At 40.7% G+C, this 72,089-nt stretch overlaps 3 protein-coding genes across 3 annotated transcripts; 2 read left to right on the top strand and 1 right to left on the bottom strand.

Annotated features, from left to right (window-relative positions):
• Positions 1–41,169: 41,169 nt before the first annotated feature.
• On the top strand, positions 41,170–51,596 carry LOC124545608 (fatty acid-binding protein, muscle-like). The gene is made up of 3 exons (XM_047124555.1): positions 41,170–41,251; positions 43,249–43,529; positions 51,531–51,596. The coding sequence occupies exons 1-3, from the start codon at positions 41,170–41,172 to the stop codon at positions 51,594–51,596; spliced, it is 429 nt and encodes a 142-aa protein (XP_046980511.1).
• Positions 51,597–55,818: 4,222 nt separating this feature from the next.
• LOC124625803 (fatty acid-binding protein, muscle-like) lies at positions 55,819–58,699 on the top strand. The gene is made up of 3 exons (XM_047149266.1): positions 55,819–55,958; positions 58,128–58,408; positions 58,583–58,699. The coding sequence occupies exons 1-3, from the start codon at positions 55,877–55,879 to the stop codon at positions 58,631–58,633; spliced, it is 414 nt and encodes a 137-aa protein (XP_047005222.1). The 5' UTR covers positions 55,819–55,876; the 3' UTR covers positions 58,634–58,699.
• A 5,515-nt stretch (positions 58,700–64,214) lies between these two features.
• LOC124625816 (fatty acid-binding protein, muscle-like) lies at positions 64,215–67,151 on the bottom strand. The gene is made up of 3 exons (XM_047149277.1): positions 67,035–67,151; positions 64,505–64,785; positions 64,215–64,330 (listed from the first exon to the last, which is right to left on the bottom strand). The coding sequence occupies exons 1-3, from the start codon at positions 67,114–67,116 to the stop codon at positions 64,280–64,282; spliced, it is 414 nt and encodes a 137-aa protein (XP_047005233.1). The 5' UTR covers positions 67,117–67,151; the 3' UTR covers positions 64,215–64,279.
• Between the last annotated feature and the right edge of the window lie 4,938 nt (positions 67,152–72,089).

Below are 72,089 nucleotides of genomic sequence, written 5' to 3'. Positions count from 1 at the left end.
TGACTAGAACTAAAAACCAACTGAAAGCGTTCTTAGGCTTTTCCATCAATTTATCCAAATTCAGTCTATGAATGAGGAGCCTCTGCTCCAATTATTAAGAAAAGACGTATGCTATCAGTGGACAGCTGACTGATAGAAGGCGTTTGAAGCAATGAAGTCCATGGTAGGCGTTTCTCAATTTCTATATCTGTGGAATTTGGAATTGTGTATTGGCGTTCTGGAAGTTTCATTACTATTTGTGTGGAAACAAAACCATAGCGTACTGAAACCATCAACTGCAGATCTTTCTTCGAATGTCTAAAGTTATATCCTAGACTCGATAGATCGCTGCAAGAATATGATTTTACCGTCATTTATATAAGTGGAAAGGAGAATATAATAGCAGATGCCCTTTGTCGTCTTTCCAAAAGGTAGGGTCCAGAGAGTACGATAGATGACCAAGTGAATGTATTTGAAGTTTTGTTGACGAAGTATGATTTATGCAGGAGGTATTATGCGGCTTAATGTCGAAATATGTTTCGCCTTGTGTTGTATGATGTGAGGTTAGCAATAAACGCGATATGAAGAGTAATTGTGATGTGTGTTAATTATGGAGTGTTCTATGTTTGTGTATTACACAGAACTTCATGTATAGTAACATGTCTAAATATACTTAGAAGGGGAGACAGCATTGGTCGTATTTTTTTGTTTTATTAACCGCAAAATCGATTATCGGTCACTTAGTGACCATCCTCAGTACTGTAATATACAATTTAAATTGGTAGGCACTGGTGTCAACAAGCTAAGAGCGATCACATAAACTGGCTCAGACGGCAAACACATTCAACTCTTATTCATTCATTGGATTGGTTCCGGTTATATACGAACAGTTACAGTTATACACACTAGAAGGTCCCCGCCTGTTCAGAAGTTCATATTATTTTTGAAGAACTTCCATTTCCAGCCCGTACATGTAGTAGGGGATTACTGTTATACGCTAGGTACCACTATATATCAGCTACATCCTAAACGGATGCGGTTAACACAAAGATCCTCTCATCTCGCAGCAAAAGTCAATCCCGTCTCATTACCCAGAGTCACTTGTCGTGAACTCCAAGACTATTTCACGGTTCGCCACTGTTCTTATTACAAATAAAAAAATTGTTGAAACCGAGATTATTGTTCATCTAAAACATTACGTCGGTTAGTTGCGTTATTCGTAGAAGGTATCTATTTTTAATGGCAGCATTAGTTTCTCCTGCGATGCACTTCATAATGATTTTCAGAGTATGGCTGTAGATGTACACATTTGGTAATAAAAAAATATTATTTTCTTGTAGCTTTGACGTGACGATTACTTTATTCCACCACACCACCCCTCACCATGTCACAATGTAAGCTACCACTACACCTCCCGCTACCTCAGATCCTAGGTTCGCGCTTGTATGAAAGGAATGTTGACAATTAGTGATCAACGTGTTTCAAATAAGTAACTATTTTGAAATACGCAGCACTTTCTCATTACTTGACGGCCATAAACCTTGAACGTGCAGAAAATTACAGTTCAGTACTTCTCGCTTTAGAATGACGAGAATGAAATTCTTACGTCGAACTAAGGTACTCGGAGAGTCCAGTAACTTCATACACTACGGGCCATCAAAATTGCTACACCAAGAAGAAATGCAGATGATAAATGGGTATTCATTGGACAAATATATTATACTAGAACTGACATGTGATTACATTTTCACACAATTTGGGTGCATAGATCCTGAGAAATCAGTACCCAGAACAACCACCTCTGGCCGTAATAACGGCCTTGATACGCCTGGGCAAAGTGTCAAACAGATCTTGGATGGCATGTATAGGTACAGCTGCCCATGCAGCTTCAACACGATACCTCAGTTCAACAAGTGTAGTGACTGGCGTGTTGTGACGAGCCAGTTGCTCGGCCACCATTGACCAGGCGTTTTCAATTGGTGAGAGATCTGGAGAATGTGCTGCCCAGGGCACCAGTCGAAAATTTCTAACATTTTCTGTATCCTGAAAGGCCCGTTCAAGACCTGCAACGTGCGGTCGTGTATAATCCTGCTGAATTGTAGGTTTTCAAAGGGGTCGAATGAAGGGTAACGTCCACTGTTCAAATTGCCGTCAATGCGAACAAGAGGTGACCGAGACTTGTAACCAATGGCACCCCATACCATCACGCCGGGTGATACGCCAGTATGGCGATGACGAATACACGCTTCCAATTTGTTTTCACGGCTATGTCGCCAAACACGGATGCGACCATCACGATGCTGTAAACAGAACCTGGATTCATCCGAAAAAATGACGTTTTGCCATTCGTGCACCCAGGTTCTTCGTTGAGTATAACATCGCAGGTGCTCCTGTCTGTGATGCAGCGTCAAGGGTTACCGCAGCCATGGTCTCCGAGCTGATAGTCCATGCTGCTGCAAACGTCGCCTAACTGTTCGTGCAGATGGTTGTTGCCATGCAAACGTCCCCATCTGTTGACTCAGGGATCGAGAAGTGGCTGCACGATCCGTTACAGCCATGCGGATAAGATGCCTATCATCTCGACTGCTAGTGATACGAGGTCGCTGGGATCCAGCATGGCGTTCCGTATTACCCTCCTGAATCCACCGATTCCATATTCTGCTAAATATAGGCTACAATCCGACCTTTATCAAAGTCGGAAATGTGATGGTACGCATTTCTCCTCCTTACACAAAGCATCACAACAACGTTTCGCCAGGCAACGCCCGTCAACTGCTGTTTGTGTACGAGAAATCGGTTGCAAACTTTCCTCATGTCAGCACGTTGTATGTGTCGCCACCGGCGCTAACCTTGTGTGAATACTCTGAAAAGCTAATCATTTGCATATCACAGCATCTTCTTCCTGTCGGTTAAATTTCGCGTTTGTAGCAGGTCATCTTCATGGTGTAGCAATTTTAATGGCCAGTAGTGTACTTATGAGCGGCATCATGGCAGTGCCTCTCTGTGGATTTACGTACAAGAAAGCCGTTAATTCATCATTAATTATTGTTTCGAACGAGGAGACACTACGGATTGTATCTGAGAAGTCAAAAGCACATCAGGGAAGAGCTCCCTATTACCAGGACCACTACTTTCTGTATGTATTGAATTTTGGCCTTCTCTGAGAAGTTACTGTTCCAGACGTGTCTGCGACTGTGTAATTGCAGAGCTGTAACACTGATTAACCCTTGCTATTAGTGCGAAGTGGGCCTATAATCTTACTCAAAAGCGACTGCAATTACTATGGTGAGGTTTGACATCGCGTAGCGCACAAAATAATTATCAGCCATGGTGCCAGCATTATCCAACATGGCGCAATTCTTTAAACCTTAGGCCTATTATTTTACTTTCCTATAATAAGCAGAGGAAATAGCTAACAAAATTTGGTTTCAGGCAGTCGACCCTTTAAGGGGCAATATATTTTCATACAGCATAACAACGAAATATAAGTCAATATGTCCTCTTTCAGAATAGTGATCAATAAAAATGCCCAATTTTTATAGGCGACCGGAGAAAATTTAGTAGGGAAAAGAAGGATACAGTGGCCAGGTTGGGAGAAGTGGTCACAGATTCTTTGACGCCTTCAGCCGTCTCCTTCCTGCCGAGAAGTGGCCAAACTAGCTGTAATCGACATCATTAATGTTGTCAGTGACGTTGACAAAGGAAGCTTTCTCCGTTATCTTTCCATGAAAACATTTAGGTTTCTCAATCGTTTGCTGTAAGGTTAGTCACTCACATTACTTTACTTGCTTCACTTTAATTTAAAGAAACAGGTTTTTTTTCGATATCACGGTTCACGCAATGCCTTTTAGCTTACAAATATAAGTCACTGTCGTTTCCTTCGGTTGTATTGTTTCGCGAGTGAGCCACTGATACAGACATGGCGTTCGCTCGTGAAAACTGGCCTCGCTAAACGTCGGGAAAAGTGGCCGAACTAATACCCGTGGTACTGCTCTACTCCAAGGGTTTGCTTGAACTTCAAGATGGCAAGGAAATACATCCAGAAAAGAGAGCAACATACGTGGGACCATGTTAAGCTGCAAAAGGTAATTGAAGCAGTAAAGAATGATAACACTTGTGTTATAGGCCAGTATGAATGTTTTACATCTGATGAAGTCACTCGCAGTGGTGTCGAAACCAGGTCAAAGGGCTTAATTTTTGCGACCCATTGCTATTATTGCTTTAATTTTACTTTGTAAATGGTCGCTGACCACGCCACCATTCCGAAACTTGAAGATAGCATGGCTTTTTCAGCAGCAGCTAAACAATTCAATATTCCAGGTAATACGCTAAAACAGAGAGTTATGGGGAAAAATAGAGGTTTCGTGGCAGCAAAACGGTCATAGTCAGCTTAAGGGCGGTTTTCAGTGAAGAACATTTTTGAAATAGAAAAGCAGTTTCATAGAATTACAGCGAATGAACTGCGGCGATTAGTATTCCAGTTAACAGAGCACAACAAAACATCACACCGTTTCAACAAAGAGTCTGAAATGACGGACAAAGCCTGGGTGGATAAGATGTCGGAACTGTAAACTCTGGGCTCATGAACTGTGTTCTGGATGTGATGAGGACGATGACAATTTCAAGAGTGAATTTTGTACGTGGCTTAATATTGTTTCTGAGCGGATGAACTGTGAATGAATTAGACTGAAATAGTAACCCATAATTAATCGCTTACTTATCTATTTACATCATAACGAATTGTTGGCCTTACTGTGCCAACAATGTATTGAAACACCTTTCTTTCTCATTTGTATAATTGTTCTTCTAATAATAATCAATGGTGAAATAAAATTATAAGCCTACCCATTTTTTAAAAGAAAATAGTCTGTTTGGAGTTGGTGGCAAAGGTCTGGCCACTTTAACCCATTAGGTAGGGAAAAGTGGCTACTGTGCAAACATTCAGAAAATCGTTTATGTATCCTGTAAAATAATTCTTACCTTAACTATAAAAATTTGGTGTGATACTTTACAGTATGTAGATTCGAGATGTATATGCCACACACTTCGGTTAATAGCCATGGTTTCATGAAAATTCAATTTCACTTAGAGTGGCCACTTTACTTCACCTTCCCCTACACCCTGTTAGAAGTTTCCATTTCACTCAAGATTTATTATTGCAACAGTGAATGTAGAGTATATGAAATGATTACATTTACAGTTCAATAGTACAAGAGGTTTTGAGGTACCGGGTATCGACCCATTCTGAAACACCCATATTAGTACGTAGTGTGTCCTCCACGGGCGTCAATGTAGGTGCTGACTCTGGCATACAGTCGATCGTGCAGATGCCGAATACTGTCCTGAGATACGTTATGGGACGCCTGATCGGCCTGTTCATGTAGTTCGGTAAGAGTTGTTGGCTAACGAGCCACACGAGTCACTTCCAAGCCTGTCATATCCCACATCTGCTGGATTGGACAGAAGTCCAGAGATTGTGCTGGACGGGGAAGTTTCTGCACGTCTTGCAGAGGATGTTCAGTTTGACAGGCAACACATCAAATCGGAACATCACCTTCCTATTGCAAAAGTAACACCGAAGATGAACAAGACTTGTAGCCTACCATATCACAGACCATAAGGCCTGGGCTGGTACCAGTATGACATGGACGCTCTACAATGCTGCGCTCACCAGATCTACGTCGTACCCGCAGACGACCATCACTCACGTGCAGGCTGAATTTGCTTTCATCGCTTAAGATCACGGCGAGTCGCTCCATCTTCCAAGTGATACTCTGACGTACACGTCGATACTGTGGCGTCAGTGGTGGACGGGCTAGAGGTGCTGCGTGCCTGTAGTCCCATTGATTATTACCTGATCGAAACACTTTGTGTTGACACGTCTGGGCTCAGAAACCCTCTCATCTGTGCTATATGACACTGTTGTCCTTGCAATACGACGATCCTTGTGAGCGTCTGTGCTGCGTGAACATCCAGAACCTCATCTACTGGTGCGAGAACATTCACGTGATACCCCCATCGTCGCACAACTTACGCAGTACGTCCAACTTATGTAACAATTCTCCGAAGGGACCATCCTGCTACTCGGAAGACCACAATTTGACCCCTCACAAACTCGCTCATCTGCAGGAAGAACGCGTGCGTCTCCATGGTATGGTAACCTGATCGCTTCACACGTTTGTCCCACACTGAGTTTTCTGCCTGTGAGCATTCCCCATTAAAGAATTGACACATATGGCGCTCTGGTAGCTATTCTACCACGCTGTCTGTTGGCACATGACGCTGAAACCATTATCAGTACACTTACTATCCCCCCCGATGGCATGTACCATCATCGGATCAAAATCGACATCGTCTTTCCTGGGGTACTAATTTTTTGTGCAAGTGTATTTCTGCCCATCATGAATTACGGGGTGGTACATATTCGTACTAATAAATCAGGAGCCCAAAACCTATAACAAAAATGTTTGAAAAAGTCTGTAGGAAATAAGCAATGTCAACTTCGTAACCAGATGCGCTCAACGTTTCCCAAAGGCCTGGGATTCATAACCAACTTAAGACCATCTGTATATTCCCATACTTGCAATCACTTCAGTACCAGATTCAGTTTCACGACTTTCATGAAATGAATCTGTAGGCACAGGCAAACAATCTACCCTATTTGTTACATTTAATAACCATACCAGGTTTATTCTTTACATTAACAGTGACAGGCCGTCCTTCAACTAGACGCTTCAAAATTGATGCATACTGCCTCCATCTAGACCACTCAAATTCCTCAAAAACAATAACATTATGAACACGAGCATCATATCCACCAAATCCAAATTCGGAACAAAACGGTAGATATACATGCTGTTTACGAGACAGAATTTTCTCAATTATTGTCGACTTGCCAATATTTGTATCACCATAAAGATATAACTGTTTCTTACGCACCTCCGTGGACCGAAAGGCCTTGTTATACCACCATACAACGCGGCCCGCCCAGCCATTATAATTTAAATGACACTCAGTTAGAGACCTGACGACCAAACGATTTGCCTGAAAAGTGTAGAAATATTTCTCAATGAAACGTATACGAGACCAATTATTAACTAAGAATGGATCCGTGTAATCTATAACATTAGTACGTTCGGCCCACCTACGCAAGCGAACATTAAATGACAAAGCCGAATCATTACAATTGGAAAGAGGAACAGAACCATATTTGGTAATGTAAATAAGTGCCGACTTTTGACTCCTACAATTTTGAATATCGAACACACCGTTAATACTACCAAACATAAATTCTAAACCACTTCTAACTTCATTCAACAGCTTTTTGTCCTTCAACTTAATATAACAGTGCAAATGGGTTGCATTACCTTGAGCAAACGGTTCCTCAGAAACACAATACTCAACAATAGACCAAATAGAAAGAATAGTTTCAACAAAGTGCTGTTTTCCTCCAACGCTACTAGCATCAACTGTAATGAGAAAGCTCTCGCTGCGCCTTTTATATATACGTTTCAGCCACTGACCCACTTGGCACTGAGCTACCCAGACAACCATCAGTTACACTAGCAGTATTTGAAAGTGCAGGAATTGTAGATACATCACCTGCATCAGAGTCTCCTCGAAAGTCTGAATATTCTGCGTGCTCTTCTGCAACCTCTTACTAGCGGTTCTGAGCTGTATTCAGAAAGTAAGGAAATACCAATTTTTAGATAAGCAAATAGCTAAATTTCACCCAGACTTTTTTGTATCTTTCCAATTCGAAAATTGTGCAGGTGGCACCGCAGTAACGCGTGAAGACTGTCGGACTGTGAGAGCGTGCTGTGTCGTCACTCTCAACATATTCTCCAGGCTGTTATTCGCACTCATCTACGCTTCACACAAAAGGCAATACTTCGAAAAAATGCACCCACATTATAATGCTAATACGCAGATATTTGGTGATCCCCTTTAGAAACTCACGCACAGTCTAACATTTATAGAAAACACGTCCACCCCTAGGTAATAACACATATATTCAGAACTGTGTTCAGAACGTACAGCATATTCTTGCAAATGCTGAAGAGGAAAATAATTTTCGTGGAGATTTCTTATAGCTGTCATAGATCCGGAAAGTTTCCTCCCCATATCTTTTTCGAATAATTTGTCTCTCCATCATAAAATTGAAATGAATTTTTTGGACCACTACACGCTAAGAGATCAAGGTGTTCTCATTCTTGTCGTCACTAAGTGGAAAAATTAAAGCGATTACGATTATCACTATCACTGAAATTACCAGCAAGCAGAACAAACACTTGCCTCCTGTTGTAGTCATCGATTTGCAGAGATTGTCTGGAAATTGATGCTGACGGTTGAGATATGTGATTCCATACTTCGTATGACGACTTTTCTTTTTGATGTTCTGTTGGTGGCTATGCCAGGAACGCTGCAACAATACGAATTCTATAACAGCAAGTGACCAGTTATTGGTTCAAATGGCTCTGAATACACGTCCTCTATGAGATTCAAGTCGGACAAATGGGCAGGCCAGGCCATTCGCCGAATATCCTCTCAATCCAAGAACTTCTCCACCTGCACAGTTCGAGGTGATCGCGTATTGGTAGCCATAAAAATGATTTCAGGACCGAATGCGCCCCTGAAAACACGGAAGGAGCACAATGTCACAATAAAGTTGACTGCTGAGCGTGGCATATTCAAAGAAACTGAAGACAGTACGACCATGCAACATTATGCCTCCGCACAAAATGAAAGCTGGACCACCAGAACGATAATATTTGACAGCGTTCCTGAGTGCATGACATGTTCCCACCCCTCACCATATGAGTGTACGTCTATCATTGTCGAACATGATCGTTTCTATGGTCCAGGTTTTATAGTATGGGGAGGCATAACCTTGCAGGGCCGTGCTGATCTCACGTCTTTAATCATTGTACGATCACCGGTCAACGGTGTGATGAGACTGTTCTATTCCCCCACGCATGATTTTCAGGGGTGCATTGGGCGTTATTTGGTTTATAAATTTGGATGTTGGTGGAATGGTCTAGTGTGGTCGTCCAGCAGTCATGGTATCATACGGTTAGCGCCTATGATGCGAATACCTTTCAGACAAGTGTTTAGCAGACTTGTTCAGCATTCCTCAACAGAGCATGATCGGATGCCAGCAATCACAAGGAAACAAGTTCCTCGGGCGCGGTACCACAGTCGGACCAAAGCTACGTTTAACCGCTTTGGTTGGGCAACACTGCAACATCATCCGTACAGCCATTATGTTTCACCTTGTCATTTTCACATCTTTAGTGATATGAAGAAAGACATCCGTGGACATCAGTTTCAGTCGGACGAGGAAATGCAAGGGTAAATGTGTTTGTGGATATGTCAGTGACGGAACGCGTTCTTCGAAAGAGGAACTCCCAGTGGGATAAATGTCTTAATGTGTGTGATGATTACTTTCGGATGGAACCATTCCAAAGTCCCGTCGTGACGGATGTTATGTTTTCGTTAGCCAGTAAGGGCTTGCTGTAGTTACAATTGCTTTTGGGAGCGTGTAATTAGGGCAAAGCGATTTGTTCACTCTGGAACCCTTCGCATACAGCTCTTTAAGATGTTCACGCCGTAGTGTACCGCCGGCTGCTAGATTCTCCCAAAAGGCGGCCTGTACCACCGGCCACTCACGCTTCACTCTCGACTCTACCAGTTACGCTACCAGCAATACATTATCGTATGATGCAAGCCAACACGTCGGCAGTTGGCTCCACCGAAGCTCTGTGCCAATTCATGCACCGCTCTTAGCACGCCATCAGTCAGAGCGGTGTCGGAAACCACCGCAGCAGGAGCTCCAACTTTCCAGCGCTATCACGAGACGTACCCGCCGCCTAACTATGTCGAACACTCAACCTCTGTCGTTAGGAATTATCAGTGGCATAGCCCTCATGTCCCACTGCTTTTATTCACTTTATGTTCCAGGCGTATGCCTATTAGTTTCTGAGAAGCTGCATTATTTTATATTGAGAAGAGTTTTCCCTGATTGTTAAAATCTCTCTCATGTGGTCGTAATAAACCCTTGTTCTTCTTTAACTGTGTCATTATTTCTTATCAAGCATCTCACCATAAGATATATAGCACTTACACTATTCATAATTTAGCCGTAGTGAGACACAGGAAGGAGTAAGGTATTCAGCCGAAAGAACCTTTGACCACCTTTTGACCACAAAATTTAATGAATGGTACAATTAACTTAAAACACAAACTGGAATCATACGCGCTTACAACTGGTTCAGCCATGTAGAATAACATCTGAAAGTCTCATTGTACGAGGGGGAATTCGAAAATAAATTTCCCTTGTCGACTGTGGGCAGAATTGTGTGATATGGGCGAAAGACGACACGGCAGGTAAATGCACACGTGCAAGACACCGAAACGCCGTTGGGTACATGTCGACCGCGATTAAGCAGATGGCGCTGTCGCAGTGCCTGCGCAAAGCGGAGGCCAGCCGCTCGGTCTTTTACCGGAGGTATGGAGAGAAGGTGCGTTTTGAAGTAGTGGTCAAAGGCGGAAATGAGAGCTGTTATCCGCTATGAATGGGCACGTGGAGTATCAGGCACAGAAATTCATATCCGTCTTGTTGAGGCGTATGGGTCAGGTATGATGTCGAGGCGAATGGTGAGGAGATGGTGCTATCAATTGAGTGATGGACTTCAGCAAGTGCAGAACATACCGAGACCTGGACGGACGCGCACGGCCACTACAGATGCAAATGTCAGGCAGGTGGATGACATGATTAAAGCGAACCGGCGCATCACCAACGATGGAGTGGCGGCAAAACTTGGAATCGGACATGAGCGAGCTCACAAGATCATCCACGACATTCTTTGATATAAGAAGGCGTCATGAGTGATCCGCCAACTGACCCCGCCACACATGGAACAACCCATGGCGTTCAGCCTGGAACAGCTCGTCGTTACCATGAATCTGGCAATGACCTTCTGTTTCGGATTGTGACGGGGGATGAAACATGGGTCCACCATTACACACCCGAATTGAAGGCCGCTTCCATGGAGTGAAACATCCGTCATCACCTGTGCGAAAGAAGTTCAAAAGCACTCCGTCTGCAGGTAAAGTGATACTCACCGTTTTCTGGGACGCCAGGGGAGTTTTACGGATGGACTTTCTGGAGGATGCAACTATCAATGCTGCGCGGTACTGTACCACTCTGTCGAAATCGAAAGAGGTGATGCGGAAAAAACGGCCTGGCCTTCTCAGATCTGGTGTTCTGCTGTTGGATGACAATGCGAGACCACACACGGCGACGGCAACGCAAAACCATATTGCAACTCTTGATTGGAAGTGTCTACACGATCCGCCTTACAGTCCGTATCTCGCACCAAGTGACGTCCATCTGTTTCCTGCTTTGAAGAAGACTCTCGGCGGAAGGCACTCTGGCAGCAGTGCTGACGTCAGACAAGCCGTTCAACGCTTCTTCTGTATGCAACGCCCTGATTGTTTCCTGGAAGGCTTTTAGAAGCTTATAAACCGGTGTGACAAACGTCTCAATTTACTTGGAAATTATGTAGAAAAATAAAGCTCTCTCTTTAATGTCTCATTCTCCTTTTTTTCCCTTTCACACACAACTCTGACCACAGTTGACAGGGCAAACTCCCCACTTACTGTTACTTCTGTGTGTGTGTGTGTGTGTGTGTGTGTGTGTGTGTGTGTGTGTCTATGCGTTTAAGGGCAGGATTGAGAGAACTGAACAGTCAGGTACATAGTGCCGTTTGCATGTAAAAAAAAGAAGTAATGTTTAAAGACTATGTTAAGGAGCATAGTGTTCCATATTTTCTGCCGAGGAGGTTTCCTATAATTCTAAAATTGGCTCGTCCGTTATCATAACGATACGTTGCAGTTACTATGAAGCATAAATCCCGTATTAAGTAATTCTGCACGGGGAGTGTTTGCTTATAATTTAAACATCAAAGTGTGCTGCATTGTACAATGTTGTACACAAAATGACACAAAAAAAATTTATATTCCCTAAGAAATGCATTGCTTATTGCAGCGTCATACACAAAATGACACAAAAAACATTATATTGGATAGTAAATGCTTTGTATATATGGACATAGGATACGTTGCTTGAGGCAGCTATACGCAAGAATGCTAAAATATTGTTCTGCAAAGTCAATTTTCGGTGAATATTCATTACAAATCTTAACAATGACATATATCAGTATTAAGAACTGTATTGTCTTAATAATCGTATATGGAATAATATCATACTGTTCAAGCACTTATTTTTATGAACATAAGTGCACTTATGTTGGGGAATGGAGGTACTATCCTACCATCACCCTAACTACCACAAAACACGCAGGAGTCTATGCTACACATAAAGTGAATCCATCTTTCTACAGGATATCGACTGTAGTAAAGGGGCTTGGGATATTTAGCTACTTCATTGTTGTATTCACTATGGAATACTGTTTAATATACATTCTCTTTTATCTTTTTGTCTTAAAAAATTTGATTAGTCCTTATACTAACAGTAGTATAAATGTTACATAAAGTTCTTTCTTCTCATTGACATCATCAGCTCCTGTGATTTGGAAAAATTGTTATTACGTCATTTTTTTTACATTCATGGTTTACATTGGAGTGGATATTGGAACGTTTACTGTCGTCATTTTCTTTTCTAAGGGAAGAAATTCGTTATTGTCTAAGCTAACAAGTACAAGTTATCTTCTTTCTGGAGTGGCTGCCAAGTCCAGTTTCCTCTGATACTTGGAAAAAGGTTATTAGTACTGATAATATTTCTTATGTTTTTTAATTAACCCTTTGTGGTTTCATTTTATTATGATTACTTACATCTCTGGTCCTTTCCTTTGTTGTTTGATTTCTATTATTGTTTGAAAAAATTTCATTAATGGTATACATACATGTATAATAAATTATACAGCGCTGTATTTGTCTATGTTTACTTGTGACGGTGAAAAACTATATGAGACAAACCTGAATGTTACCTTGTTCCCCGATTGTAGTTTTACCTTTTTCCATAATGTGCATTGTTAGCATTTCCGCCTTTTTTTTTCGAGCTATGCCCTGAACTATTTACGATGAGACTATCCTTTGATTTCTTAGAAAAATTTGCTTCCCGTTAAATAATCGTAACAAAGACGATTTATAATATAATAATCGAAGCGTCTTCCACAGACCTTCTTACAAAATAATTAGCATTGGAGGCGTCTACAATGGACCCTCAGGACATCTTACCTAAATTTACTTTAATCTGAGTGATTATTTATTTCTAATGTTACACTATGCAAGGAATAGCATTAAGAAGGCTATATTGTTTTCAATGTAATGGAGATAGTGACACACTTCTTACAACGTCACCCTCGGGCTCGGCGACGTTCCAACATAGCGAGGTGTGGACACGTTCTGAAAAAGGGTCTGAGCTCATAAGTTGATGTGACGTGTTAGGTGAATTAATGATGTCACATTGGCACCAAATTTCGCCAACATTCTTTTCAACGTCATCATCGTCATCTTCGTCTGATATGATCGATATGTCGTCAAACCTCCACTTACCCACCTTTCACCCCTTCTCTTGACGGTATAGCGAGATGTGTGAGGAAGATCAAATGGTAGAAACTATTAGAAGCACGAAATTTTAAACGTGAATCCATTCAAAACGTGCAATATTGGGAAAAGGAGGTGAAAAGTTAAAATGCGATGGTTGCGACTAGTAATGTAAGAAGTAAAACATGATACATTTCCTTAAACTTAAACTAGTGCATTTCATTAAGTCCTACGAGCAGTTCAGTAGGTTGTAAAACTTATGCACCCAATTGATACAAATTAGAAACACAGATCCCTCAGTTGTACCACTTTCAGAAGGTAACAAAAAATTGATTGATCATGTGGCATTGACTGCCAGGAGGCCTCAGCTAGGGAAGTTCGGTCTCCGAATTACAAGTCTTATTTCAGGCTACACCACATTGGACGACTTGCGTGTCAGGTATGATGAAGTCAACACAAAACCCCGTTCACGAGCGGAGAAAAATCTCCAACCCAGCCGGGAATCGAAGCTGGACCCGCTGCGTGTGAGGCAAATACGATATCATCATTAAGCAGGCGGACAGAAATTAACAACATTACGTGTAGTATGTTTCTTTTCAAAATGGCTCTTAGCACTATGGGACTTAACATCTGAGGTCATCAGTCACCTAGAACTTAGAACTACTTAAACCTAACTAGCCTAAGGACATCACACACATCCATGCCCGAGGCAGGATTCGAACCTGCAACCGGAGGGGTCCCGCGGATCCAGACTTTAGCGCCTGTCTGTTTTTTTTCCTCAGAATTTTAAATCAGATAGCAAGAACAACATTCTGTGGCTGAGAAAAGTATTGTTTCATAATTTTGCAGCTTATAGTTAGGCTATAATAAATAAAACATAAAAGTGGTACAATTTAGGTAACTATCTCCTATTTTCAGCAGTATGGATGCATGCTCGCTAGCCGATGGAGCGATAGTTCTTGCAGGTATCTGTTTTTACTTTTTCAGGATTAAGTATTGATATTATTCCGAATGTCAGATGGTATGTCTACGGTCTCACTGATACTACACACCAACTCGAATATTAGTTTACTTGAGTGTTTCTCCAAAGATTTTCGAATTTCGGAAGGAATGTTATCTACGAATGTAATCCCAAAAGTAAGGTCTCCTGTTTTTTTATAAGTACACAACGCTGTTTGTGTGGCAGTTGGTCACACTGTTATGAAGAGTGCTTCACGCGCTATGTGTAAATATGCCCAGGCCGCGCTGAGGCGCTCAGTCTTGGCTTGGCAGCCGTTGAGAATGGAGCTCCCATTGGATGTTACCGCCAAATGCGAATTGCGCGCAGTTATTCGGTTTATGAACGCAAAGGACACTGCGCCGATTGAAATCCATCGCCAATTGACGGAAGTGTATGGTGCGGCGTGCATGGATGTAAAAAATGTTCGTAAGTGGTGTAGAGAGTTTTCAACTGGTCGGACCGAAATTCACGACGAACAAAGGAGCGAGAGACCGTCAATTTCTGAGAAGACAGTGTTGAAGGTTGAGCAAAGCATGCTTGAAGATCTGCGGATCACCCTGGATGATCTCTGCACGTTGGTTCCTGAAGTTTCCCGAAGCACCGCTCACAGAATTTTAACGGAAACATTAAACTGTCGGAAGGACTGCGCAAGATGGGTACCACGCATGCTGACTGAGGACCACATGCGGCAACGAGTTGATGCTTCCCGCGCATTTCTTCACCGCCTTGCAGACGAACAGGACGACTTTCTGGACTCAATTGTCCCGGGTGACGAAAGCTGGGCATACCACTTTACACCTGAGACCAAGCAACAATCACGCCAGTGGCGGTATCCTTCTTCTCTGCATGGCGGCGAGCTGGTATGACATGGGCATACAAAAACTGCCACAGCGTCTACAAAAATGCATCGACAGAAATGGTGATTATGTCGAAAAATAGCTAAATGTTGAAGCTGCAAACTGATGTAAACCATTGTAGAAATAAACAAGTCTATGTACTTATAAAAAGTAAAAGACCTTAATTTTGGGATTAGTCTCTTATCATTTTCGCCTTATTAGTTTGCAGATCTTCCAAAGCTGTGTTGAACACTAACTCTAATACTGGATCCCTATGTGTTCCACTTGTCCTTCTGTCGCGTCGTCGTACTCTCCCTCGTGTAAGCCTTCAGTGTACTCTTTCCACCGATCCGTTCTCTCCTTTGCGGTTAACAGTGCAACTCCTCTTGCTCTCTTAATGATGGCGCCTTTGTTCTTAATTTCACCGAAGTTTGTTCTATTCTCAATGTCTCTTTCCGACGACCTATCTGTTTTGATTCCTTCACATTTTTCGCGGAACGATTTCGCGTTGGCTTCCCTGAACCTCCTACACGGACGGAAAGATAAATCCCAACACCAATAAAGGGTTGCGCGAGATAAACGGTAGGATTGTTTCTACATCTTGAAGATGACGTCTACTCAAATTTGGCGCCAGTCGCGTAAGAATGGCGCTAGTAGCGTCACTACAAAGATGCAGATCAGGATTGTATTAAATACATGCTGTAACGATGGTGAGCGTTAGGTACGTTTGAGATTGGACATAGGAGCAGATTTTGGTCAAGAATGCCTTTAAGACATCGAAGACCAGAAAGACTAGGCAGGAACGTAGACGAGAAAGACTAACCAGGCTTGCTCGCAGTGGCTACATTCGTGGCTAGCCTTTCTTGGCTACATTCCTGTCTAGTCTTTCTCGTGCATGCTTGCTGGCCGCTGTGGTCACGGGGAGGTACGGTTGCAAGAATACCTGACTCAGGGAGGCAACGTGGCACTGCCGAGAGGGCGCATCGACTGCATGTGCAGCACCAATTCGTGCAGCAGTTGGCACCACAGTGACACAACAAACTGTAACGAATCGGTCACGTCATGGGTAGTTCCGAGCCAGATGTGCTGCAGTTGACGTTCCACTCACACCTAACCACCACCGTTGACGACTTCAGAGGCGTCAAGCGAGAGTTCATTGGCCTGCGGACTGGGGTTCTGTTGAGTTTTCTGATGAAAGCTCGTTCTGGTTCAGTGCCATTGATGGTCGTGTACTGGTTAGAAGAAGGTCAGGTGGGGGTCTGCAACCAACCTGTCTGTGTGCTAGACACACTGGACCTACACCTGGAGCCATGCTGTGGGATGCGATTCCGTATGACAGCAGGAACACTCTCGTGGTTATCCCACGCAGCCTGACTGCACATTTGTACGTGACTGCTGATTCGACGTGTTGCGCCGCCATTCATGAACAGCATTCCGGGGGGTGTTTTCGAACAGGATAACGCTCTCCTAAATACCGCTGTCGTAACCCAGTATGCTCTACAGAGCGTCGACCTGTTTACTTGGCCTGTTCAATCACCAAATCTGTTTGCAGTCGAGCACATATGGAACACCAGCGGATGACAACACCAGAATCATACATAACCAACATTAATCGTCCCTGTACTGAACGGGCAAATGCAAGAGACATGGAGCTGCATCTCACAAACTGACAACTGGTACCTGTACCACACAATGCATTCTCTTTTGCATACTTACATTCACAACTCTTGAGGTCACATTGGTTGTTAACGTACCAACATTTCATATTTGAAACGGCTTTTCTCTCAGCTGCATTGACCTGTGATCTTGCAAAGTTAATCACTTGAATATGATACCAAGACAAATTTATTCCCGAAATTTCATTACTATACATTAATTATTTCCTGGTGTTGTGATTTTTTTTCGTCACTGTACTTATTTCATTCTTTAGCGACTGATGTTGCAGTATTTATGTCTTTCACTTGACGTTTTGGTACTTTTTTCTTTCGTCTGTTCAACTGAACTGCGTACCGTGGCATTCATTATCGTAGCGTATGCAGCCTCAGAGAACTTCAAAGGCATCTCGTCTTTCCTGAGCAGAGATACTGCAGCATGCCACTTCCTTCGACACGGATTCTTCCGGATAATTCTCGTACATTTCAGTCTGCTTTTCATCATTACTAATTGTGATCTGAGTCTACATCCGCCCCTGGGTACACCGTACAATCCAATATCCGATTATGGATTCTCTGTCTGTCAATATTGTAATCCAGCTGGACTTTTCCGTGACTTAGGGCCTTTTCCAATTATACCTCCTCCTCTTGTGACTGTTGAACATTGTATTCTCTATCACTAGCTAAAATTTATTACAGAAACCAATCAAAGCTGCTACTCTCGGTTGTTAAGCGAAGGCCATCAACCGCTGCGCTGTCCGTGGTACGAGGTAATGCCTTAAATTTGGTATTCTCTACACATGCTGGGCATCATGGATCTCTGAATATTGAATTCCCTAATGATTTTCGAAATGGAGTGTCCCATGTTTCTAACGCCAACTACCATTCTGCGTCCAAAGTCTGGAACCTTTTCAAACGAATCACTTGAGTACAGCCGCGCGGGATTAGCCGAGCGGTCTTGGGCGCTGCAGCCATGGGCAGTGCGACTGATCCCGGCGGAGGTTCGAGTCCCCCCTCGAGCATGGGTGTGTGTGTTTGTCCTTAGGATAATTTAGGTTAAGTAGTGTGTAAGCTTAGGGACTGATGACCTCAGCAGTTAAGTCCCATAAGATTTCACACACATTTGAACATTTTTGAACTTGAATACAGATGATAGCTCAGCCAGTGCAGTGCCTTTTATATCTTGTGTGCGCGATACTACCGCCATCTGTATATGTGCATAACGCTGTCCTATGATTTTGTCACCGCAGTGTAAACCAGTATAAAGGATATTCAAATAGTGCATATTAGGAGCTGATTTTTTTATTTATTTACACGTCAAATTCCGTAGTGTCAAATTGAGGAGCAAATCATCAAGGTCATGGTACGTGTCAGTACATAAAAATACAGCATTAAAGTAATAACAGATAAAAATAAAATATCTATGAACCCAAAAAAGGCAAGCCATAAGTTTCAGTAAACGCAGTCAACAATATAACGTAAGAATCAGCTTAACTTTTCAAGAAAATCCTCAACAGAATAGAAAGAGTGACCCATGAGGAAACTCTTATGTTTCGATTTGAAAGAGCGTGGATTACAGCAGAGATTTTTGAATTTTTTGGTAGCTTATTGAAAATGGATAGCAGCATAGTGCACACCTTTCTGCATAACAGTTAAGGAAGTTCGACCGAGTGTTAACTGAGTAATATTGTTAACAATAAACGACAGGAAAGAATATATATTGAGAGGCCAATTTCAAAATACCCAGAGTAGTGAAGATGGGCTGACAAGAGGTTCGCGAACTTAACAGCACTTATTGCCAGAAGCGTCCGTTTCTGACCCAAAATTATCCTTTTAGAATGGGAAGGGTAACCCCAAAATATAATACCATACGACATAAGCGAATGAAAATAAGCAAAGTAGACTAATTTTCGTGTCGAACGATCGCTTACTTCAGATACCGTTCGAATAGTAAAAATGGCAGCATTAAGTCTTTGACAAGACCCTAAACGTGGGCTTTCAACGACAGTTTACTTAGAAAATTGAACTGTTCGGTTTCACTAATCATATGCAGATTCTGTGAAATTAAAACGCCAGTTTTGTTGAACTGTAAAAACTGAGTCTTAGTGTGATTTAGTGTTAGCTTATTTTCCAAAAGCCATGAACTTTTGTCATGAGCTGCACTGTTTGAAACCGAGCCAATGTTGCACACATCATCCTTTACTACCAAGCTAGTGTCATCAGCAAACAGAAATATTTTAGAGTTACCCGTAATACCAGAGGGCATATCATTTACATAAATAAGGAACGGGAGTGGCCGCAACACTGATCCCTGGGGCACCCCCCCATTTGACCGTACATCACAGCCATTCTCAACACTGTGGATAATGACCTTTTGCTGTCTTCTGTAAAAGTAAGAGGTGAACCAATTGTGAGCTACTCCCAGTATTTCGTAATGGTCCAGCTTCTGGAGCAAAATTTTGTGATCGACACAATCAAACGCCTTAGTTAAATAAAAAAAAATACGCCTAGCAATCGGAACATTTGGTTTAACCTATCCAGTACCTCACAGACAAAAGAGAATATAGCATTTTCAGTTGTTAAACTTCTAAAGTCGAACTGTACATTTGATAGCAAATTATGTGATCTAAAATGATGAATTATCTTTACATATACAGCCTTTTCAATAATTTTAGGTAACACTGATGGCACAGAAATACGTCTGTTGTTGTCTACATTATCCCTTTCTCCCTTTTTATAATGCTGCTTTACTACTGAGTACTTTAAGCGTTCAGGAAACTGACTATTCCTAACGGAAAAATTACAAATAGGGCTAAGTACAGGGCTAACATGTGCAGCACAGTACTTTAATATCCATGAGAGTCTTCAGTGTTCAGTGATTTAACTATCGACTGAATCTCCCCATTGTCAGTATCACAGAGGAGTATTTTAGACATCAGTCTCGGAAAGATATTTTCCAAGAGAGTTGTACGATTCCCTGTAGAAACTAAATTTTTATTTAATGCACCAGCAATGCTCAGAAAATGATTGTTAAATACTGTGCGTACATCAGATTTATCAGTAACGGAAATATTTTTACCACGAACTGACCTTATATCGTCGATCTTGTGCTGCTGATGAGACACTTCCTTCACAAGTGACCATATGGTTTTAATTTTATCCTGTGGATACATGTAAGAAGTTCGGAATGAAGTTCCGCTTAATAAATGTATGGAAGTGAGTTGAGTATGGATGAAAGAACATTTGGAATAGCTGTTACGTATTTTGTCGAATGACAAGTACCTTCGTTATGTACTTTCGCAGGTTTGGCAGATGTGAATCACGCACCATAATGTTGGTAATGACTGTTTGAGACCGCCGTGTAATCGTTTATCTCTGGAAATGAGTCAACCTGTGCCTGATAGTGCCAGTTTGAAAGTGTAAAGTTTCGCCGTTAAGTTGGTTTTAAGTGATTAACTTAAAGATATGTGACCGACAAAGAGATTACGAAGAAGTGTGGCACTGACGAAGATAACGACTTTGTGCAAGCGTAAGAATGTACACGTTTTTAGAAGGTGGAAGTGTGGAAGTTATTCCATTGCTGTTTCGTACGATAGTTTCAGTGCGCAACAAACGTCGATACGTTTCTGAGATAGTTGAATAATAGGACTAATGTAAAAACTAGATGAGAGTCTTTGTTCTGAGAACATGAAGTAATATCATAAGGAGTCTGAGTTCTCGAAGCGATTAACGTCACCAAACATAAGAACATATGAAGACTCATACTACCAGTTTTTTGTCTCACTAGCTACCACTGAGGTCATGTAGACCACAAGTAATTTGCAGCGGATATGTAGGCAGTATTTTAATAAATTTACATGAAAACATACGTTACAGTTGTTCAGTGTAATAGGAATGATCCTGTTTTCATAAATATTACTATCAAGGAAAGGAAAAGATATTTAGATTGGGGTTCATTGACCCAAGTGGTACTCAGTACAAAAATACATGAATAAATTTTAATGTGTTGTAAGTATAAAACTGAACAAACCATCATTGGGTACAATTGACTGAGAGTAAGAAAATCATGTATGTTGAAAACAGTGGTTTTGAAGTAAGGGAGATATTTATTTGTAATGAGCTTATGGGTTCATACTGATCGCAGTGGTACTAGGGTCGTTAAATCGATTCTTCCATCACATCATGGTAAAACAATTTCATAACTGAAGTTGAAAAGCAGACAAAATGCCATTTGTTCCAGAAACATTTAGTACTAACAAAGCAGTTTTCGACCCGTTATACTATAATAACAATTGGTCGGCATTCACAAGACACACTGGTGTATAAACATTAGACCATGGAAAATAAAGATATTACCAACACACAAAACTTTTGGACAATCAGTGGCCTCTCCCATGTAAAGAGCATTGACTAACATTACGAGTTCCTCCAAAGACTGAAATGTGTAGCGACTGGGTAGCTTTCGTAGGACTACAAAGCACATCCTGTTGTCAACTACGCAAGCGGGGGAGACGGCCTAGCTATTCCCATCATTTTCTCTCTCCACAGAAGTGTAACTAGAAGCGGAAATTTACCGACTTGAGCAGAGGCTGAAAATTGCTCATTCTTTATCTCTGCAGAGAAATAATTGCAATTTTGAGTTACTAGCGGAAGGTGGGATATGCAAGAAAGTGGCTGCCGGACTTTTCTACTATTTCCGTCATGTTTTTGTTCCGTAATGACCTTTTTCTATCAGGCTGGTGGAAATAAGTGTTGTCACCAGACGAAACTATTTTCGGCCAGACATAATTAGGTTTCTTTGATTGCTCTGAGAGAAAGTTCAGCACAACACATGAAATATTAGTTCACATTATTACACAAACGAATAAGATATTTAGTTAACTTTGAAACACTTCTTGGCACAGGAGTACTTCATAAATTACAACTGTCGTTGGGCAGCAGATCATCACTTGATGCACTAATTAACAAACTGTTCTCCTGAGTTACAAAGTTCAAGCTTTACTACGGTATAAGTTCATAAGAAACTTTAACGACTCGTTGCCCACACACTACGCACGATGTCGACTCCTACACATTTGGTCACAAATTTAGGTTGTGCTCTTGCATGCCTGACACTACTGTATATTGTCTTGAGTGTGAGGGCACTGCTGTGCTGAGGGAGAAGGGTGGTTTTTACCAGTGCCACCCACTGATTGATGTGGATTCCAGGGAGCCCTCACTTACTCTCTGTGGTAGATCGATTCACTGTGCCGACTTTGGTGTGGCACAGCAATCCATGGACGATACCACAATTAGTATCACACGAAACATGTCAGCATGCATCGCTGTTCCATAGTGGAAGGATCATGGCCCACTAAGACTCGTTTATCGTGCAGTGAGATTGCTGCTGGCGTTGGCGTGGATCCCACTAAAGCCATACGAATATGCCATCTATTAGTTCAGGAGGGCTCCACGCAATCAGCGTCAGAAAGACCAGACGTATTGTTCAATCAAAGACGGAGGATCGTACAGGCATGTCACCAGCCAGCTATCTGGCTTCCTTGCAGAAATACAAGTATCTCCATTGGCAGTGCAACGTGATCTGGAACACCAAGGATTGTCAGCACGGCGAACGTTGTTGCGTGTTCCCTTGGGGTAGCAGCGGAGAGCGGAAGATCGACAATGTTGGGCCTGTGATACAGTGGTCAAACGGGTAGCACCATGTCGTCTATTCAGATGAGTCATTGATCTGCAGACAGCATAAGGATGTACACATTCCTGTGTGATAGCTATTAGTTTGCACCTGAGTCGATATGCTTTGTGACGAATTTATGAGTACGTGCTGAAACGCAATGTCTCCCATTTTAACTTACATATTTTATTTGTTTATTTTAGATTTATTGATTTTTCGAAAGTGCGAGTATTAGTTGAGGACCAATTGGATGAAAATCAGTGTGGGTTTAGGCCTCTTAGAGGTTTTCAGGACCAGATCTTTAGCTTACGGCAAATAATGGAAAGTGTTATGAGTGGAACAGGGAATTGTATGTATGCTTTATAGATCTAGAAAAGGCGCATGACCTGGTTCCTAGGAGGAAGTTATTGTCTGTTCTACGAGATTATGGAATAGGAGGCAAACTTCTGCATGCAATAAAAGGTCTTTACATAGATAGTCAGGCAGCAGTTAGAGTTGACGGTAAATTGAGTTCATGGTTCAGAGTAGTTTCAGGGGTTTCTCGACTGTTGTTCATATTATTTATGGATCATATGTTGAAAACAATAGGCTGGCTGGGTGAGATTAAGATATGCGAACACAAAATAAGCAGTCTCGCATATGGCAGATTCGATTGAAAGTTTGCAAAGTAATATTTCGCAGCTAGATCAGAAATGTAAGGACTATGATATGAAGATTAGCATCTCCAAAACGAAAGTAATGTCAGTGGGAAAGAGATATAAACGGATGGAGTGCCTAATAGGAGGAACAAAGTTAGGTGGACGGTTTCAAGTACTTAGGATGCATATTCTCACAGGATGGCAACATAGTGAAAGAACTGGAAGCGAGGTGGAGCAAAGCTAATGCAGTGAGCGCTCAGCTACGATCTACTCTCTTCTGCAAGAAGGAAGTCAGTACCAAGACTAAGTTATCTGTGCACCGTTCAATCTTTCGACCAACTTTGCTGTATGGGAGCAAAAGCTAGGTGGATTCAGGTTACTTTATCAATAACGTTGAGGTTACGGATATGAAAGTAGCTAGGATGGTTGCAGGTACTAGTAGATGGGAACAATGGCAGGAGGGTGTCCACAATGAGGAAATCAAAGAAAAACTGAGAATGAACTCTATAGATGCAGCATTCAGGGCGAACAGGCTTAGATGGTGGGGTCATGTTACACGCATGGGAGAAGCAAGGTTACCCAAGAGACTCATGGGTTCAGCAGTAGAGGGTAGGAGGAGTCGCGGCAGACCAAGGAGAAGGTACCTGGATTCGGTTAAGAATGATTTTGAAGTAATAGGCTTAACATCAGAACGGGCACCAATGTTAGCACTGAATAGGGGAGCATGGAGGAATTTTATAAATGGGACTGAACGCTGAAAGGCATAATCATTATTAAATGATGATGATGATGATTATTATTATTTTTCACCAATTTATTGATACTGTCACTAGAACTTTTGACTTTGTCGTCGGAGCCACTACTTTACCTTTGCTTACATCGCTTCATCATTAACAAATTGAAGTCCTCGAAGGTGTACTTCAACTTTTGGGAACATACGAAAATAGTATGGGGCCCAGTCGGGATTTCATGAAGCATGATCGATGTCAGGGATCCCAAAGTGTCGGATTCTTGCAGATATCGCGGCGTTCCTGTGTGGCTGGTATTGTCATGCTGAAGGAGAGGTGGCGAACTCACGTAATTCGAAAACTGATTACAGCACTTATCGATATAGTTATGTTTCACACTGCCATGTTGCAAGCTACAATTCAAAGTCCCCTAGCGGCAGAGAGCTGCAAATTTGTTAACGTGAATAATAAGGGTGTTGTTGTTGTGTTAACAACGTTAGTTGTATTTAAAATGCTTATAGAGTCGCCTCATAAGATTTCGGAGGCACTACCTTTCAGCATGTCGTCACAGTTCGGTGGCTAAAGCCTATCTGTGAGGTCTCCGTAACGCTGCTTATCCATAAGATAATGCAAGTGTGCAGGCAAATCTGAAGATGCTCTCTTCTCTCGAGTGAAAATGGTAACAAAGCAAATAACATACCACCTGAGGAAACTCGCCTGTAAATTAAATATATATGAAAATATAACCAGGCTGTTTACATATGATACAGATGATATTCTCATGAAGTTTGATATTTTTTTAAGAGATTACCATTAAATGTGAAAATTTATCTCTGAAATGTAGCAAGGAATGTTGAATTGAGCTCGGTATGTAGGAAAATGATTGTAATTAACTTTTATTAATAAAAATAACTTTCTGGAATAAGTAATAATATGTGAATAAGCTGTAATTACAATAGATTTGAAACAACATAAAGCACGTAAAAATACAAAATACACATTGATATTTGAAGGAACGAAATCTAAAATACATTAAGAGAATACTGAAATTTTAATAATAATAATAAAACCCGTGGAGACCCGGGAAAAGAATAGGCCTCCGGTATGTTCTGCCAGTCGTAAAAGGCGACGAAAATAACAAACCACTAATAGGGCTAACCCCCCTTTTAGTGTGAATAGTTGGTTCAGGACAGAACTAATGAAGCCTCGGACAAGCGTTGTCCTGGTCGGGGACGACGCTTGAACCTTATGCCCGTCCACAATGGTAACGACACTGCTAGTCACACGGCAAATGATATAAATACAAATAGAGGTGTTTTGCAGGATATGATTCCTGCAACCACTCTAGAAGGAAAACAAAGACAGAGGATGAGATGGTCAGATGAAGTTAACCGACACCTCATGTTCTGTTATTACCAAGCAACAAACGTATGAACCAACACAACTGGATACAGATCACAAATATACACAACATTTATTACCAGATACCCAGAACTAAAATTTTTAACAGAACAACGACCAGGTAATCAGATCCGTGTAATCATCATAAATAACAGGATACCCCAGTCAGAATTAGAAAACATCAAACAACAAGTACAACAAATACTGGAACAAAATAATGCGCAATCCGAAGGAGAAGAAAATACAGTAATGGACTCAAACATCCCAGAGAAAAAAAACAAAGTACAACACGCATCAATTAAAAAATCAGAGGAAAACGAAATCTTGAGACAGCCACCAGAACAAGCACAAATAGAACACGAAGTGACACACATGTTAGATGTTGTTGTTGTTGTCTTCAGTCCTGAGACTGGTTTGATGCAGTTCTCCATGCTACTCTATCCTATGCAAGCTTCTTCATCTCCCCGTACTTACTGCAACCTACATCCTTCTGAATCTGCTTAGTGTATTCATCTCTTGGTCTCCCTCTACGATTTTTTCCCTCCACGCTGCCCTCCAATGCTAAATTTGTGATCACTAGATGCCTCAGAACATGTCCTACCAACCGGTCCCTTCTTCTAGTCAAGTTGTGCCACAAACTCCTCTTCTCCCCAATTCTATTCAATACCTCCTCATTAGTTATGTGATCTACCCATCTAACCTTCAGCATTCTTCTGTAGCACCACATTTCGAAAGATTCTATTCTCTTCTTGTCCAAACTATTTATCGTCCATGTTTCACTTCCATACATGGCTACACTCCATACAAATACTTTCAGAAACGACTTCCTGACACTTAAATCAATACTCGATGTTAACAAATTTCTCGTCTTCAGAAACACTTTCCTCGCCATTGCCAGTCTACATTTTATATCCTCTCTACTTCGACCATCGTCAGTTATTTTGCTCCCCAAATAGCAAAACTCCTTTACTACTTTAAGTGTCTCATTTCCTAATCTAATTCCCTCAGCATTACCCAACTTAATTCGACTACATTCCATTATCCTCGTTTTGCTTCTGTTGATGTTCTTCTTATATCCTCCTTTCAAGGCACTGTCCATTACGTTCAACTGTTCTTCCAAGTCCTTCGCTGTCTCTGCGAGAATTACAATGTCATCGGCGAACCTCAACGTTTTTATTTCTTCTCTGTGGACTTTAATTCCTACTCCTAATTTTTCTTTTGTTTCCTTTACTGCTTGCTAAATATACAGATTGAATAACATCGGGGACAGGCTACACCCCTGTCTCACTCCCTTCCCAACCGATGCTTCCCTTTCATGTCCCTCGACTCTTATAACTGCCATCTGGTTTCTGTACAAATTGTAAATAGCCTTTCGCTCCATGTATTTTACCCCTGCCACCTTTAGAATTTGAAAGAGAGTATCCCAGTCAGCATTGTCAAAAGCTTTCTCTAAGTCTACAAATGCTAGAAATGTTGGTTTGCCTTTCCTTAATCTATTTTCTAAGATAAGTCGTAGAGACAGTATTGCTTCACGTGTTGCAACATTTCTGCGGAATCCAAACTGATCTTCCCTGAGGTCGGCTTCTACTAGTTTTTCCATTCGTCTGTAAATAATTCGCGTTAGTATTTTGCAGCTGTGACTTATTAAACTGATAGTTCGGTAAGTTTCACATCTGTCAACACCTGCTTTCTTTGGGATTGGAATTATTATATTCTTCTTGAAGTCTGAGGGTATTTCGCCTGTGTCGTACATCTTGCTCACCAGATGGTAGAGTTTTGTCAGGACTGGCTCTCCCAAGGCTGTCAGTAGTTCTAATGGAATGCTGTCTACTCCCGGGGCCTTGTTTCGACTCAGGCCTTTCAGTGCTCTGGCAAACTCTTCACGCAGTATCGTATCTCCCGTTTCACCTTCATCTACATCCTCTTCCATTTCCATAATATTGTCCTCAGGTACATCGCCCTTGTATAGACCCTCTATATACTCCTTCCACCTTTCTGTTATCCCGTCTTTGCTTAGAACTGGGTTTCCATCTGGGCTCTTGATATTCATACAAGTGGCTCTCTTTTCTCCAGAGGTCTCTCTAATTTTTCTGTAGGCAGTATCTATCTTACCCCTAGTGAAATAAGCCTCCACATCCTTACATTTGTCCTCTAGCCATCCCTGCTTAGCCTTTTGCACTTCCTGTCGATCTCATTTTTGAGACGTTTGTATTCCTTTTTGCCTGTTTCATTTACTGATTTTTTTATATTTTCTCCTTTCATCAATTAAATTCAATATTTCTTCTGTTACCCAAGGATTTCTACTAGCCCTCGTCTTTTTACCTACTTGATCCTCTGCTGCCTTCACTATTTCATCCCTCAGAGCTACCCATTCTTCTTCTACTATATTTCTTTCCCCCATTCCTGTCAATTGTTCCCTTAAGCTCTCCCTGAAACTCTGTACAACCTCTGGTTTAGTCAGTTAATCCAGGTCCCATTTCCTTAAATTCCCACCCTTTTGCAGTTTCTTCAGTTTTAATCTACAGTTCATATCCAATAGATTGTTGTCAGAGTCCACATCTACCGCTGGAAATGTCTTACAATTTAAAACCTGGTTCCTAAATCTCTGTCTTACCATTGTATAATCTATCTGAAACCTTCTAGTAACTCCAGGATTCTTCCATGTATACAACCTTCTTTTATGATTCTTGAACCGTTAGCTATGATTAAATTATGCTCTGTGCAAAATTCTACCATTCCTCTTTCATTTCCGTCCCCCAATCCATATTCACCCACTATGTTTCATTCTCTCCCATTTCATACTCGCGAATTCCAGTCACCCATGGCTATTAAATTTTCGTCTCCCTTCACTACCTGAATAATTTCTTCTATCTCATTATACATTTCATCAATTTCTTCATCATCTACAGAGCTAGTTGGCATATAAACTTGTACTACTGTAGTAGGCATGGGCTTCGTGTCTATCTTGGCCACAATATTGCGTTCACTTTGCTGTTGGTAGTAGCTTACCCGCACTCCAATTTTTTTTATTCATTATTAAACCTACTCCTGCGTTACCCCTATTTGATTTTGAATTTATAACCCTGCATTCACCTGACCTAAAGTCTTGTTCCTCCTGCCACCGACCTTCACTAATTCCCACTATATCTGACTTCAACCTATCCATTTCCCTTTTTAAATTTTCTAACCTATCTACCCCATTAAGAGATCTGACATTCCATGCTCCGATCCGTAGAACGCCAGTTTTCTTTCTCCTGATAACGACGTCCTCTTGAGTAGTCCCCGCCCGGAGATCCGAATGGGGGACTATTTTACCTCTGGAATATTTTACCCAAGAGGACGCCATCATCATTTAACCATACGGTAAAGCTGCATGCCCTCGGGAAAAATAACGGCTGTAGTTTCTCCTTGCTTTCAGCCGTTCGCAGTACCAGCACAGCAAGGTCGTTTTGGTTAGTGTTACAAGGCCAGATCAGTCAATCATCCAGACTGTTGCCCCTGCAGCTACTGAAAAGGCTGCTGCCCCTCTTCAGAAACCACACGTTTGTCTGGTCTCTCAACAGATACCCCTCCGCTGTGGTTGGACCTACGGTACGGCCATCTGTATCGCTGAGGCACGCAAGCCTCCCCACCAGTGGCAAGGTCTATGGTTGATGGGGGTAGGACATGTTAGATATAAAAGAAAAATTTCAGCTGACTTATATAGAATGCAAAGACACAGATACAGACATTAGACCATTCTTGTATAGACCACCAAATAACCCATAGGTCGAAACAACAATAACAACTATCAACATAATCATGCACAACAAAATAAATGAAAATACAACCATGGAAGAGTTACAACTACTGGTTTATATAGGAGCACTCACTACACTAAATATACACACTAGGCAGAGATCAGAACCAACCAAAACGCAGAAGAAACCCACAAAACCAGCATGGCAACACTGGCTACAGATCAGAATAGAAAAAACTGAGAAAAGACATCGGACAGCTAACACAAATTATAAGAAATGAAATGTCAGACAAAAAGCGAAAAAGGTTAGGTAAAATCTCACAACAAGAAGCGATAGAGCAATTAGATGAAAAGAAACAGAAATTACAAGCATTGGCCAAATGACTTAGAAGATACAAAAAAAGTGAAAATAGAAAGAAAATAGATAACACACACATTAAAATAGACAATCCACCAAACGTAACAGACATGGAACACTTCTGGAGCAACATATGGTCAAACCCAGTACAGCATAACAGGCATGCATGATGAGTACAAGCAGAAACCGACACATACAAGATGATACCACAAATGCCTGAAGTGATAATTTTACAACATGAAGTCACCCAAGCAATTAATTCTACTCACAATTGGAATGCCCCTGGAAAAGATAAAATAGCAAATTTCTGGCTAAAGAAGTTCACCTCAACACAGTCACATCTAGCTAAATTATTTATCAGTTACATTTCAGACTCATACACATTTCCTGATATACTTACACATGGAATAACTTATCTGAAACCTAAAGATCAAGCAGACACAGCAAACCCAGCTAAATATCGCCCCATAACATGCCTACCAACAATATACAAAATATTAACTTCAGTCATTACACAGAAATTAATGACACATACAACACAGAACAAAATTATAAATGAAGAGCAAAGAGGCTGTTGCAAAGGAGCATGAGGATGTAAAGAGCAACTGATAATAGATGCAGAGGTGACATATCAAGCTAAAACTAAACAAAGGTCGCTACACTACGCATACATTGATTACCAAAAAGCTTTTGATAGTGTACCCCACTCATGGTTCTTACTGATATTGGAAATATACAAGGTAGATCCTAAATTGATACCGTTCCTAAACATAGTAATGAAAAATTGGAAAACCACACTTAATATCCAAACAAATTCAAAGAATATCATATCACAGCCAATACAGATTAAGTGTGGAATATACCAAGGAGACTCATTAAGTCCTTTCTGGTTCTGCCTTGCTCTGAACCCACTATCCAACATGCTAAATAATACAAATTATGGATACAATATTACTGGAACATACCAATACAAAATCACACATTTGCTGTACATGCATGATCCTAAACCACTGGCACCAACAAATCTACAACTCAACCAATTACAAAATATAACAGAAGTATTCAGCAATGATATAAATATGGCTTTTGGAACAGACAAATGTAAGAAAAATAGCATAGTCAAGGGAAAACACACTAAACAAGAAGATTACATATTGGTTAACAACAGCGACTGCATAGAAGCGATGGAAAAAACAGATGCCTATAAATATCTAGGATACAGACAAAACATAGGAATAGATAATACAAATATTAAAGAAGAACTAAAAAAAAATATAGACAAAGACTAACAAAAATACTGAAAACAGAACTTACAGCAAGAAACAAGGCAAAACCTATAAATACTTATGCTATACCAATATTGACCTACTTATTTGGGGTAGTGAAATGGAGTAACACAGACCTAGAAGCACTCAATACACTTACACGATCACAATGCCACAAATATAGAATACATCACATACATTCAGTAACAGAAAGATTCACATTAAGCAGAAAGGAAGGAGGAAGGGGATTTATCGACATAAAAAACCTACATTATGGACAGGTAGACAATTTAAGAAAATTCTTTCTAGAACGAGCAGAAACTCATATAAATACACCGGCTACACCACTGCAATATCATAATCACTTCTACAATCCTTTAGATCACATAACATCAACAGATACGAAGAAAGTAAATTGGAAAAAGAAAACACTACATGGCAAGCACCCGTATCATCTAACACAGCCACACAGCCACACATGGCAAGAAAGGCAATATATACAGTGAGACGGAAGGACTCATGATTGCAATACAGTATCAAACAATAAACACCAGATATTACAGCAAGCATATTAGTAAAGATCCCAATTCAACAACAGATAAATGCAGACTTTGCAAATAACAAATAGAAACAGTAGATCTCATCACAAGCGGATGTACAATACTAGCAAATACAGAATACCCCAGAAGACATGACAATGTAGCAAAAATAATACATCAACAACTTGCCATACAACATAAACTAATAAAACAACACGTTCTCACATACAAGTATGCACCGCAAAATGTACTGGAGAATGATGAATACAAATTATACTGGAAGAGAAACATTATAACAGATAAAACAACACCACATAACAAACATGACATCATACTCACCAATAAAAAGAAGAAATTAACACAACTAACCGAAATATGAAAGTTCCATACCCAATACAACAAATATACAGAAGAAAACAGGAGAAAAAATTGAAAAATACATCAAACAGGCTGAGGAAGTCAAGGACATGTGGCATCAGGATAAAGTTGACGTTATACCAATTATACTATCAACTACAGGAGTCATACCACACGATATCCACCAGTAAATCAACGCAATACAGCTACATCCAAACTTATATATACAACTACAGAAATGTGTAATTATTGATACATGTTCAATTACCCGAAAGTTCCTAAATGCAATGTAACATATACCGTACAGTTAAAAGGAAGTCACGCTTGATCAAGGTTCGCATCACTTTCCATTTTTAACCAGACATAACATCTGAGAAAGGAAAGTATAATAATAATAATAATAATAATAATAATAATAATAGTTGTAATACCTACAGTATGACAATGAGGAAGAGGACAAAGAATGGGCATGTGGCATTAAGTGTTCATGTGGGTATGATTAAAAAATGTTCATATTGGAATAGCTGCTTTAAACTTCGTCAATTTAACCTACAAAGTAGCCTCTTTCACACATATAATCTCTCTTTCTAGCTTTCGTTATCACCGCACTGAAGCACATTTCCACTAAGTGGGTAGACAGGAAAATGTACTGAAGTTAGTGATAGCTACTTTAAAGAAATGCATGGTGGTCGCTTGCATATTTTACGATTCAGTCGACCAACTGCTCTTGCAACCAGTGAACAGATTCTCCTCACTTCTGGGCTGGTTCGAGATGTACGAAAGAAACATCTGAGAGTCTGTGTGTAAGTACGCCCTATTCTTCATGTGTAGGCAATTGGCGACTGGAAGGATGGCCGAACGCGTGTCACCATGGGTTATAGTCATTGGTGGAAAGCTCCAGTTATGCTAGAAATGAAGATAGTATACCTTCAACCTTGGCAAATGTCATTTGGTATCTTCCCCGCTATGTGTGATTCTCTTGCGATCGTCAGAATTATGTGCAACAGCAAGTAACGTCAAAACATGCTGTTTCAATAGTTTCAGAAATACTTGTGTCATTCATCTGAAGAATATCGACAACTGTATAAAAATATTCGTAGAAATGTGATTAATATTGTTAAAAGATGCAACAGATCTACTACTCTTCGCTCGTCTGTCCTGTTTTGGAGTACTGCTGGACGGTGCGGGTTCTTTACTATATAGGATTAACGGAGTTCATCAAAAAAGTTCAGAGAAGAGCAGCACTTCTTTTACTATCGAGAAATAGGGGAGAGAGTGTAACGGACATGATACAGGATTTCGGGTGGACGTCATAAAAGCAAAGGCGCTCAAAGGCGCTTCTCGTTGCGGGTGATCTTTTACGAAATTTTAATCATTAATTTTCTCCTCAGAATGCGAAAATATTTTTTTGGTGCCGACCTATATATGGAAAAATGATCATCACAAAAAATAAGAGAAATCAGAGCTCGGACGGAAAGACACATATGTTCGTTTCTCCGCGCGCTGTTCGAGCGTGGAATAATAGAGAATTATTGTAAAGGTGGTTCGATGAATCTTCTGACAGGCACTTCAGCGTGATTTGCAGAATAAGCACGTAGATGTAGAAGTGGGAAATCTGCACACCTTCGTGTGGAGGAGAAGACCATCGATTTATTCATCACAATTTTGACTGAAATTACAAAAAGTCTCTGTTTCGTAGTATGTACTTTCATCTATTTAATAGGAGATAAAGTATTCTCTTAATTAGTTCAACAAAAAAGTGAGTCTGTTACTGAAATATACAGTGGATTGTCGCAACGTCAATTCCAGTGTATTTTAGACGGACCACGAGTTCGCAAATGCAGTTTTAACGAAAACTCGAATATTGCATTTAAAGTACTCTGCATAACTTAAGGATGAGATAGATAAAGTCACATAACATATTAGCTACGCGCTCGGAATAAATGAAAATGAGGGAGCATACGTCCGACAGTCATGCTCAGGAAGTTGGGTGTCACATGGCATGACGTCATTGTAACTATAGCACGAAATGGGGCGAGTCCCGCAACACGATGCAATATAAGGAGTGAGAAAAGACAGTATTCGTCACTCAACGAGCAGTTATGGTGCACTGTTATGATGTTTTTAGTTACATCACGACCCAAATCCAACATCAGGATGGACTGACAAGGGGACGAATCATCTGGGAACAATGAGAAGGAAGAAGTGTGACTGGTGTAGTCCAGGAAATCGGTATTGCTCACAACATAATTCACGAACATGAAGAGCGTTTCGAACCACCGAATGACATGAGGTGGTTGACAACGGTCGGCTACAGAGCAGGTGACCGCTACTTTGAACAACAGACAAGAATGGAATCATGTGAAACAGCGGGAGCAGTAGAAACCACTTATAACAGAACTGCCAGTCACGGAATCTCACCCTCGACAATGGCACGGCGATCTGTACGTTGTACTCCGTTGATAGGCACACATCGGCGGCACCGTTTTGCGACGCAGCCAGGAGACTACAGATTGGACCAACGAGGTGTGGGGTCGCGTGCTCTTCTCGGATGAGAGAAGGTACAATCTGGGTAGTGATTCTCGAAGTACCCTCATGTGGCGAGAGACGGAAACACAAAATGCACCAATGAACAACGTGAAATATGAGCGTTTCGGAAGTCCAGGTGTTATGGTGTGGATGAGTCCGATGCTGAATGGGCTTACTGATTATAACACTCCTGTCTGCTACTACAACACTATAACCATAAAGTTGAAGGCAGGTCGTGAAATAAAGCTATCATGTTAAAGCAATTATGGTATAACGCAACAGCGCAGTGTTACCCTCTGAGAGCAATTTTGTTATATTGATCGTATTGTGCCCAACGGAAGTGGATTATCGGAAGTGAAAGTCAGAAACAAACAATATTTTACATATCTACACTCTTCAAAGAATAAGGAAAACGGTCGCCAGCCTAATTACGCAAGAGAATGATTGACATTACTGTTCAAGAAAATAAGTATGAATAACTTTAACGGGCAAACACAACCTATAGTTTGCCACACGCGAGTACAATGAACTCTGACACCTTCATATGTTAACGTTAAGGTTAGAACTAACAGCTAGAGCAGAACAAACTATTTACATAAATATAACAGATAACAATACACACTATTACTTTCAGGGCTTATTCAAACTGAATGGTCTTTATAACATTAGTATTAATACTCACTGTAGAATCATAAATTGGACATAGGTTCAGCATTACCTTTCAAACATTTTCCTACCTGACAAAAAATTGTAAATGTAGTTTACTGCAAAATTATGAACTGGTCATAGGTTAAGTTTCCCTCAGCTAATTACTTTTCTATTTAGAATGAAAGTTAAATGTATTTCACTAACAAATCACTTCTCACTGTCTTTTGAATAAAGAAGTTATTGTTTTCATAAATAGTGGTCTTTCTATTAATTGTTAATTATCATGAGTACAAAACATAAACAGTGGATCCTATTACACTGTTAATATGCACTTTCAATACACAAGAGAAACAAGTGCTTAGCAAGCATGGGTATATAACTTTACACAATTGTAGTTTTCAAATTTTACTTCAGTGAGACACAAAATTAACATATTTATAAGATACTGACTCACCTTTTGCGATTTACATCAGGCAGCAATGTGATCATTTACTAAGCAAAACTTTATAAGCCTGTATTAAGAACGTATAATTTTGAAGTTGGCAACAACATATTAATAAGCAGTTTTAATGGGAAAATTATTTTCTGCAAGCATCAATTACTTTAGTTCACTTTCTTGCCACATTAACTTTAACTTTCATTTTACTATGTTCAAGAGACATTAATTAGTAAAACACTGGGCTTTAATGTTCTTTCAGTAAGGACACTCGGTAATCACTTTAGTTCAAACGGAGAGGAATCTGAGGGGTGTTATGATAAGGAAAAAAATAAGGGTAGGTACATAAATTCAGTTATAAATTACCGTATATTTGAGCACACTATCACATCCAACAAGCTGATCCTTCACTGTACATTACTATAGTGTTCCGTTACAGTAATTGCGCAATGTGGTGGCGATTGCGTGTTGTTAGGTAGATTTGCAGGTAGAATTGCTGGACTCTGTCATTTCTTATTAGCGATGATAGATACCAATTTCAGAATAATTCCAGCTCTTTGTCCATCCATCCGAGGCATTGGAAAACGTCAGGAAAAGCCTCTCTCGGAACCAGCACAATATACAACTTTTACATGGGCTGTTCACAGTTTAGTAGCTCGTTCCAGATTGACTCTTGATTCCACCTTTTCTACCTAGGCCAACCACAATTTGCGCGCGCTACTAAGTTCCGTTCCCGAGGGGAACCACAATACCTTTTACATATAACATAACTAAGAATCCTAAGTGAAGCTCAGCAGTTTACATAACAGCAAACAATCATTTTAAACAAAACATATCATTTGCACATATAGATAGTTCTAAACAAAATTATTTAAATGAAATTATTCAATTTTAAAGATAACCAAGGAGATTATATGAGGACGACAAAAGATCGTTTGCTCATATTGTGCATATTACAGATATTACACTTCATTACAGTATCGAATTAATCGTACACTAATTACAGAAGTTCAACGTTGGGATGTCGAACAAAATTGAAAGCTAAATGAATCAACAAAACGCATGTAATGTCTAAGCTATGGTGTTAAATGATCGTCAAATTTTTGAACATGGTAACTCACCGGTCACGTCATTGTGACCCCGATATCATTTACATGGATGGCAACGCGAGACCGTATCGAATTGCACGGTTGTGAGTGCTCTTCGACCAAGAGGCTAAACGGTAAATTGACTGCTCTGTCCATACTCCGTGTTAAATGTCATCGAGCCCGTGTGGGATGCGGTGGAGGGTGGGCTATCCACCTGTTGTCAAGTGCACTGGTAGAGGAATGGAGCGCCCCACCACAAGAATTTCTTATCAGCCTTGCGCCCAGCATTGCAGCACGTAGCAGAACATGCACTGCTGTCCATAGCGATCACACACCCTACCATGTGCCACCTGTTGTAAGGTCCAGGGAACCGTCATAATCCGCGGTGACTTCATTGCAACTGAGGTTCTACCGTTTATTCATTTTCATTAAATGTTTGCGTTACGCCATGAGATGCATCCTTTTCACGACGGTTGTAATTTTCTAAACATTACAAAATTACCCTTATATCATCAAAAATCTTAATAATTTTATTGTCAACATAAAATTCGAACGTGAATTTGCAGAAGTCATGAGATAAGTTATACGAAGAAGCAACAATAAACTTGAAACTTCCTAGCAGATTAAAACTGTGTGCCGGACCGAGACTCAAACTCGGGACCTTTGCCTTTCGCCGACAAGTGCTCTACCATCTGAGCTACCCACGCACAACTCACGCCCCGTCCTCACAACTTTACTTCTGCCAGTATCTCGTCTCCTACTTCCCAAACTTTACAGAAGCTATTCTGCGAACCTTACAGAAGGTAGTAGACGAGGTACTGGCAGAAGTAAAGCTGTGGGGACGGGGCGTGAGTCGTTCTTTGGTAGCTCAGATGGTAGAGCACTTGCCAGCGAAAGGCAAAGGTCCCGAGTTCGAGTCTCGGTCCCGCACACAGTTTTAATCTGCCAAGAAGTTTCATATCGGCGCACACTCCGCTGCAGAGTGAAAATCTCTTTCTGGAAACATCCCCCAGGCTGTGGCTAAGCCATGTCTCCGCAATATCCTTTCTTTCAGGAGTTTTAGTTCTGCAAGGTTCGCAGGAGAGCTTCTGTAAGGTTTGGAAGGTAGGAGACGAGATACTGGCAGAAGTAATGCTGTGGGGACGGGGCGTGAGTCGTGCTTGGGTAGTTCAGATGGTAGAGCACTTCCAGCAAAAGACAAAGGTCCCAACTTCGGGTCTCGGTCCAGCACACAGTTTTAATCTATCAGGAAGTTTCATATCAGCGCACACTCCGCTGCAGAGAGAAAATCTCATTCTGGAAACAATAAACATAGTTATGGAACTGTTCGCAATAAGACATTATTGCTTGAGACAGTTATGGCAGACATTGTGCACGGAATATGAGGAATTTTGATTGTGTTTATTGGAGAATCTGTACCGAACGTTTCCTGTAATAATAGCGACTGCCCAAGGAAACAAACTGAAACATAATAAGGGAGCAGCGTAGCTAATTTTTGTATCCTGATAAGATTAAGAGTTAGGAGGGTTTCGTGGCTTCGTAGGAGGTGCTTCATCATGGCACATGGCGAACAATGTACGAACTCTTCTCGTGATCTCTAACTTAGCCAAGTCCAAAAGACATAGCAAAGTTATAATTCACTTGAGCTCATTTCTCACTATATTCGCAAAGCACATTCAAGTGAAAGTGTAGATGTGAGTTTCTATATACAAGCTACTCCTTTCAAACCCTCTACACTCGTAGTCCAGACACATCTGAACTAAAAAAATTGTGTTAACATGATATAGAATGCAAATACATTACACAGACCCCACAAGCGAAGTATATACAGGGTGGTCCATTGATAGTGACCGGCCCAAATATCTCACGAAATAAGCATCAAGCGATAAAACTACAAAGAACTAAACTCGTCTAGCGTGAAGGGGGAAACGAAATGGCGCTATAGTTGGCACGCTAGATGGCGCTGCCATAGGTCAAACAGATATCAACTAGGTTTTTTTTAAATAGGAACCCCCATTTTTATTACATATTCGTGTAGTGCGTAAAGATGTATGAATGTTTTAGTTGGACCACTTTTTTCGCTTTGTGATTGATGGCGCTGTAAAGTTAAAAAGGAATATGTACGTCGTATCACGTAACATTCCGTTAGTGCGGACGGTATTTGCTTCGTGATACATTACCCGTGTTAAAATTGACCGTTTAACAATTGCGGAAAAGGTCGATATCGTGTTGATGTATGGCTATTGTGATCAAAATGCCCAACGGGCGTGTGCTATGTATGCTGCTCGGTATCCTGGACTATGGATGGTTACGTTATTTAAGGAAACAGGAAGTGTTCAGCCACGTGTGAAGCGTCAGCCACGACCTGCAACAAATGATGATGCCCAAGTTGGTGTTTTAGCTGATGTCGTGGCTAATCCGCACATCTGTAGCAGACAAATTGCGCGAGAATCGGGAATCTCAAAAACGTCGGTGTTGAGAGTGCTACATCAACGTCGATTGCACCAGGAATTGCATGGCGACGACTTTGAACGTCGTGTACAGTTCTGCCACTGGGAACAAGAGAAATTACTGGACGATGACAGATTTTTTGCACGCGTTCTATTTAGCGACGAAGTGTCATTCACCAACAGCGGTAACGTAAACCGGCATAATATGCACTATTGGGCAACGGAAAATCCACGATGGCTGCGACAAGTGGAACATCAGTGACCTTGGCGGGTTAATGTATGGTGCGGCATTATGGGAGGATGGATAATTGGCCCACATTTTATCGATGGCAATCTAAATGGTGCAATGTATGCTGATTTCGTACGTAATGTTCTACCGATGCTTCTACAAGATGTTTCACTGCATGACAGAATGGCGATGTAGTTCCAGCATGATGGAAGTCCCGCACATAGTTCGCGTGCGGTTGAATCGGTATTGAATAGCATATTTCATGACAGGTGGATTCGTTATCGAAGCACCATATCATGGTCGCACGTTCACCGGATCTGACGTCCCCGGATTTCTTTCTGTGGGGAAAGTTAAAGAATATTTGCCATTGTGATCCATCGAGAACGCCTGACAACAGGCGTCAGCGTATTGTCAATGCATGTGCGAACATTACGGAAGGCGAACTACTCGCTGTTGAGAGGCATGTAGTTACACTTATTGCCAAATGCATTGAGATTGACGGACATCATTTTGAGCATTTATTGCATTTACGTGGTATTTACAGGTAATCACGCTGTAACAGCATGCGTTCTCAGAAATGATAACTTCACAAAGGTACATGTATCACATTTGAACAACCGAAACAAAATGTTCAAACGTACCTACGTTCTGTATTTTAATTTAAAAAACCTACCTGTTACCAATTGTTCGTCTAAGATTGTGAGCCATATGTTTGTCACTATTACAGCGCCATCTATCACAAAGCGAAAAAGGGGTCCAACTAAAACATTCATATTTCTTTACATACTACACGAATATGTAATAAAATGGGGGTTCCTATTTCAAAACACACAGTTAATATCCGTTTGACCTATGGCAGCGCCATCTAGAGGGCCAACCATAGCGCCATGTGGTTTCCCCCTTCTAGCTAGACAAGTTTCGTTCTTTGTAGTTTTTTGGTTTGACGCTTATTCCGTGAGATATTAGGCCCGGTCACGATCAATGGACCACCTTGCATAAAGTCTGGCTTATGAGCCCTTCGGGAATCATTTGTTTTAGAACACGTTTTAGTTGTGCTCTTCAGTGCAAAGGGTTTCGTGCAGGTTCCCCACACTAATCTGCTCTGTACAAGTCTCTTCGTCTTTGTGTAACTATTACAAACTACCCCCATTTCAGACGGCTTACTATAGTGAATCCTTGGCCTGTCTCTACAATATATGCCCCCTTCAGTCATTACCAAATTGACGATTTGTTGATAAAATGTGGCATATTAATCGGTGTCATGTGTAATTCAAGTTTTGCGATAAATTTCTTTTCCCTCATAAGCCATCCGATCTACAAATCTAGTCTTCAGTATTCTTTGCGGCATCTCATTCAAATCCTTCTTCTACCCTGAAATGTGTATCGTTCGTGTTTTATCTTCGCACCAGGTTTAACTTCAGACAAAAACTTCTGATTTTTATAAATTCATATTTGATGTTAATAAATTTCTATTTTTCAGAAATGTTTTTCTTGATATTGCCAGTCTGCTTTTGTATCGTTTCTACTTTGGCTCTCGTCAATTAGATTGTTAGTTTGCTGCTCAGTTAGCAAAGCTTTTAGTATGTCATTTCGTAATCTAATTTCCTGACTTAACTAAACTCCATTATCATTTTTCTACTTTTGTTAATGTTGAATTGGTAACCTCTTTCAAAACACTATCAATTCCTTTCAGGTATGTTTCTTTCTTGCAAAGCATATTATGAAGCTTAATTCTAAGGCGTAGAGTTTACATGCAACGTTAATGCAGCGTTCTCTTACACGAAGATAAAAAGTTAATCTCATGGAAGAAAACACTTAAGATATATTACAAGAGATTAACAAGGTGCATTATCTCTGTAACCGTCAAATGGAATGAATCGGAACTTTGTACGCGGGAAGTCGTTACTATACAGCAGGAAGTTTGCTTATCTCTGTCAGTCACACCTGCACTCGGCTTGCAGCTGTGTACCGGTATGAAAGAGCTTTTGCTGGATCACAGGGCATGAGACTTCCGAAGTCACCCAGCTACAGCCGACATCAGTAGAACCGCCTGCAAAATGGTGAAGCAGTTCTCTGGGAAGACCTACGAGCTCGACATGGATAGTCAGCAGAATGTTGAGGCCATGTTTGACGTCTACGGTGAGTATAGACTATCTAGATCGTCGTATTATGTGCTCATTTGCTGGTTTCTTTGTGACGCTAAAAAAACGTTATTGTCGCTGTTGAAAACTAGAATACACGCTGTTTAGCCGACCTTGTGAGGTAGCGTATTGGTTGAGAACTAGACTCGCGTTCAGGAACATTTGGGTTCCAATGCCCATCAGGTCATGCAGCCTTAGAGTTCCTGTGGTGTTCCTGTAGCGTGTGGAGCTCACACTCCACAGTTACGTCCAGATCTTCACCAACATTGACACTTACAACGCTACATAAACGAGAGAAACACAACTGTTATTCGTAGGTTTTGCGCAGGTCAAACACTTCTAGCACTGAAAAAATCAGATTAGTGTTCTAGTTATAACAACAGTAGCTATAGCTTATCTTCAGATGTCAATTGTATCTTTATAGTGTAGCATAACGTTAGTACTAACAAACGTTCTGTAAGGGTAACATAGGCTTTGTATCTTCAGAACCTGAAAGATAATCACGGGACCATACAGACAAGGAAACAGCAATACAATCTAGGCAATCTGCCAAGCTATGTAGTCTCCATGTACGTCCTAACCACTGACAGCTGTGATTCGGACCGAACCCCTACGTCTTCGTACATTCTCTACCTTCTTTTCACTTACTATCTCCACCTTAAATTTCTTCAATTTTATGCCCAGTCCATATCTTACAGAAGCTATGGACATGAACCGCATAAAACATCACTAGAGCTGTTATTCTTCAAATGGGTATTGTTCTTGCTAACTGTATTGTGCATATTATGACTGAATGTCGTGGTTGTGTATGTATAATTATTATAACACTGATTGTTACTTTTGTCATTAACTGGATGTGCCCTCTGTCGTAGTATATGGACTGCAGACCATACAATTCTAACAGTAAACAAATAGGTGAAAGTCGCCAAAGTGCAAGAAGGTGACAGTGGCAAACTGTTTCCCAATGCTCCTTACACTCTGATCAGATTTCTTACGGTGTAAAGACGCAGTTCAAAGTCTAGAATTAGTCCTCGGTAATATTCTCTAACAGATAGTGAAGCTAGTATTCTTTTCTGGTAATGCCTAAGAGGTCTGTTAGCTTCCCTGCAATACTCCCCTACTAACAAAAGGCGATTTCTCCCGAAGCCCGTTGTCGTACCGCAAGTTTTTACGATGGTGCTCAGCTCGAGTCAACATTCGGAACCCTAGCATTAAAATAAATTTTCATTGTTAGATTTAGCTGTCAAGGGGAGAAAAGAGTAAGTTTTCAGTTGTACTAACTTTACGCCATGTCTTAAGTTGACCATGAGACATCCACAATTATGCAATAAGTGAGGACCTGTGACATGACAGCGGCTCACCTGGTGAACGGATGGAACTCTTTGATACGAGTAGGTTGTGATTGTCACCGCGTTCCCCTCACCTCGTTCTGTGTTTCATCGTCATCAACAACACACACATGACACATATTACTACGCATACGAATCCAGGAGTCCATAGTTAACTAAAATATTTACTTCCTACTTCACTGAGGAAATGTGTCATTGTGCACGAAGAAACAAAACCCGCCCAATTTGTTGGTTAGACCTATTTGTTATGGAAACTGTGCCACAGTAATTTATTTATTAGCTGATTGAATTACCTAGAGATCACAAAGTAGTACATACTTCAAATCATTCCAATTACTCCTACGATGCTCAGCTGATTATGTTTGTTTCAAAACATTTAGTTGTGGAAAAGGCACAAGCATATAGCACATACAATTACAAAGTGTGTGGAAAAAGTAAAAGAGATGTCTGGTTTCTGGTTCTGATTCTGGATGCAGTTTCAAAATACCACTGTGCTAAAGGGGTGCAGAAAGAAGTACAGGCAAATTACCTTCTGTTTCATTCTGTCGTCAAGATATGTATTGAGAGAGTGTAACTTAGTAGGATACCTTCCCCTAATCCAATGGCAATATTTTGTGTCCATATGCTACGGGTACTTATTTTGCAGGGGTAACAGACCCAGCCCACAAGCAGGTAGCCCTGAAGACGAAGGCTCAAGTGACATTGACTGTGGACGGAGACAAGTACACAGAGACAACCCAAACAGGGAACCACCAGACCAGCGTCACGTTCCGGCTGGGAGCGGAGTTTGCAGAGGAGATCCTGGGCCACAAGTGGAAGAGCTCCGTCTCCCTCAAGGACGACCACACGCTGCTCAAGGTCGAGAAAGGCGAGGATGGCAAGACCGTGACCCTCGAGAAAAGCTTCAGCCCTCAGCAGCTGGTCGTGGTATGTCATATCTGTAGCTGTCCTTACTAGTCTAATACAGAATTTTTGACAGGCTCGTCTGCCACAATATCAAAGTTCTCTTGATTTAGAGATTAATTTTGAGATTACACAGTGGGAATAGTATTGATTTCATGTCTTTTATTTATCAGTCACTTGAAATGATTGGTTCATGTTTATGTACTGCACTAATGTCTCGACGAACTTTATGTTGCAGACTTACACCTTTGGAAGCGTTTCGGCGAAGAGAATCTACAAGGCTGTTTAAGATATTTCATTTCATCTTCTAATTTATTTATATTGCTGTATTACTGTAATATTAAAAATAAAATTTTCTATGTGTAAATCATGGTTTTCTCTTTCATTTCCTAGATATGGCATCTAGGTTTAATATTAAATTACAAATTGGTTTGAATTGTGTTACTGTACCTTGGAACGAGCTACAGGAGTAACAGAAGGAGAAATCGCTGTTTAGATACAATAATAGCGCTCACTGTTTTTCAGAAATACTTACTTAAAATTAAACTTGCACAGATATTTACTACTGTCAGTGATGAAGGTGCAATATCATACACTTATGTAGGAACTCTACTCGAGAAAATTACACAGGATTGTACAGTTCTGTGAGTGCTATTAGTTGCGAGTTCACACTAGATAATTGAACAGTTTGTTGAATTCCTTATTGTTTTTGAGGCATTTCGGTAGGCATAAATGATAACCTGAAAGTAGAAGTTCCAAAAAAGATAGGTGTGTGAGAGCTGTAAAATCTGTGACTGAGGAATGTCATGGAAAGTGGAGAGAACCGACTGAGACCATAAAGGTTCCACTAACGTTAGTAAACTGACTAATGGAAAATCACTTCTACTAGAGAACCATTTGTGTGCAATCCGGCCATCTACTACTCTGCTGAACAAAAACACAAATGACAGGGTATTTCTGCATACACGAAACAGACATTCGCTTTTTCATGTGAAGACTTTCAGCATCTATTACTCACTATTGAAATGTGGGTTATAGACTTCGAGTTAGAACTGAAATCAGAGTACAATGGGTAGAGAGGTCCGGCTTCCTCCCAAATTTAACATATTCAGCATTTAGGACATATGACTAACGGACAGAGTAGCCAGCCCTCACCATCACATCTCAGTGCGATTAGAGACTTGCCGGTACCCAGGAACTTGAAAGAACTTCAGTCTGTGCTGGGTACAATTACGTATTATGTTCGGTTTATACCAAATGCAGCGCAGATTGTAGCGCCTTCGCATCGCCTTAGCAGTAAGAACATTCCTTTTGTTTGGTCTTCGGAATGCGACGCTGTTTCCAAAAGCTCAAATCTGTTTTGTTGAGTGATGGCTGTTTGATTCCTTTCGATCCCTACAAACCAGTTGTTTTGGCTGTCAGTGCACTTCTCACGGCATCGGAGCGGTTCTCTCGCACCGCATGAATTCTGTCGATTGCCCGATCACTTTTGCGTCTAATTTTCGCAATTCTGGCCAGCTAAACTATTCTCAAATCCAGAAAGAAGCTTTAGCTATTGTCTATGGAGTTGCCAAGTTCGGAAGTTCTGTTTGGTCACTGAGCATATGCCTTTGACGTCGTTGTTTCGCCAGCCAAAGCCAGTCCCAGCCCGTATTGCACAAAAGTTGCAACAATGGTCCTTTTTTTTACTAACTATAATTACGGAATTTTGTCTCGGCCTACGGCCCAGCATGGCAATGCCGATGCATTGTCTCACCTCCCTATCGCTCCTGACGACGAATTTGATTCTTCAGAATTGTCATGCATGTTTATTGATTCGCAGGATAAGGAATTAGCTGATGGTTTTCCTGTGGATTTTCGACGCATTGCTTCTGCGACGGCCGCCGATGCTTCTTTACAGATTCTTTAGCAGTATATTCGTACCCAATGGCCTCCATCTGCTACGGAGATTCGTGATCCACTTGTTCGATGTTTTTTGCGCAACGTCACAACTTGTCTGTACTCCAAGGTGTTATTTTGTTACGAACAGAAAATGATCAGTCTCGTGTGGTTGTACCTCGTTCGTTGCAGTCGGAAATCCTCCGTTTACTGCACGCTGGTCATTGGGGTATAGTGCAGACGAAGCAATTAGCGTGTCGTCACTGCACTTGGGTCGGCATTGTTAAACAAATTGAGAATTTGCTTGCTAATTGTCACTCTTGCGCGGAGCATCAATCTGCTCCCCGCCATGCTTTGCATGGCCGACTCCTGCTGTGCCTTGGCAGCACGTTCATGTTGATTTTGCAGGTCCTTTTTGGGACACCCGCTGGTTGATAGTTATTGACGCGTACAGCAACTTACCTTTTGTTGTGCCTATGGTTCAAATGGCTCTGAGCACTATGGGACTTAACATCTATGGTCATCAGTCCCTTAGAACTTAGAACTACTTAAACCTAACTAACCTAAAGACATCACACAACACCCAGCCATCACGAGGCAGAGAAAATTCCTGACCCCGCCGGGAATCGAACCCGGGAACCCGTGCGTGGGAAGCGAGAACGCTACCGCACGACCACGAGCTGCGGGCTGTTGTGCCTATGTCTTCTACTACACCTGCCAGTACTATTCGGACTTGGACGTCTGTTTTTTGCATTGAGGGCCTTCTTGAAATTGTCTCCGACAATGGCCCATAATTTGTGTCCTCAGAGTTTGAAACGTTCTGTGCTGATAATGGAATTCGCCATCTGACCTCAGCCCCGTTCCAGCCCCAGTCGAACGACGAGGCTGAACGCTTTGTGCATACGTTTAAGTCGGAGATGAGCAAGTTGCACACCACACACTCTCGCGTGTACGCGCTGTGGACTTTCGTTCATCTACTACATTTACATACACACTCCGCAATCCACCATACGGTGCGTAGCGGAGGGTACCTCGTACCAAAACTAGCATCATCTCTCCCTGTTCCACTCCCAAACAGAACGAGGGAAAAATGACTGCCTATATGCCTCTGTACGAGCCCTAATCTCTCTTATCTATCTTTGTGGTCTTTCCGCGAAATGTAAGTTGGCGGCAGTAAAATTGTACTGCAGTCAGCCTCAAATGCTGGTTCTCTAAATTTGCTCAAGGGCCTCTTATCGACTAATCAGTTTTAACTAATGGGAGATAACGAAGAAATGGAAGAGCAGTTGTGACTACAATTTATTTTTCCCTGAAGTCGCTTATCTTTTGTTTTGCCACTTGAAACTTCATGCCATACAATGAAGATTAAGGTCACAAAATTGTCTTCCACAAGCATACGGTCTGCTCTATTCAAGGAGACTACTCGCAAGTCTTCTTTTGATGTGTGGAATGGTAATCCGAAAATTTCGATTTCAAAATTCCATGCTTCCAAATTCTCCCCATTTCAACGAAAGAAGAATGTTTATCAAAATTTTGAAATCGACTGTGAAAGAAACGAAATACCAGGATTCAGTGCATATCGATATGGCTATATTTGGGATGTATTTCTTCAAGCTAGGATGTAGTCATTTGTGAAAGGAGGGGGGGGGGGGGGGGGCGCGTAGTTTGTTAAAGGAGACCTTAAAAAGGATAATATTTTTTATATTATACTGAAAAAACTTATCTAGTCATCTACATAATGAGCTTTTGGGAGGTGTTCATATAAATAGTATTTGACCTAAAAAATAAGAAACACTTGTATCAAAAAAGTGTAACATACGTTCTCCATGTTCCGAAACTACTCCTTCAGGTAATACAGGGGACAGAGAACATCAAGACAAGTACATAATACATGGAATGTGAAGTCGCCTTGTTACGGAAGATTTAGCTAGTGGTACTGACATAAGCTGTTGTGTCAGAGTCGCTGACTGGTACTGTGAACTGACTTTAAAATGTCCTCAATTTGCATCTTTTGGCACATGTGAATCCACGTGTTACTTGACCTCGTGTTGATCAACAGTGATTCAGTGCTAATGTGTGGGCGAGCATTCTTGCTATTAGGCTGGTTGGACTATACTCCTTATTTATTCTAGTCCACCTCAATGGACAGGGATCCCGCATCTTCATGGAACATGTGTCGCAAGACCTGCTGGAGGATGTGTGCTGGCGTAAGCTGTCGCCAGAACACCTGTCCGCAAAGATGTAATGCGAAGATTGATAGTAGGCACTCAGTCAAGTGCGCCTATCTCAAGAGAGGCCAGAGACAGACTCGCTTGCAACATGCCGCCAACGCCCTATTGACAGCAAGTATTTAGGCCGACACTGCTGACTGGATGGCCTCACTAACTCAGTCACTAACTCACACTCCAGTTTCACATATGTCATTCATTGTAGTGCGGGCCCTGTTAGCGACTCAGGCTATGACAGTAGACAGCGTCAAATTACTGCAAGATCACCGATATTGTCTGAAAGAGGACTATTATGGATGAGCTTGTACCATAAAAAATGACTCTATTCCAATTAAGTAACAAATTAGTGTTCATGTAAATAAAGAACCATATTAATTCACGTGTGCATATATGTTGCAGAATAGGATACTGGCCACTTATAACAACACCCTCTTCCTCGCTTCTTTATGGTACAAGACTCTACAGGATGTACCTCTAAATATCATACTTCCAGCACCATGGGATGCCAGCCCACTTCACATTGCTGTGAGGAATCATCAGAGACCCACTTTCAAGAATCGATGACTTGGCCAGGGTGTCCATGTGGCCTGGCCACCGAAGTCACCTAACTTCATGTGTGTGGATTTCTTCCTCTGAGGTCATATGGAACAACTGGTGGACGAAATTGTTCTGGAAACTGAAGAAGACATCGTCACTAGAAATACTGCCACTGTTGGTACCATTCCGGAGATGCCATGAATCTTCAAATGCACATCACAGTCAATGGTCCAACGATGTACTGCGTGCATGCAGGCCAATAGTCACGCATTCGAGCAGTTCGTGTGACTGCCAGTTCTGAAATTAGTATGCTAAGCTACCTTCTGTGTAAATCGTTCCTACCATCAGTAACTGCCGTCAGGGACCATATGTATCAGATGTAGATATATTTGTTTTGATGTTCTCTACCCCCTGTATTAATATGAACGAATAGTTTCAGAACAATCTATGTAGAGAAAATACCAAACTGTGCAATTACATTATTCTGTATTTGGTAGTATGATAACTTCACTCTGTTGAAAAATGAATTAAAAGTCGAATATGATGTATTGCCTCTTTGCTAATGAAACAGAGTTCAGTCTTTTAGTATGCGGATCACCATCGCAGAGCAGAAGAATCTTAACGTTGAGCTGGATTACATATAAAGTTAAATGGGTTCAAATCTCTTTTGACAATGGTTATATTTCTCCTACTATAATCTTGTATTTAAATTTACGACTTATGTGAACCCAAACCATAATTTCTTCACTACGTTAAAGCATCCCAGATTTACTCGATTCAATCTCAAATTTTAAAAACTAACTTTAATTTCGTTACAATACTTCAGCTTCCCCAAGTGATCAAGTTTTCTTAAAAATTTATTATTACTAACTTGAAACTGTAACAATAAAACTTATTTACAAAGCAAACGGATTACATAAATTCTATAAGCTACAGTTTTGGGATCTTAAAATTGGTTCCTGCATTATTTTCAGCTAGTCTTCTACTGTAAGCAAACTCATAAATAAAATCGTATTTACCCACGATGATATGGTTATACAATCTTTGATGCCAATAAACTCCTCTACGATATACAGCATAAATTGTTGTTTGTATGACGTTTATTTACAAATATGATAGTGTTGTGATAGTTGATATCAGTGCGCAAGGATATTACAAATAAGACTTTTCACAGTAGAACATCTTTCTTGTGGTAACACTGGAAAATATGATGTATTTCCGCACTACAAGTGAGCAATCTTTATGCACAGACACATAGTACAAAATACTGGTCGCTAGCATCAATCGAAAGTAAGTATGGATTCTACTGCCAGTAGTCTCTGAGGAGGTGTTTGGCTCGCCTTCGATGCAGATTTTTTTAATTTAATCAGAGAGGTTGCATCTTCAAGGGAATAGGAATCTATCAGGAAAATAAGAAATTCGTAAGGAATTGGCTGTCACCTATGATAAGGGACCCATCCCAGCATTTGCCTAAATTGAAAATCGGAATCCACAGAAATCCATTTTCAAGGTTGCCAGAGGAGGATTCGAAACACAGCACCTTTCAAGTCCAGGTACTGATAGCTCAATGCTCTAGGCACAGAACTACCATGTTAGGTGGAAAATTTGGAAAACCTAGTTATTGCACATTGTTTCCAAACAAACAAAAATACATCACAACAAAAAATCAAATTCTGATACTGCATGCTGTTTCGTCATCTGACATTGCATGAATGCATGCATATTTTTGGATTTAATTGTGCAGGGAATTCGTGGTTTCAGTTATGATAGTATTACAAGAGCGTAAATAGATTATGGACGAAAGGAGGGAGGGACGAATTCAAGCAGCGTGCTGAAAAAATCTTTTAGCAACGAACTTACCACAGAATGTGTTGTGGTGGGCCTTCCGCAATTCCTAACCCCCCCGCCCACACACACACTGGTTACGTATCGGAACTGGTTTTTTTTTATAATTGAGTACTGCCTGGGTGACAAGATCGGGTGATATTTTGCCATTAGGGCTAATAATAATAAAGTTTTGAGGAAATTTTGTAAACAAATGCAACCATCGACGTTTGGTCGATATTTGTGTTGATCAACGAGATTTTTGTGCGACACAGAAAATTCAGGTGTGTACTTCTATGCACCAAATTTAATTTTATATTATTTTTAATGATATTTACCGTTCCGCGGCATTATGAAATACTAAAATATTGCAGCCACAAAGTTTTACCCGTCTCCAAATACCAACCCCAGGGCCAACGGCAAACAGCTGTTAAATTATTAGGCTATTATAGTAATGCTTACGTATTTTAAACTTACCATGACGCTAGCGGACGAATGAAAATCAGATTTTCTCTACTCTCTCGTTACAACATATCCATAATTAGGAACTATCAGAACAGCACACAGAACAAGACAATAAACAGCAGGACTTACATTAGATTCAACTGCCAGTACGAAATAAACTCGTTAACAAAACTACTGAAATGAAGTAAGACCAACAATTTTCAATAGTTGGTTTTGGATTGAGCAGGGATCGGCGATAGCTGACAGTGCTATCGATACATCGATAGTTTGAATCTACTGATGATATTGTTGACTACCAATAGCGCATATAACTTTTTCGTCGTATGGCTGAAAATCAAAATGTAAAGAGCCATCAAAAAGTTTCCAATCGAAGGCCATACAGACTAGAATTTGAAAACCACTAAGGATAAATCTCGATGTCCATTGAGACAATCATACTACCGACGCACTAGGTTGAAGTTACCCGATACCATGTCCTTCTTCTTGAAGAGGTCTGTTACTGCCTGCTGCACATCCCTGTCTGACGGGACACTACGATCTTTGGGGGCCTTTTTTTAAGGAAGCAAAGGTGTTATATCACGTGGGGAGGGTACATGAATATAGGGCTGTTGCTCGAATGTCTCCAACTTGAGTTGGCTAAACTGCTGCATTACGACATTTGCTGTATGGGGACGTGTGTTATCATGAACAGCAGCGCCCCTTGTTGCAGCATTCCACAACAGTGCTTTTCGACAGATAGGCCGCCCCATCCATTTTCCTAATTCCATGATGTGTGTCTACCAGTGTTTGTTCTTCGGAATTCAAGTAAATAATAACAGCACGTCGGTCCTGTTTGGATGTATGTAGTAAAAATGTCGTCTTAGTTCATGTTTCCGCATTTTTCGGATGCCCGTCGAAAAGATACGAATGGCACACTGATCGCATGCAAACATATCCGCATCAGGCTTGCCCACGTTGCATATACACTACAACAATGTTCCTAAATAGAAATTTTTTGATTGCTCCCCCCCCCCCCCCCCCCCCCCCCCCCGTTCACCCCCTTCAGTCAACATATTTGCGAGACTACATCCTTGTGATCAGGTTACTTTCACAGGGCAACAAAAGCCCTCCTGCTGCCACCGACACTGCTGGGGGGCCTCAACAACACCAGCCACGGTGACGAGTATGACACTTCCCGAAACGTCGCGAGATATTGACGCTACCACCTCGCTGGAGACTCGAGAAGCCTTCACCAACAGTTTACGCCGGGAAAGCGTACAGCCACATATTGGGTTATAGTTGTTGGTGAAACGCTCGTCATTGGTGAAACGCTCGTCATCATCCCGAATGCGAGTCCAATGTGCCGGCCTGGGTGGCCGAGCGGTTCTAGGCGCTACAGTCTGGACCGCGCGACCGCTACGGTCCCAGGTGCCAATCCTCCCTCGGGCATGGATGTGTGTGATGTCTTAGGTTAGTTAGGTTTAAGTTGTTCTAAGTTCTAGGGGAATGATGACCTCAGAAGTTAAGTCCCATAGTGCTCAGAGCCATTTGAACCATTTTGCGAGTCCAGTGTGCTAACCACTATGTCATCTCTCTCGGTGCATAGGGAGGGACTCTTTGTCCAACTATCAGTACGCTGTACTCTGTTGACCACCCATACATGGCGGCACCGTTTGCGATGGTGTCAAGAGCATAGGGACTGGATCAGCTAGGGAAAGGGCTCACATGCTCTTCTCAGATGAGAGCATATGTAGTCTGAGTAGTGATTGCGGACATACCCTCATATCCTAGTACAGTGAGATGTGCAAACACGAAATGCACCCATGAACAATGTCGAACATATCCGCCTTGGTAGCCCAGGTGCCATCGTGTGTGGTGTTGGGAGACAGAATGTTGGATGGATATACTGATCTCCAAATCTTTGAACATGGTACACTGACCGATAAACGTTATTGTCATCCTGATATCACATTCGTGGATTGCAATGGGCAACCGCATTGGTCTGTATAGGCAGAGCAGCTCTTGTAACAAGAGACTAAATGGCGAATGGACTGGCCTGCCTTTTTCCCCGACTTAAATCCTATCGATACTTCTGGTATTCGGTAGAGATACGTACTGCAACATGTTCACATGAACCAACAAGCATCGAGCAGTTGTCAAAGACGTTGGTGGAGGAATGGAACGCCCTACCACAAAAACTCCATAACAAACTTTGGACCGACATGGGAACACCTGCAGAGCACGTGCTGCTGTTCATCTGATCATACACCCTATTATGAACCAAGTCTCTCGTTTTGTAATGTCCAGGAGACCTTCATAATTAGCGGCTATAATACTTCTTCACTTTAATTAAATGTTCGCATAATGCCATCAGTGGCGTCCTTTTCACAATAGTTATGATGTTATAAACATTTTGAAATTACCTGTATTACAACATAAAATTCCCAAATGCATTTTTACAACATGTGAAATAAGTTAATACGAAGAAGGAACAATAAAAATGCTTAGGGGACCATTCTTACTGAGACAATATTTCTTGAAACAGGTATGGCAAATAGTGTGATTCAAAGCATGACATATTTCGATTCTCTAAAAGATATTCGTTGGAGAATCCATACTGTACTTTTCCCGTAATAAAACAGACTGTCCAAGAAAACAAATTCAACCATAATAAGAGAGCATGTTGTTTAATTCTTAAATCCTGATCAGATTATGTGACATTTCGTCGCTTAGTAGGAGGCTCTTATTACATGGCACGTGGTGAACAGTGGACAAAGTGGCCCTTTTTTCTTTCACAGTATTTCCAGACTGCACACATGTCGAAGTGTAGGTGTGAACTTGTGCATACAAGTTACTCCCTCCAAACGATATCCAGACGTAATTTACACACATCTGAACTTATAAAGAAGTACTAATATCACATCTAAATATATTATCCAAATACTAAAACTGTAGTGTATAGAATGTCTGGCTTATGATTCATTCGGGGACTGTCTGTTTTAGAACATGGTTGATTTGTGATGACTGGTTTGATGCAGGTCCCCACACTTGTCTATCCTGTGTTAGCCTCTCCTTGTCTCCATAAATATTGCGACCTACATGGTTTTCAGACCGCGTACTATAGTGAAGGCTTGGTCTGTCTGTACAATCATGCTTCCTACAGTTCATTACGAAATCGAGAGATCCTTACTGCCTCGATTTCTGCCATATCAATCGACTTCTTCTTTTATTTAAATTCTGCCGTACATTTCTTTTCTCGCATATGTTATGCGATCTACCAATCTAATCGTCAGTGTACTACTATGCCACTAGGGGAACTCGGGGCGGAACGGGATACTTAATGTGTAACAATTTCTATAAAATAAGGGAACACAAGGAAACACTTCTTAAAGTGATAAAAAAAACACCTTGTAGAGTAACCTAATGTACCTTATTTTAAAATCACTTAAAACAATACATTTTGCATTTTTTACAATTTTTCAAAGAAATTCTTGCATATTTTCTGCTCCGCCCCACCCACGGGACAGAATGGGATAAGGGTATTTTTTGTTAAATTATTGCATAAACGTTGAATTTGAATTACGAATATCGTATTAAAATATGACAAAATGTTGTATAAAAGGCAATTCAGCCTGCGGAATGTGTAATTTAACCAATTAAAAAGTCATTCTTCAAAATAAGAAAATATTTTAATGTCATTCTGAAAAATGTACAATGCTTAATAACCACCAAACCACTAACTACTAGTCCTCTCGACAATAGTCACAAAGCAGTGTTTCCTCTTCGTCTTCACTGTCTATGCCAGCACATGAATTGTGTGCCCACTGTGGCATGCGACCCAGCCCTCATTAGAAACGGAGTAGAAGTCCCCACAGTAGAGACACTCAGCATCCTCTATCTCTGATTCTATCTTCTCCATCATATTCTTCCTTTTATTTTTCTTAAGGTCTTTGATGTCCTCTGTTCTTTTTTTTTTGTGGGGGGTGCACAGTTTGATATTTTTGTCTTAAGTTGCATTGAACCTGTCCTGACATTGTTTATATTTGTGCACCTTCCTCCTTTCTGTAGGCCTACTTTACGTGCGACAGCATTCTGCAGTTCCTTCTTATAAGGAGAATCTGTTAATACGACGGTTTTTCCTTTACGTCTTGTAGTCCGCCGAATATTTTGACAGATTAGTGGGATAGGAATGACAGCCTCGGGCGATATCTGGAAAGCTGAGTTGTTCGGAGAACATAGCTGGTTGGGAGAGTCTGGCATCCATGAACATCCAGGCTGGGTTTGCTTTCTACTTGCATCAAAATATGGCTGGGCAGAACAGGACACTATCCCATTCTGCCCCGTCCCGTTCCGCCCCAGGAGCACTTTTGAGGTTTACAACTTTTATGGAGTGTAATAACTGACTTATTTAAATGCATTAAATAACTAACGTGTAACAAATTCAATGCACTTAAAGGGAATGTCTCATTTTAGGGTATACAATTAACAATTAACAGCTTACCTGGCGTTGAAATTCACCAAACGTTAGAACAATGCAAGCGGTAACGCGACGGACAACAATTCGCTTAGATCCCGCACTTCAAACTAAATCAGAATGGCTGCCCTCACTTCCCTTCCATTCGGAGAAATAGTTACATGCCCATACAACAGGTTGCAACACTGTCCAATTTAGAAAATAGCAATTTCCCATTGTGCCGCGCTATCCCGTTCTGCCCCGAGTTCCCCTATATTCAAAAGGCTTACAATCTCTTCCTGTCTGAAGTGCTTATATTTCGTATTTTACTTTCACTCAAACTTTAACTTCAGACATGTGCCCCCAACAGAGGCGGGTGAAGTCTGAAACTCACATTTGATGTTAATAAATTTCCGTTTTCCAGATATGATTCTCTTGATATTGCCAGTTTGCACTTATATATCTATTCTTCAGCCCTAATCATTTACTTAGCTGCTCAGTTAGCAAACCCATCCATCAATTCTAGTATCTCATATACTAACCTAATTCCCAGACTTGATTTCACTAAATTCCGTTGTCAGTATACTACTTTCCCTTCAGGGCAGTATGATTTACTTTCAAATCTAATCATTTCTTGTAGAATACATGAATTTCAATTCGAATGCACAGAGTTAACACGCATCGAAAATACAGCGTTCTCTTACAGGAAGAGAGAACGATAATCTCAAGGAAGCAAGCACTTACGTTTTATGATAAGAAGTTCAGATGGCACAACAGCATTATCTCTGTAATCAAATGGAGCGAATCAGATCGTCACAAAATAGCACGCGGGAAATTACTACTTTACGGCAGGAAGTTTGCTTATCTCTGTCGGTTACGACTACACAAGGCGTGGAGCCGTTTACACCAATATAAAAGATCTTGTGTTCCACCACAAGACATTAGGACTTCTGAAGTCACAGAACCGCAACTGACGTACGTAGAACCTCCGTAGAACCGCCGGAAAAATGGTGAAGCAGTTCTCTGGGAAGACGTATGAGCTGGACCTGGATAGCCAGCAGAATATTGAGGCCATGTTTGACGTCTACGGTGAGTACTGACTATCAGAAAGGATTACGATCGGTTTACGTGATAATTTTATGGCTTTTTTAGAACGGCAGAAGAAAAAAGTTATTATTCCATAAGAGAATTATTGGTGCTTGTTCATCGTAAAAAAACAATCATCGACTAACATGTGATGTAATTCTCCTTTCAAATACTCCAGTGACGAAAACGTTCCATGCTCGTATCTTTGCTTCTTTATTTCCCGTTTCTGATGTTTACGTAGCCACTTAACTATTTTCATGGAGCACAGTATTATTGCTGTTGAAAAGTAGGACAAACTCTGTTTAGCTGATTGCGAGGTGGCCTATTGGTTAATAAACTAGACCCGCATTTAGAAGCATTTGGGTTTCAATGTCTGTCAGTTCGTACAGCTTTAGAGTTCCTGTGGTGCTCCTATAGCGTGTGGAGGTCACACCACACCGTTATGCCAACATCCCCGTCGACCTTGCCACTTACATCGAGATATAACGAGAGAAACAAAATGTTTATTCCTACATCTGGTGTAGGCCAAACACTTTGAGATCTGCTAAAATCAGATTACTGCTCTAGTTACAACAACACAAGCTATGGATTGTCTTTAGTTCAAAATTAAGTTCAACTTTGTGGTGTATCATAGGTTCTGTGAGGGCAGCATAGGCTCTGTGTCTTCAGAACCTCAAACAAAACTACATGGCCACATAGACATGGAATTAGTAATTCAATGTGGGAAACTTGCTGTGCTATGTAGACTACATGTACAATACAACCATTGACAGCCGCTATTAGGACCTAACCCCTACATTTTTGTGCAGTCTGATCTTTATTTTCATTCACTATCTCCACCTTAAATTTCTTGAAATTTATGCACAGTTCATGTCTTTTAGAATGTGTGACATGAATTGCATAAACCACCAATACAAGTGTTGTTTTTCAAATTGACCACATCGTACATATTTTGACTGAATGTCGTAACTGTATATGTTTCACTATGGTACATGCGATTGTAAGTTGTGTCATTAGCGGAATGTGCGTTCCAGCCTAGTATGCAGACGACAGACCATACAATTCTAACAGTAAAAAAATAAGAGCATGTCCTAAAGTACAAGAACATATCAGTGGTAAACTGTTTGCCACTACCCCTTCCTTTCTGATCAGACGTTTCATGGTGTGAAGGTGCAGTTCAAGGTCTGGTAACAGTCCTCGGTAATATTACCTGACAAACATTTAGTGAAGCCGATAGTCTTTACTGATACGACTTGTGTACCCAAGAAGGTCTGTAAGCTTCCCAGTAATACTCTTCTACTAGCTACACGTATTTTCCCACACAGTTCACTGTCCTAACGCACGTTTTCACGATGGTATTCTTGTAGTCGCCAGTTCAAGACATAATATGTAAATAAATTTTATTGTTAGATTTAGGTGTCAAAGAGAGAAAAGAGGATTATATGATTTCTGATGGCCAGACTTTACACCATTGTGTTGAACAGACCATGAAGCCCGACAATTACTCATCGAGTGAGGTCCTGTGATATGGCAGTGGCTCACTTGGTGAATGGATAGAAATGATACAAATGATGCTCTTTGATGGGAGTAGGCTACGATCGTTATTGTATTTCACCCTCCATTCTCTGTTTCATGGGCGTCAACAGCACACACACATGACTTGTGTCAGTGCAAATATGAACCTAGCAGTCCACACTTATTTCCTACTTCACTTGGGATACATGTCACTGTGCATGAACAAACAAATACTGCCTGAATTGTAGGTTAGACCAATTCCTATTGGCAACAGTGCTATGCTAAATTACTCATTAGCTGACTGAGCTGCATAGAACTAATAAATCAATATAGATTAAAACCATTCCATTTTCTCTTACAATATTCAGTTGTTTATATTTGTTTCAAACATTTAGTTGAAGAAAAGGCACACATATATATCACATAAGATTAGAAAGTGTGTGCAAGAAAACAGTTATCTAGTTTCTGGTTCTGGTATGCAGTTTTAAGATATGACTCTGCTAAAGAGGTGCAGAAAGAAATACAGGCAAATTATTTCTATTTCGTTGTATCGTCAAGATGTGTAGTCGAAGACTGTAACTTGGAGATAGTAGGTTACTTTCCCCTAATCGAACGACAATATTTTGTGTCCATATGCTAAGTGTACTTTTTTTGCAGGGGTGTCAGACCCATCCCACAAGCAGGTGGCCCTGAAGACGAAGTCTCGAGTGACATTGACTGTGGATGGCGACAAGTACACAGAGACAACCCAAACAGGGGACCACAAGAGAAGCGTCACGTTCCACCTGGGAGAGGAGTTTGCAGAGGAGATCCTGGGCCACAAGTGGAAGAGCTCCGTCTCACTCAAGGACGACCACACGCTGCTCAAGGTCGAGAAAGGCGAGGATGGCAAGACCGTGACCCTAGAGAAGAGCTTCAGCCCTCAGCAGCTGGTCGTGGTACGTCACATTTTACCAAGCTCATATCACTCCAGTTTAAAAGTTCTCTTGATTTAGAGGTTAATTTTGAGATGGTAATAATACAGATTTGATGTATTCTATTGATCAGCCAACTGTAATATTTCGTTTGTGTTTATGGACTGTAGTAAGATCTTGATGTATTTCTTGTTGCAGACTTACACCTTCGGAAGCGTCACGGCAAAGAGAATCTACAATGCTGTTTAAGACATTTCATAATTTATTTATATTTTTATATTATTGTAACATTAAAAATAAAATTTTTACCTGTGAGACTGTATTTTCTCTTTCATTTCCTAGATCTGGCATCTGGATATAATTTTAAATTAGAAATTGGTTTGAATAATGTTATTGTCGCTCAGAACGAGCTGCATGGGGATCTAAAAAAAGAAAGATCTGACTATTTACTAGCACTAACAGCATTTTCTGTTTTTAACTGATGCTACTTGAAATGGAATTTGGAAGGGTGCTTACGTCAGTCACTAATGATGGAACAATATCATCCATTTATGTAAAAATTTGTTATGGCAAAATTACAGACGATGCACAGTGCTGCAAGCGACGTTAGTGGTTATTTTAGATAGACCACACTACAGTTCCTTATCTTTTTCATTTTTTATGAAGCATAAATTATTACCCAAAACCATAAGTTCTAAGAAGAGGGAAGAAAAACGTGTAAAATCTGTGATAGAAGATTATTGTAGAAAATGGGGATGAACTACTGAAACCACAGAGATTCCACTAACGCCAGTAAACTAAATAATTGCAACTCGACTTAACTAGAGAAATAATTATGTGAACTCGGCGTCTCACTGCTACACTGTCGAACAAAAGGAAAAAAGTTTGGATATTTCTGTATTCGCGAAACATACATTTGAACTTTAAAGTGAAGCGTTTCTACATCTATTACTCACTGTCGACGAAATGTAGGTTGCAGCTTTAGAGTCAGAGCTGAAATCGCAGTACAATATGTAGAGAAGTTCATTCCCTCCTAGCTCAGCTAACACGTTTTAGACGCCTATTTTACGCGTGTTTCGTACGCCATCCGTTATAGACAGATGTCATGATAGCTCATGTTTTCTATACGCTGTGTGTGGATAGAATCTGCTGTGATATATTGTTACTACTTTGTCTCTTTCGGTGTTTACACCAACAGACAACGTATCAGAACTGATTGTCTTCATGTAGGCCAAAATTTGGCTATCTAGCATTTTGTTTATATTTTGATGCGTAAAATAGATACTATTTTCGTATTGTAGTAATTTAACGAACGTAAAATATGTTCAGAGATTTGCGACGATGATTATTCAGATGTTCCTATAAGAATAAAGATCCAGATAACAATCTGAATAAGTGTTTTTATAGTTCTGAGAACAGTTCAAGTAACAGTGACATCAACAGACCTGCAAAGAAGAATAAGGTGCCAGTGTGTCCGAGTGATTCTGAAATAAAGATGAAGGTGGTTCTGTTCTTGTGAACGATTCGTTTTCTCACAGTGTTAACAGTTTCGAGACATCACCCATGTCCCACTCAGGTACTAGCTGTGCCAACTGTTCCCACGTATGCTTGTCTTTACATCGGGGAAATCTGCAGAGAAAAATGAATAAAATCAAATATCAGTTTCTCAAGTTCACACCACGCGGACTCCTTGATGAACCCCATCATCGTGTTAGAAATATCGAAGCTGGTAAGATTTGTGAATATTATTAGAAAGTGTTTTTAATACGCTCCATAGCTTGACTTTGTCTAACTGACTCCTAATTGTTTGCAAAGTTGTAACAACCTACATTTGGACATCAATTTCCTTAAGTCGAAAAGCTTTCTGCCACTTCTATCTGAGCCATTCGCCATGAGAACAGAGACTATTCTCCATGCTACCCTAGGGCGTTAAACTGCAAAACTGTTGTTTGTACCCAATTGTCTATCACATAAAACTGAATGCTAGATAGAATCACAATCAGTGCCTCGTCGAACGGTGAAATAATTGATTTCTGGAACATTATTCTATATCAATTACCAACCTGTGTAATCAGTAAATATAAAATAAAACTAATGAATCCACATGGTGCCGTGACCAAGGACAAGATCAACCCCCAAATTGAAAATATTTTCTTTCTTACCACAGAATGACAACTTTCTTCCATGAAGTGCTAGATGTGCAATCTGGGCAAGAAAGTGATGCCACCGTGGACCAAACGGCAGAAAATTCGGGCTATCTGGTAATAGCAGCAGAATAATCGACACGATGTACGACGTTAGACAGAGGAAATGGCTTATTGACCAGGAAATGCAGGATAACCGATGTTCAACCTCTAATCACATATGACCCCTGTGCTGAGGATTTTTTAATTGACTAGCTGGCAGAGTGCGATCCCGGTCGTCTGGTGGCTATGACTATCGAACTGACTGAATGTTGGAATCGCAACGACAGCAACTGGATATCTACAACTATGAGTCATGCAGATTATTAAACTTTTAGAAATCCGCTTACCAGGGCTCACCATCAATCGTTCAGGCTTAACCAAAGGAACATAACTAAGAATGAAAGACAAATTATTCTAACAAATTTTTTTTTTTTCTAAGCTAATTTCAGATTACATCACACGTTTTGGAATGAGGAGTAAAGTCAGCATATTACCTTCCTTGAGCGTATTAATTCAGGTGTTGAAAGAGACTACCCTATTGGTCATGGCGCAATAGTTTGAAGTGTTGAATGGTCATCTGAAAACGCAAAGTATTTCCATTTTATGATTTCTTTACTGTTTTAACGAATGAAGTATCTCGAAAGAAAAAGACGTCAAAATTTCACCCAAATTATGAAATCGCGCGTGAGAGCAAGGAAAAAGCGGACTTTATTGTATATTAGCTTCCTCTAGTTCGGATATTTATCTGCAAGTACACTATGTGATCAAAAGTATCCAGACACTTTCTAAAACGTACGTTTTCATGTTAGGTGCATTGAGCTGCCATCTACTGCCAGGTAGTCCATATAAGCGACATCAGGAGTCATTAGACATCGTGAGAGAACAGAATGGGTTGCTCAGCGGAACTGACGGTCTTCGAACGTGGTCAGGTGATTGGGTGTCACTTGTGTCAGACGTCTGTACGCGAGATTTCCACGCTCCAAAACATCCATAGGTTCACTATTTCCGATGTGACAGTGGAGACGTAAAGGGACACGTACAGCAAAAAAGTGTACAGGCCGATCACGTCTGTTGACTGACAGAGACAGCCGGCAGTTGAAAGCGGTCGTAATGTGTAATAGGCAGACATCTATCCAGACCATCACACAGGAATTCCAAACTGCATCACGATCCACTGCAAGTACTACGACAGTAAGGTGGGAGGTGAGAAAGCTTGGATTTCATGGTCGAGCGGCTGCTCATAAGCCACACTTCACGCCGATAAATGGCAAACGACGTCTCCCTTGGTGTAAGTAGCGTAAACATTGGACGATTGAATTGTGGGAAAACGTTGTGTCAAGTGACGAATCACGGTACACAATGCAGCGATCCGATGGCAGGGTGTAGGTATGGCGAATGCCTGGTGAACGTCAACTGCCAGTGTTTGTAGTGCCAACAGTAATATTGGGAGGCGGTGAGGTCGTGTTTTTCATGCAGGGGGGTGGTATCCCATTCTGTTTTGGGTGGCATTATCAGAGCACAGACCTACATTGATATTTTAAGCAACTTATTCCTTCATGGAAGAAAGCTGTCATTCTGTGGTAAGAAAGAAATTATTTTCTATTTGGGGGTTGATCTTGTCCCTTGGTCACAGCACCATGTGGGTTCATTAGTTTTATTTTATAATTACTGATTGCACAGTTTGGTAACTGATATAGAATAAAGTTCCAGAATTAATTATCTCCTCTTTTGACATGGCAGTGATTGTGGTTCTATCCAGCATTCAGATTTATGTAACAGCCAATTGTGTACAAACAACAGTTTTTCAGCTTTTGGCCCTACGGTAGCATGGAGATTTAATGTGTCACTCTGCAGAAGAGTTGAATAAATTGGTCCTGGCATTTACTTTCTGCGTCAGTGTTTCATCAAGCTACGCAGTTGCTGCTTGTAATGGCAACATTGTGGGAGACTTTGGTGCTTCTGAAGCCTAGTATTCTCTGTTAGTATCTTAGTTGAGAATAATTTCTGTACTCATTGCGAATGGCTCAGATAGGAGTGGCAGAAAGCTTTTCAACTGAAGGAAATTGGTGTCCAAATGTAGGACATTACGACTTTGAAAACAATTAGGCAGACAATTAGGAGTCTGTTCGACCAAGTAAGGCTATGGAGAGCATTAAAAAACACTTTCTAATAATATTCGCAAATCTTACCAGCTTCGATATTTCTAACACTTTGATGATGTTTATCAGGGAGTCCGCATTCTGCGTGATGTGAACGTCACAAACTGGTATTTGATTTTATTCATTTTTCTCTGCATGTTTCCCCGATATAATGATAAGCATACGTGGGAACAGTTGGCACAGCCAGTGCCTGAATGAGACTGGGCGATATCTCGAAACTCTTAACATTGTGAGAAAACGAATCGTTCACAAGAACAGAACCACCTTCATCTTTATTTCAGGATCACTCGGAAACACTGACACCTTATTCTTCTTTGCAGGTCTGTTGATGTCACTGTTACTTGAACTGTTCTCAGAACTATAAAAACACTTATTTAGATTGTTATCTGGATCTTTATTCTCATAGGAACATCTGAATAATCATCGTCGCAAATCTCCGAACATATTTTACGTTCGTTAAATTACTTTGGTTTTCTGAATAGCGCCTTCTCTAAAAGAAGAAGAAACTTCAATACGAAATTGGTATCTATTTTAGGCATCAAAATATAAACAAAATGCTAGATAGCCACATTTTGGCCTACATGAAGGCAATCAGTTCTGATGCATGGTCTGTTGGTGTAAACACCTAAAGAGAATAGGTATTAAAAATATACCACAGGAGATAGTATCCAAGGACAGTGTGTAGCAACCATGACCTACCATGACATCCGTCTACAACGGATCACATGTAAAAGCGGGCTTGTCCATAACATGTTAACTGAGCTAGGAAGAAGCTGAACCTCCCTAAACGTTGTACTGCGATTTCATCTCTGACTAAAAAGCTGCAAGCCACATTTCGTCAACAACGAGTAGTAGATGTAGAAAGGCATCACTTTACAGTTCTAATGTATGTTTCGGAATACAGAAATATGCAAACTTTTTTGTTTTTGTTCGACAATGTAGCAGTGAGACGCCGAGTGCACATAAATGTTTCTCTAGTTTAATCGATTTACATTTATCCAGTTCACTGACGTTAGTGGAATCATTGTAGTTTTAGTCGTTGATCCCCATTTTGTACAATAATCTTCTATCATAGATTTAATACTTTTTTCATCCCTCTTCTTAGAACTTGTGGTTTTGGGTAATAAGTGATACCTCATAAAGAATGAAAGAGATAAGGAACTGTAGTGTGGTCCATCTAAAATAACCACTAACGCCACTTACAGCACTGTGCAGTTGTCTGTAATTTTGCCATATCAAATTTTTACATAAATGGATGATATTGTGCCATCATCAGTGACAGGTGTAAGCACCCTTGTAAGTTCAGTATCAAGTAGCATCAGTTAAAAGCAGAAAATGCTGTTAGTGCAAGTAAACAGTCAGTTCTTTCTTTGTTAGATCCCCATATAGCTCGTTCCGAGCGACAACAACATTATTCAAACCAATTCCTAATTTAAAATTTTATCCAGATGCCAGATATAGGAAATGAAAGAGAAAACCCTGTCTCACAGGTAAAAATTTTATTTTTAGTGTTACAATAATATAAAAGTATAAATAAATTATAAAATGTCTTAAACAGCATTGTAGATTCTCTTTGCCGTGACGCTTCCGAAGGTGTAAGTCTGCAACAAGAAATACATCAAGATCTTACTACAGTCCATAAACACAAACGAAGCATTGCAAGTGCCTGATCAATAGAATACATCAAATCTGTATTATTACCATCTCAAAATTAACCTCTAAATCAAGAGAACTTTTAAACTGGAGTGATATGAGCTTGGTAAAATGTGACGTACCACGACCAGCTGCTGAGGGCTGAAGCTCTTCTCTAGGGTCACGGTCTTGCCATCCTCGCCTTTCTCGACCTTGAGCAGCGTGTGGTCGTCCTTGAGGGAGACGGTGCTCTTCCACTTGCGGCCCAGGGACTCCTCTGCAAACTCCTCTCCCAGGTGGAACGTGACGCTGCTCTTGTGGTCCCCTGTTTGGGTTGTCTCTGTGTACTTGTCGCCGTCCACGGTCAGTGTCACCCGAGACTTCGTCTTCAGGGCTACCTGCTTGTGGGCTGGGTCTGTCACACCTGCAAAAAAAGTTCACTGAGTATATGTACACAAAATACTGTCGTTGGATTAGCGGAAAGTAACCTGGTATCTCTAAGTTACAGTCTTCGACTACATATCTTGACCACAGAATGAAATAGAAATAATTTGCCTGTACTTGTTTCTGCTGGGTCTGTCACACCTGCAAAAAAAGTTCACTGAGTATATGTACACAAAATACTGTCGTTGGATTAGCGGAAAGTAACCTAGTATCTCTAAGTTACAGTCTTCGACTACATATCTTGACCACAGAATGAAATAGAAATAATTTGCCTGTACTTGTTTCTGCAACTCTTTAGCATAGTGATATCTTAAAACTGCATACCAGAACCAGAGGCAGAAACTAGGTAACTGTTTTCTTGCACACACTTTGTAATCTTATGTGCTATGTGCATGTGGCTTTTCTACAACTAAATGGTTGAAACGAACATAATTCAATAGGATATTGTAACGGAATGATTTAAACTTCTATTGCTTTATTGGGTCTATGTAACTCAATTAGCTAATAAATAACTTAGCATGGCGCTGTTGCCAATAGTAATTGGTCTAACCTACAATTTAGGCAGGATTTGTTTCTTCATACACAGTGACATGTATCTCGAGTGAAGTTTGAAGTAAGTATGTCAGTTAAATTGGGACAGCTAGATTCTTATGTGCAGTGATACAAGTCATGTGTGTGTGCTGTTGATGAACATGAAACAGAGAATGGAGTGGGTGAAATACAATGACGATCGTAGCCTACTCGCGCCAAAGAGCATCATTTGTATCATTTCTATCCATCCACCAAGCGAGTCACTGCCATATCACAGGACCTCACTCGATGATTAATTGTGGGGTTTCCTGGTCTGTTCAACACAATGGCTTCAAGTCCAACCATCAGAAATCTTATAATCCTCTTTTACCCTTTTGACACCTAAATCTAACAATAAAATTTATTTAGTTGTTATGTCTCGAACTCGCAACTCCAAGAGTACCATCGCGAAAACGTGCAATAGGACAGTGGGCTCTGGGGGAAATCACGTGTATCTAGTAGAAAAGTATTGCTGGGAAGCTTACAGACATTCTTGGGTACAGAATTCGTATCAGTAAACACTAAATATTTGTCAGGTAATATTGCTGAGGACTCTTTCTAGACATTGAACTGCATCTTTACACCAAGAAAAGTCTGAACAGAAAGGAAGGGGCAGTGGCAAACAGTTTACCACTGATATGTTCTTGCACTTTAGGACATTCTCTTATTTTTTTACTAATGGAATTGTATGGTCCGCAGCCTGCATACTGTGAGGGAGCGCGCATTCTGCTAATGACACAACTTAACAATCCCATGCACCATAGTGAAACATACAGAGTTACGACACTCAATCAAAATATGTACGATGTGGTTTAGAAGAAGAGTATCAATTTGAAAAATAGCAATTATATTGGTAGTTTATGCAGTTCATGACCACACATTCTAAAAGACATTAACTGTACATAAAATTCAAGAAATTTAAGGTGGAGATAGTAAATGAACAGAAAGGACACAATGCACAAAAATGTAGGGGTTAGGTCCTAACAGCAGCTGTCAATGGTTGTACTGTACATGGAGTCTACATAGCACAGCAAGTTGCCCACATTATATTACTATTTTTATGTCTATGTGGCCCTGTAGTTTTGTTTTAGGTTCCGAAGATACAGAGCCTATGCTACCCTCACAGAACCTTTGATATACTACAAAGTGGAACCGAATTTTAAACTAAAGATAATCCGTAGCTTGTGTTGTTGTAACTAGAACACTAACGTGATTTTAGTATATCTCAAAGTGTTTGACCTACACCAGATGTACGAATAAGAATTTTGTTTCTCTTGTTATGTGTCATTGTAATTGTCAATTTTGACGAGGATGTGGACATAACGGTGTGGTGTGACCTCCACACCCTATAGGAGCACCACAGGAATTCAAAAGCTGTACGACCTGACAGACATTGGAACCCAAATGCTTCTGAATGGGAGTCTAGTGTCTTAACCAATACACCATTTCACAAACGGCTAAACAGAATTTATTCTACTTTACAACAGCAACAATGCTGTGATCCGTAAAAATAGTTAAGTGACTACGTACTCATCAGGAACGGGAAATAAAGAAAGCAAAGATACGAGCATGGAACGTTTTCGTCACTGGAGTGTACGAAAGAAACCAGGAAATTATCACGTAAGATGACCATAATACTTTCTGATAGTCAGTACTCACCATAGACTTCAAACATGGCCTCAATATTCTGCTGGCTATTCAGGTCCAGTTCATACGTCTTCCCAGAGAACTGCTTCACCATTTTGCCGGCGGTTCTACGGATGTCAGTTGCGGTTCTGTGACTTCAGCAGTCCTAATGTCCTGTGGTGGAGCAGAAGCTCTTTTATACTGATGTAAACGGCTCCACGCCTAGTGTGGTCGTAACCGACAGAGATAAGCAAACTTCCTGCCGTAAAGTAGTAATTTCCCGCATGCTATTTTCTGATGATCTGATTCACTCCACTTGATTACAGAGATAACGCTGTTGCGCCATCTGAACTTCTTATCATAAAACGTAAGTGCTTGCTTCCTTGAGATTATCGTTCTGTCTTCCTGTAAGAGAACGCTGTACTGGCGATGCGTGTTAACTCTGTGCATTCGAATTGAAATTCATGTCTTCTACAAGAAAGGATTCGGTTTTAAAGTGAATCATACTGCCTTATAGGGAAAGTAATGGATTGATAAAGGAATTTAGTCAAATTAAGTATGGGAATTTTGTTAGTAAATGAGATACTAAAAGCAAAATATGAGCTTTGGTAACTGAGCAGCTAACTAACTGATGAGTGCCGAAGAACAAATATATAAATGCAAACTGGCAATATCAGGAGAAACATTTCTAAAAATAGAAATTTAATGTTAATTCCAGACTTCAGAAGCCTTTTGTGGAGGCACGTGTTAAAAATTAAACTTTGCGTGAAAGTAATACACGAATGATAAGCATTTCAAACAGGAACAGAGAAGAAGCCTTCGAATACAGTGTCATAGAAGAACGCTGGAGATTAGATTGGTAGATACAATAACTCAAGTGAGAAAAGAAATGTACGGCAGAGCTTCATAAAAGAAGAAGCCGATTGATGTTGCAGTAATTGAGGCAGTAAGGAGCTCTCAATTTCGTAGTGAATTGTAGAAAGCATAAATTGTGCTGACAGGCCAAGGCTCCTCTACAGTACGCGGGCTGAAATGGGTGTAGGTTGCAATATTTATGCAGACAAGAAGAGGCTAACATCGTATATACAAGCGTGGGGATCTGCATCAAACCAATTACCACCTGTCAACCATGTTTTTTTAACAGACAATCCCCGAATGAATCATAAACCTAGCATTGTACACACTTCAATTTTAGTATTTGGATAATATAGGTTGGGCTGTTTGGGGAAGAAGGCCAGACAGGGAGGTTATCGGTCTCATCGGATTAGGGAAGGATGGGGACGGAGGTCGGCCGTGCCCTTTCAGAGGAACCATCTCGGCATTTGCCTGGAATGATTGAGGGAAATCACGGAAAACCTAAATCAGGATGGCCTGACGCGGGATTCAACCGTGGTCCTCCCGAATGCGAGTCCAGTGTCTAACCACTGCGCCACCTCACTCGGTGGATAATACATTTGATTTGATATTAGTACTTCTTTATAAGTTTATCCAATTACGTGTGGATATCGTTTGGAGGGAGTAACTTGTAGTTCACATCTACAATTTCACATGAATGCAGTCTGAAATTACAGTGAAAGAAAAAAGGACCACTTTGTCAACTGTTCACCACGTAATAAGAGCCTTCTACTAGGCCACGAAACGTCACAGTCGCATAATCTTATCAGGATTTAAGAATTACTCCACCTACTCTCTTATTATGTTTCAGTTTGTTTTCTTGGACAGTCTGTATAGTTACGGGAAAAGTTCTGTATGGATTGTCCAACGAACATCTTTTATAATGTTACTTATAATTCGTCTTGATTGCAATTTTTTTATTCATATGACCGGTTTCGGTTCATTCAGAACCATCTTCAGATCTGATATTTCAGTTACAGTAGTAACCCGTCCAAATCCAGCAATTTTCACTTGATGTGACACAGCATGTGGAAGTTGCTGGATTTGGACGGGTTACTCCTGTAACTGAAATATAGGATCTGAAGATGATTCTGAATGAACCGAAACCGGTCATATGAATAAAAAAATTTTGCAATCAAGACGGATTGTAAGTAACATTATACAATCGCTGATTGCTGCTATTCCATCAGACATTATGTCTGTTTTTGCGAACATCTTTTAGACAATCGAAATGTGTCAAGCTGTGAATCACAATATTTGCCATAACTGTTTCAAGAAATAATATCTCAGTAAGAATGGTTCCCCAAGCGCCTTCATTGTTCGTTCTTATTTCACAAATTGTAAATATGCATTTCAGAATATTATGTTGACAAAATTGTCACCGTGTTTGTTGTAATACACGTAATTTCATAATGTTTATAACATTATAACTGTTGTCAAAAGGACGCCTCTGATGGCATTACGTGAACGTATAATTAAAGGGAAGAAATACTGTAGCATCAATTAAACTGAAATCATTTCTTATTATGATGGTCCTCAGGATATTACAAATGGAGGGATGTGCTTCATAATAAGGTGTATGATCAGATGAACAGCAGTACATGGATCTGCAGGTGCTCCCAGGTGGGTCCAAAGTTAGTTAAGTTGTTTTTGTGGTGGGGCGTTCCATTCCTCCACCAACGTCTTTGACAATTGCTACATGGTTGTTGGTGCATGCGAACATCCTGCAGTACGTATCTCTACCGTATACCAGAAGTATTGATATCTTTTAAAGAGGGGACCTGTCAGGCCAGTCCAATCGCCGTGTACTCTCTCGTTCCAAGAGCCGCCTCGCGTATACCGTTCGATGCGGCCGCTCATTGTCACCCATGAAAATGAAATCAGGATCACAATAACGTTTACCGGTCAGCGTACCATGCTGAAAGATTTGAATATCAGTACGTCCTTGCAGCATTCTGTCTCCCCACACCATGGTACCTGGGCTACCAAGACGGGCACGTTCGACATTGCTCATGGGTGCTTTTCGTGTGTCCATATCTCGATATCTCACTGGGATATGAGGGCACGTCCAGAATCAGACGACATATGCCCTCATCTGAGAAGAGCATGTGAGTCCTGTCCCTCCTTGATCCAGTCCCTACGCTCTTGAGACCATCGCAAACGGTGCCACCGATGTGTGGGTCTAAACAGAGGACAACGTACTGGTCGTCGGGCAGAGAGCCCATCCCTACGCAGCCGTCGTGCCACTGTAGAGTGTGAGATTGCGTGACTTGCACCTGCTGTATGATAGATCCTTTCTTGCCTATTGCACAATATAGCGATCATCTCCTATGCAGTTTGCCATTGTCAACCACCTCCTGTCATTTGGGCAGAAGTGCCTGTGTTTTGGAACGCTCCCCATGCTCGTGAATTGTGTTGTGAGCAATAGCAAACTCCTGGACTGCACATGTCACACTTCTTTCCCCTGTTTCCTGATGATTCTTCCCCTTTTGAACCAATCCGAATGTTGACTCTGGGCCATCACTGTAACTGCTCGCTAACTAATACTGTCTTTTCCCATTCCTTCAACTGCGTAGGGTTTCCGAGCTCGCCCCATTTGGTACTGATGTCATTATGACGTCACGCCGTCTGACGTCCAACTTTCTATAGACGACTGTCACACCTTTGTTCAATCAGTTTCATTCATTTTCATTAAGTAGTTAATACTTTACGTTACTTTATGTATCTCGTCCTTAAGTACTTTAAATGAAATATTGATATTTTCGTGAAAACCTGCATTTGCGAACCATAGACCACTGAAAATATAGTGGGCTTGACATTACGATAATCCACTGAGTAGTTCAGACACAGCAGCACTTTTTCTTTAAAAAAATAATTAAGAGAATATCGGCGATATGGTTTATCTGTTTTTAAACAGACGAAAGTACGTACTAAGAAACAGAGTTTTTTTTCGTAATTTCAGTCAAAATATGATGAATCAATCTATGGTCTTCTCCTCCACATGAAGATGTGCAGCTTTCCTACATCTACATCTATGTGGATACACTGCAAATGAAGTGTCTGGCAGAGGTTTCATCGAACCACCTTCACAATAATTCTGTATTATTCCACTCTCGAGCAGCGTGCGGAAAATGAACACCGGGTGTCTTTCCGTGAGAGCTCTGATTTACCTTATTTTATTATGATGATCATTTGTCCTTATCTAGGTTGGCATCAAAAAATATTTTCACATCCGGAGAAGAAAGTTAATGATAGAATTTTCGTAGAAGATCCCCCTGCAGCGAGAAGCGCCTTTGCTTTTATGGAGCCCGCCCCAAATCCTGTATCGTGTCCGTGACACTCTCTCCCATATTTCTTGATAATACGAATGTGCTGCTCTTCTATGAACTTTCTCGATGTACTCTATTACTTCTATACGGTAAGGAACCCACACGGCGCAGCAGTACTCCAAAAGAGGACAGACAAGTGTAGTGTAGGCAGTAACTTTAGACCTGTTGCATCTTTTAATAATGTTGATCACTTCTATCGAATATTTTTATATATTTGTTGGTTTTATTCAGATGAATGACACAAGTGTTTGTGAAACTATCGAAATACCATGTTTTGACGTTGCCTTTTGTTGCAGATAATTTTGACCGATCACATCACAATCAGCACAAAGCTGGAAAGATACTAAATGACATTTGCCAAGAATGAAAGGTATATTATCTTCATTTGTAGTGTAAACTGAGCGTTTCACCAATAACAGAAACCCATGCCGACACGTGTTCGGCCACCCTTACAGTCGCCAAGTGCGTACATATGAAGAATAAGGTGTACTTACATATAGATTCTCAGATGTTTCTTTCTTATATCTCGAACAAGCTCAGAACTGAGGAGAATCTGTTCACAGGTTGCAAGAGCAGTTCATTGTCTCAATCTTAAAACATGAAACCGAGCACCAAGCCCTTCTTCTTTAATGTGTCTATCAATTACTTCAGAACATTTTTTCTGTGTACCTAGTTAGTGGAAATGTGGAATTGAGGAGAATCTGTTCATAGGTTGCTAGAGCAGTTCACCAACTTAATCTTAAAATATGAAACCAAACACCAAGCACAATTTCTTTAATGTGTGTATGAATTACTCCAGTACATTTTTTCTATCTACCTACTTGGTGGGAAAGTGCTTCAGTGTACTGATAAATAAAAAACGAGA

Source organism: Schistocerca americana, chromosome 8 (genome assembly GCF_021461395.2).
Source record: "Schistocerca americana isolate TAMUIC-IGC-003095 chromosome 8, iqSchAmer2.1, whole genome shotgun sequence".
NCBI lineage: Eukaryota > Metazoa > Arthropoda > Insecta > Orthoptera > Acrididae > Schistocerca > Schistocerca americana.
Note: the sequence above shows the minus strand (reverse complement) of the source record. Positions and strands in the feature narration are given on the sequence as shown.

Coding starts and splice junctions, on each gene's coding strand:
- LOC124545608 (XM_047124555.1), top strand. CDS start 41,170: ATGGTGAAGCAGTTCTCTGGGAAGACCTACGAGCTCGACATGGATAGT. Junction 41,252..43,248: donor GGCCATGTTTGACGTCTACG/GTGAGTATAGAC, acceptor CTTATTTTGCAG/GGGTAACAGACCCAGCCCAC. Junction 43,530..51,530: donor GCCCTCAGCAGCTGGTCGTG/GTATGTCATATC, acceptor TTACTTTCACAG/GGCAACAAAAGCCCTCCTGC.
- LOC124625803 (XM_047149266.1), top strand. CDS start 55,877: ATGGTGAAGCAGTTCTCTGGGAAGACGTATGAGCTGGACCTGGATAGC. Junction 55,959..58,127: donor GGCCATGTTTGACGTCTACG/GTGAGTACTGAC, acceptor CTTTTTTTGCAG/GGGTGTCAGACCCATCCCAC. Junction 58,409..58,582: donor GCCCTCAGCAGCTGGTCGTG/GTACGTCACATT, acceptor TTCTTGTTGCAG/ACTTACACCTTCGGAAGCGT.
- LOC124625816 (XM_047149277.1), bottom strand. CDS start 67,116: ATGGTGAAGCAGTTCTCTGGGAAGACGTATGAACTGGACCTGAATAGC. Junction 64,786..67,034: donor GGCCATGTTTGAAGTCTATG/GTGAGTACTGAC, acceptor CTTTTTTTGCAG/GTGTGACAGACCCAGCCCAC. Junction 64,331..64,504: donor GCCCTCAGCAGCTGGTCGTG/GTACGTCACATT, acceptor TTCTTGTTGCAG/ACTTACACCTTCGGAAGCGT.